The sequence below is a fragment of the Oryza glaberrima genome, chromosome 12, assembly GCF_000147395.1.
Source record: "Oryza glaberrima chromosome 12, OglaRS2, whole genome shotgun sequence".
NCBI classification, from domain to species: Eukaryota; Viridiplantae; Streptophyta; class Magnoliopsida; order Poales; family Poaceae; genus Oryza; species Oryza glaberrima.
Window position 1 is genome coordinate 5947435 of NC_068337.1, and position 71491 is coordinate 6018925.

The 71491-nt window shown below is 44.2% G+C and overlaps 3 protein-coding genes and 1 long non-coding RNA gene across 9 annotated transcripts; 1 reads left to right on the plus strand and 3 right to left on the minus strand.

Moving 5' to 3' along the window:
- Positions 1-24673: 24673 nt before the first annotated feature.
- LOC127757204 (la-related protein 6B-like) lies at positions 24674-32004 on the minus strand. The gene is made up of 10 exons (XM_052282668.1): positions 31495-32004; positions 28905-28986; positions 28387-28481; positions 28152-28223; positions 27975-28054; positions 27793-27889; positions 26460-26507; positions 26310-26378; positions 25681-25821; positions 24674-25365 (listed from the first exon to the last, which is right to left on the minus strand). Exons 1-10 carry the CDS (start codon positions 31870-31872, stop codon positions 24991-24993), a joined length of 1437 nt encoding a protein of 478 aa, XP_052138628.1. The 5' UTR covers positions 31873-32004; the 3' UTR covers positions 24674-24990.
- Positions 32005-36145: 4141 nt separating this feature from the next.
- LOC127757165 (outer envelope pore protein 37, chloroplastic-like) lies at positions 36146-40120 on the plus strand. 2 transcript variants are annotated; one of them, XM_052282606.1, is made up of 7 exons: positions 36146-36654; positions 37621-37767; positions 38490-38579; positions 38719-38889; positions 39010-39104; positions 39533-39653; positions 39879-40120. In XM_052282606.1, the coding sequence occupies exons 1-7, from the start codon at positions 36232-36234 to the stop codon at positions 40008-40010; spliced, it is 1179 nt and encodes a 392-aa protein (XP_052138566.1). In that variant the 5' UTR covers positions 36146-36231; the 3' UTR covers positions 40011-40120. The 2 variants fall into 2 exon arrangements, with proteins under 2 accessions (XP_052138566.1, XP_052138567.1); XM_052282607.1 differs by lacking the exon at positions 37621-37767.
- A 194-nt stretch (positions 40121-40314) lies between these two features.
- LOC127757164 (protein FAR1-RELATED SEQUENCE 5-like) lies at positions 40315-45435 on the minus strand. Its single transcript, XM_052282605.1, has 4 exons — positions 45210-45435; positions 42920-45091; positions 42022-42216; positions 40315-40880 (listed from the first exon to the last, which is right to left on the minus strand). The coding sequence occupies exons 2-3, from the start codon at positions 45066-45068 to the stop codon at positions 42209-42211; spliced, it is 2157 nt and encodes a 718-aa protein (XP_052138565.1). The 5' UTR covers positions 45069-45091; positions 45210-45435; the 3' UTR covers positions 40315-40880; positions 42022-42208.
- Positions 45436-46022: 587 nt separating this feature from the next.
- On the minus strand, positions 46023-50203 carry LOC127757701 (uncharacterized). Of its 5 annotated transcripts, none has more exons than XR_008013516.1 (5): positions 49973-50203; positions 47272-49004; positions 46652-47183; positions 46461-46564; positions 46023-46374 (listed from the first exon to the last, which is right to left on the minus strand). It is a non-coding gene; the product is annotated as an uncharacterized LOC127757701 (long non-coding RNA). The 5 variants fall into 5 exon arrangements; XR_008013515.1 differs by having other exon boundaries at positions 47272-47726; positions 48146-50203; XR_008013514.1 differs by having other exon boundaries at positions 46652-46929; positions 47018-47183; positions 47272-50203.
- Between the last annotated feature and the right edge of the window lie 21288 nt (positions 50204-71491).

Here is a 71491-nt window from a genome sequence, read left to right on the forward strand (position 1 = left end):
CATGATGACATCATCAATGGTGGCCGGCTCGGTTTGCACCCTCGCCGGAGCTAGGGTGGTCGGCTGCGAATTTGGAGGACATGTACACGTAGAGGACGACGAGACGAACGCAACGGTACTTACCAACACACCGAACGACCACCGACCTTAGCCGGCGTCGAGAAGGCGGCGGCGGCGGCTCGGGTTGACCGGCGGCGACGAGGCTAAGGCGGCCGGCGGCGAAGGGGAGGAGGCGGCCGAGCTTCCCCACCTCTTGGCGAAACCAGCGGCAGCGACGGCAAGCGACGGCGACGGCGGAGGCGGCGGCGCGGCGCGGATGGAGGATGACCGGCGGCGACGGCGGGTTGAGGAGGGTGGCGACGGCGCTACAAGGCACGAGAGACCACGGGAGAGGGGGCAAACGGAAGAGGAGGACTAGGGGGTCCTATTTATAGCCTTGGATTGAAGAGATCGGACTCCTCCCGCAAGAAATCGCTTCGGGAAATCAAAAACTCGGTTTTGGAGATAAACTCGAAAACGAGTTCAATTCGGGCAAAATACTCAACCTCTTGCTCCGATTCTTGAGGGGAAAGATAGAGGAAGATGTGGGGATAAAAACCCCTCAAAAACCCGGACTCGGGGTGGAGAGATCGGGGCGGAATCAGAGGCGGAAGGCGGCGGCTCGGCCGGCTCGGGCTCGGCTTGCAGCCGGCCGGAGGTAGGAGACACCACCGACAGGTGGGCCCCACCTGTCGGCCTCCACGTGAGGGAGGGGCGGTGGTGGCGGGCTGGGCCGGCTTTGCCGCGCGGGAGAGAGGGAGTGTTGGGCCAAAAACGGCCCAACAACTTAAGGAAGGGTTTTTTTTTTGAACTTTTTAATTAAAATATTTTGTGAAATATTGTTCCAATTATTAAAAATACTTCCCTTGCTCAAATAATTCCCAGAAAATTCTAGAAAATAGAGGAACAAGCAAAGTATTTAATAAAATTTTATCTAGCTCCTTTTTATGTTGAAAATTTTTCCTAGATTATTAGAGTTTGGCTTGTAGGCTTTTAATTTAATTTCTAAAGAATGATTTAAACAATGTATTTTTACATTAGACGATTTTTAGGGCGTGACAGCTGTGGTGGATTGTGTTGTGCGAGGGGTACTGTCACAGCTCCTTTCTGAGGTACCGTGGTGGTATCAAGGCGCATGGTGACATGTCGTGGGGCTGTGTCTTGTGGGTACAGTGGTACACCTCTGGTCAGAGTAAAACTATTCGAATAGCCGTGCCCGCGGTTATGGGCGGGTTTAACAATGTCTTTCGTGATTAGTCTCATACCTCTCATCATAATAAAAGATACTATGACTGGTAATAATTTGATTAGCTCCTAGTTTGGAATGGTATATTCCTGGTTTGGAGATAGAACTGTGCAGCCGGGATTGGTTGTTCAGAATGGTTGGGCCTATGCAACAGGGTATGTTGTATAGCGTTGGAATAATATTGTTTAATTATTACTCAACTGTTTTACTAAATTCTGAAATGTTTATTAAATGCTGTTTATGCAAATGAAACCCTATTATGCCATCCTTTGTTAACCTGTGCACTTGCATATTTGCTGCGTGGCTTGCTGAGTATGTCATATACTCACCTTGCAATCATTCATCAGAGGAGGAGTTCTACAGTGATGCTGATGGTGTGGAGGATTAGGTGTAGCCCTGGTCAAGCTGCCTGTGGAGTGGAATCGTCTGCGCCGTTTATCTTATTTTCCGCTGCTTAGATCTTTATTGATTGAGAGGAACTATCTACCTCTGTAATGACATTTTATTCGCTTATTAATTAGAGTAATAATTGTACTCTATTATCAATTTGTTATTGTGTGCCTCGGCTGATTCCTGGACGAGGGTTCGCGCACATGTAAGCGTTTGGAATTTTGGATAGAAATTCCGGGCGTGACATCGGTCCACGACCGGGCCACGGGGGACGACGACGATGACGTCAGCGGTGACGTCACCACCGGCGGCGGCTCGGGCGCGCAAGCTCGCCGGCGAACGATGGTGCGACGACGCGAATGGATGACACCTACGCGTAGCGGGCGACGCGGCGAACTCACCAGTGACCAAAGCGACGGCGGACGATGACCGGACGACGATGGCGACGAGGAAGAAGCGGCGCCGACCTTCGGCTTGACGACGGCGACGGAGTTCCGGCGGTCGACAGCAACGGCGGAGGGGCGGACGAGGACGGCGACCACGATGGCGACCTCCCCGAGCGACGGCGACGACTAGAGTGACGGCGGTGCACGGCTGGAGCAGCGGCGACGACGGCGGCGCGAGGTCTCACGGGGCTAGGGCGCTACGGACGACGAGAGACGAAGGCAAGAGTGGCGACTGGTAGCGGCGGGCTTGGGGGTCCTTTTATAGGGGTTGGAAGGCGGCGGCAAAGGCCCACGGTGACCGGCGACGCGAAGGAAAGTCTAAGGTTCGGAGGAGAGAGATCGATCCAAATCGAACTCGAATCCACGGATTTCCAAACGATTTTAGCCGACGATTCCAAAAGAGAAAAGGTAGAGGAGATCCCGAAGATCATTTCCCCTCTATTGATTTCACCGGAGAAGGAAAGGCACGAGCGAATTTGGAAGGAGACGGCGGCGCGGCTCGGCTAGGGTTTGGGCGCAGCAGCGGCGCGAGGAAGACGAAGACTGACAGGTGGGCCCCACCTGTTAGCGGCAGCGAGCACGCGCACGGGCGGCTCGGCTTGACTTGGGCCGACTTGGGCCGAGGAGGAGAGAGAGAGGGTTTTGGGCCGACTTTCGGCCCAAAGCCAAAAGAGACTTTTAAAACCTTTTTCAATTTAAATTATTCATGAAATGCAATTCCATTTATTAAAAATACTTCCTTAGCTCAAATAAATCCCAGAAAAATCTAGGAATTATAGAATTAAGCAAAGTATTTAATAAAATTTTATCTGGCCCCATTTTATATTGGAATTTATTAATTAAAATTAGATCTTCTTTTCAAGGCTTTTAAAATCATTTCTAATAATTCCAATTAAACAACAATTTATATATTTAGGATTTTTAGGGTGTGACACCTGTGGAGTGGAGTCGTCTGCGCCGTTTATCTTATTTTTCCACTGCTTAGATCTTTATTGATTCGGAGGAACTATCTACCTCTGTAATGACATTTTATTCGCTTATTAATTAGAGTAATAATTGTACTCTATTATCAATTTGTTATTGTGTGCCTCGGCTGATTCCTGGACGAGGGTTCACACACATGTAAGTGTTTGGAATTTTGGATAGAAATTCCGGGCGTGGCAAGTTGGTATCAGAGCCTCCTTGACCCTAGGTTATGCCCAATGGTTACCCGTAGAAGCCCTCTAAAAATATTGGAAAAATAGAACTGTTCTCCTTCCTTTCTCTTTTAATTAAACCAAACTAATAGCACATGCACTTCATAATCCCTTTTAGTGGTTCTCATTCAAAATTTATTCCAGTGTTATTAGTACTGTACATCTATTACTGTACTAATGGCTCATTTACCAACAAAAGTTTTACAACATTGTTTTATTTAATCTTGTTGCAATGAAATAAAGTTAGCATGTTGATTTTATAACTTTCTTTCTTTTATTTCTTTTGGAACCTGTTGCTCAAAAGTGGAAAATTTGTGACCTTGTTTCCAACTGTTTGAACTTATCTTGCAAGCTTGGTTTACTTTATTTACTTACCTTTTACTTTGATTTTCTAACTTTATTCAAATTAATCCAAAAACTTGTGCTATTAATTGGATAAATGTCTTTAACTCCCTCCTTTCACTTGTCTTCAGATGCCGCGCTTCAAGCCTGAGTACTTGTTTGGAGTTGAGGGATTTGTCCAGGAGTTGCGTACGATGTCCTTTGCCATAGGATTTGGGACTGCCCCTTTGTATGCCCAGATTCCTCATGATCGTGATGAAGAGAAGTGCCGAGTCAAAGTCACATTGAACAGTAATAGTGAAGATATCCCATCGGTGATGTTCGAAGCTGGAGGAGGAAACTACATTCATGCATGTCAGGAGGAGGCAAGGATCGCCATAGGAGAGCTCCGCGATCGCTACAGTGATCAGTTGGCCAACACTGAGTATCGCTACCATCCTCGCCAACCCCAGGGAAGTGACCGTAGCAGCTACCTTGAGACTGAGGGGATTGAGAATGATGCTACCACAAGGCATTTGGTTGAGATGCTGTGGGCTATGGATGAGACCCACGCGGAGGTTGTGCTAGCAGCTCAAGATCGTGAAGACCGGAATCGTGGTAAGATTTGCAAACTAGAAGACAAGGTGGATCGTTTGGAGAAGGAACTAGCCGCATTGAAGGGAGAAGCACCGCCGCAGAAGGCCAGGGTTCATCTTACCGCAAGGAAGAGAGCTCTATTCGTCCCTCGCTACCAATTGGCACCAAAAGTCCGTGTGGTGGAGAAAGAAGTTACCCCAGCCTTAGCGAATCCTCCGATCGTCAACGTAAGTGATGATGAAGGAGAAGAATCGAAGCGCACCCACTCAAAGGTCGAACGGGGAGCTACTCAAGATGATGGAGACGAGCCGAACGAGCCTTCAATCAACTCCGATGCCCGGAAGACCTAGAATGCCTTGTCAAGCCGTTGTCCTAGATCGTTGTGTTAGTTTGCTTGTTTTAAGTTTGGTTGTGTGTGTGGGTCCTGCATGTGGTTTACATCAGTGGTGGGATGTAAGTACATGCGTTTGTTTGCTTTCGAGTGTTAGATAGTTGGTGAGTTTAGTGGTGTGAGAGTCTTCAGTTTTGTAATAATGAAACTCAGTTAAGATCAATAAAAGTTAAGTTAGTAGAAAAATTAATTCTTTGTCCTAAGTAGTTTTCCCCGGTTTCTCTTCTTGTGCTCCTGCCCATGCCAGATGGTGCTCACTCGCAGCAACGGGAATGGCCCCAACATCAACAATAACAACAACAATGGAGAGAATCCCACACTTGCCCAAGTCCTGGTTCAACAGGCATAGCTTATGAACATGATGATGCAGCAACTCCAGAACCAGCAGAACCAGGGAAATAACCATGCAACTCCCCAGAATAAGTTAGCAGAATTTCTTCGTGTGAGGCCGCCCACTTTCTCTAGCACCACTAATCATGTTGAAGCTGGTGATTGGCTGCATGCCATAGAGAAGAAGTTGGATTTGCTTCAGTGCACTGATCAGGAGAAGGTCTCATTTGCATCACACCAACTGCATGGCCCTGCCTCTGAGTGATGGGATCACTTCCGCCTTAACAGGACTACTGCTGAACCTATCACTTGGCTTGAATTCACCGCTGCTTTCCAGAAGACGCATATACCATCGGGAGTTGTGTCTCTCAAGAAGAAGGAATTCAGGTCGCTCACCCAGGGATCTCGCACGGTCACCGAGTATCTGCACGAGTTCAATCGTCTGGCTCGTTATGCTCCGGAAGATGTGCGCACTGTGAAGAGCGCCAGGAGAGGTTCTTGGAAGGACTTAATGATGAGCTTTCTTACCCACTCATGACTGGGGATTATCATGATTTCCAGAAGTTAGTGGATAAGGCTATTCGTTAGGAGGACAAGTACAACCGCATGGAGCAGAAGAAACGCCGGATTGCTCACTTCAAGGCACAACAGGGGAAAAGTCAGAGGCCGCGTCTTACTTTGGGACCTCAGTCAATGTCACAGGGAGGTTCTTCGTCTGTTGTTCGTCCGCAGCGTCAGTTCTTTTACCACTAGGTATGGATTGTTCGAATGTACTATTATGTCTTTTGGACTTACCAATGCCCCCGCTTTCTTCATGAACTTAATGAATAAGGTGTTTATGGAATACCTAGACAAGTTCGTGGTGGTCTTTATTGATGACATTCTTATCTACTCTCGAACAAAAGAAGAGCATGAAGAACATCTTCGTCTTGCACTAGAGAAGCTGCGAGAACATCAGTTGTATGCCAAGTTTAGCAAGTGTGAATTTTGGTTGTCTGAAGTGAAGTTCCTTGGTCACGTCATCTCAGCCAGGGGAGTTGCCGTTGATCCTAGAAATGTGGAATCCGTAACCAACTGGAAACAACCAAAGACAGTTTTAGAGATTCGCAGTTTCCTAGGTCTTGCAGGTTATTATCGGAGGTTTATAGAGAATTTTTCCAAGATTGCTAAGCCCATGACACGATTACTTTAAAAGGATGTAAAGTACAAGTGGTCAGAAGAATGTGAGCAGAGTTTTCAAGAGTTGAAGAACCGCTTAATATCAGCTCCCATTTTGATTTTGCCTGATCCAAAGAAGGGTTTCCAAGTGTATTGCGATGCATCTAAGCTTGGGTTAGGTTGTGTTCTGATGCAAGATGGGAAGGTGGTTGCCTATGCATCTCGTCAGTTACGTCCGCATAAGAAGAACTACCCTACTCATGATCTTGAGTTAGCTGCAGTGGTTCATGCGTTGAAGATTTGGCGTCATTATCTTTTCGGTACTCGTACAGAGGTGTACACCGATCACAAGAGTTTAAAGTATATCTTTACTCAGCCAGATCTAAACATGAGACAACGGAGATGGTTGGAATTAATTAAGGATTATGACATGGGAATTCATTATCACCCGGGAAAGGCTAATGTTGTAGCAGATGTTCTTAGCAGGAAAGGCTATTGCAATGCTACGGAAGGACGACAGTTGCCATTGGAGTTATGCAAGGAATTTGAAAGATTAAATTTGGGAATTTGTCAGTAGAGGTTTTGTTGCAGCCTTAGAAGCGAAGCCTACTCTAATTGATCAAGTTAGAGAAGCTCAAATTAATAACCCCGATATTCAAGAAATTAAGAAGAATATGAGACGAGGAAAAGCTATCGGTTTCTTGGAAGATGAGCAAGGAACTGTATGGTTGGGCGAGAGAATCTGTGTCCCCGACAACAAAGATTTAAAAGATGCAATTCTGAAAGAAGCTCATGATACTTTATACTCCATTCACCCTGGTAGTACCAAGATGTACCAGGATCACAAGGAAAGATTTTGGTGTGCAAGTATGAAGCGTGAAATCGCAGAATACATAGCAGTATGTGATGTTTGTCAGCGAGTCAAAGCAGAACATCAGAAACCCGCAGGTTTGCTGCAGCCTTTGAAGATACCAGAATGGAAGTGGGAGGAAATCGGTACGGATTTCATCACTGGCCTACCCAGAGCGTCGTCAGGCCATGACTCTATTTGGGTAATAGTCGACAGACTTACCAAAGTGGCTCATTTCATCCAAGTAAAGACAACATATTCCGGAAGTCGGTTGGCGGAATTGTATATGGCAAGGATTGTGTGTTTGCATGGCGTTCTGTCACGCCCGGAATTTCTATCCAAAATTCCAAACGCTTACATGTGCGCGAACCCTCGTCTAGGAATCAGCCGAGGCACACAATAACAAATTGATAATAGAGTACAATTATTACTCTAATTAATAAGCGAATAAAATGTCATTACAGAGGTAGATAGTTCCTCTCAATCAATAAAGATCTAAGCAGCGGAAAATAAGATAAACGGCGCAGACGATTCCACTCCACAGGCAGCTTGACCAGGGCTACACCTAATCCTCCACACCATCAGCATCACTGTAGAACTCCTCCTCTGATGAATGATTGCAAGGTGAGTATATGACATACTCAGCAAGCCACGCAGCAAATATGCAAGTGCACAGGATAACAAAGGATGGCATAATAGGGTTTCATTTGCATAAACAGCATTTAATAAACATTTCAGAATTTAGTAAAACAGTTGAGTAATAATTAAACAATATTATTCCAACGCTATACAACATACCCTGTTGCATAGGCCCAACCATTCTGAACAACCAATCCCGGCTGCACAGTTCTATCTCCAAACCAGGAATAAACCATTCCAAACCAGGAGCTAATCAAATTATTACCAGTCATAGTATCTTTTATTATGATGAGAGGTATGAGACTAATCACGAAAGACATTGTTAAACCCGCCCATAACCGCGGGCACGGCTATTCGAATAGTTTTACTCTGACCAGAGGTGTACCACTGTACCCACAAGACACAGCCCCACGACATGTCACCATGCGCCTTGATACCACCACGGTACCTCAGAAAGGAGTTGTGACAGTACCCCTCGCACAACACAATCCACCACAGCGCACCGTTCCTGGATCATAATCACCCCCTTATAAACAAGGCATGGACTCCCCAGCGACCCCCGTGGGCTTATCTCCGCCACTTCTCAGTCTGGTGCCCCGCAATGAACTATGCTATACAAAAGGTAAAGCCGTTGCCCACGCTGGCTTGTGGTTGGCACGGTTAATGTTTCACAACCGAAACTCGTGAACCGGTCCTTAATTGTCATGAGCACGACCATCAAAACCATGTGCTCACAACCCACCATTAACAGGTTTTAGTAGGCAAATTAATTAATTAACCAATCATGATTAACCATCATGAGTTATCATTAAGCCATCATTGAATAATAGGGAGTCATAAGTTATCCCAATAGTGTGCTAATGTTTCTAAGCATGGCTAAGCAATCACATCTAATATCTAGCTGAACCAATATATAAAGCTCAACTAGTCAATTTATAAGAACCCAAGGTATCAAGGAATAAAGTAATCAAGAACAAAAGGGCTATAACAAACAATAGGTTAATTCCACCCAATGACATTCGAAAATAAATGCAATAGTTGAATAGAAACAATAGCTTTAAACGGGATCAACATGCTCAAAGGGGTTGTTTGGGATCTGTGTGACTTGCCTTGCTGGCCTTGGAACTCTTCAAATTCTTCTCCTGCGAAAACGGACTCTCCGGAAACGTCGGAATCTAAACAGAAAAGAGAAAAACACCAAAACAGCACATAAACAAGCATGAACAGTACATGTGGATATTTTTAACATGTAGATCTCAATTTTAGAAAAATTTAGAGACTTGAACCAACTAAATCCGAGCTAAGATGAATTAGTTATGAATTTTTAAAGATTAAATCGGATTAAAACACTTATATGGATTTTAATTGAATTATGACGCAATAATGAATTATTTTTGAAAAGGAAAAGAGGATTTATTGCGTCAGCGGCTAGGGTTAGCGGTGGACCGGGTGCACGGCGACGGTTCACGGGAACGGACGGCCGAGATCAATCCATCCAAAACGAACGGCCGAGATCGACCGGTCCACGGCCGGACCACGGCGGACGGCATCGATGACGTCGGCGATGACGTCATCTCCGGCGGCGACCGAACCGCGCGAGCTCGCCGGCGAACGACGGCGCGGCGGCGCGAACGGAAAGCCTCTACGGGTTGCGGACGGCACGGCGAACTCACCGACGACCAAAGCGACGGCGGACGATGACCGGACGACGTCGGCAACGAGGAAGAAGCGGCGGCAACCTTCGGCTTGATGACGGCGACGGAGTTCCGGCGGTCGACAGCGACGACGGAGGGGCGGACGAGGACGGCGACGCGACGGCGACCACGACGGCGGCCTTCCCGAGCGACGGCGACGACTGGAGCGACGGCGGCGCACGGCTGGAGCGGCGGCGACGACGGCGGCGCGAGGACTCACGGCGCTAGGGCTCTACGGACGACGAGAGGCGAAGGCGAGGGTGGCGACGGGTAGCGGAGACACCGGGGATCCTTTTATAGGGGCAAGAACACGGCGGCGAAGGCCCACGGCGGCCGGCGACGAGAAGGAAAGTCTAGGGTTCGGAGGAGAGAGACCGATCCGATTCGAGATCGAATCCTCCGCTTTCCAAACGATTTTAGCCGAAGTTCCAAAAGGGAAAAGGTAGAGGAGATCGAGAAGATCATTTCCCCTCTATTGATTTCACCGGAAACGGAAAGGATCGGCCGGATTTGGAAAGAGACGGCGGCGGCGCGGCGCTAGGGTTTCGGGCGGCGGCGGCGCGAGGAAGACGACGAGTCTGACAGGCGGGCCCCACCTGTCAGCGGGCGGACGCGCGCGCGAGCGACGGCTGCGGCTGCGGACTGGGCCAACTTGGGCCGAGGAGGAGAGAGAGAAGGTTTTGGGCCGACTTTCGGCCCAAAGCCAAAAGAGACTTTTAAAAACCTTTTTCCATTTAAATTATTCATGAAATGCAATTCCATTTATTAAAAATACTTCCTTAGCTCAAATAAATCCTAGAAAAATCTAGGAATTATAGAATTAAGCAAAGTATTTAATAAAATTTTATCTAGCCCCATTTTATATTGGAATTTATTATTTAAAATTAGATCTTCTCTTCTAGGCTTTTAAAATCAATTCTAATAATTCCAATTAAACAACAATTTATATATTTGAAATTTTTAGGGTGTGACACGTTCCTAGGAAAATAGTGTCTGATCGAGGTAGTCAGTTTACTTCAAAGTTTTGGAAGAAGCTTCAGGAAGAGATGGGTTCTAAGCTGAACTTTAGTACTGCTTATCATCCGCAGACAGACGGACAAACCGAAAGGGTAAATCAGATTTTGGAAGACATGGTGAGAGCTTGTGCTTTAGACTTCGGTGGAAGTTGGGATAAGAATCTAACTTATGCGGAATTCTCGTACAACAACAGTTATCAAGCTAGTCTCCAAATGGCTCCTTAGGAAGCACTGTATGGTCGGAAGTGCCGTACTCCGCTTTTGTGGGATCAAACGGGAGAACGTCAGGTTTTCGGGACGGATATCCTTAGGGAAGCAGAAGAAAAGGTGAAAATCATTCAAGAAAGATTGCGTGTGGCCCAGTCTCGTCATAAGAGTTATGGCGACAATCGTCGTAGAGATCTAAGTTTTGACGAAGGAGATTATGTGTACCTTCGTGTCACGCCTCTTCGAGGGGTTCATCGCTTCCACACCAAAGGAAAATTGGCACCGCGTTTCGTGGGACCTTACAAGATTGTCAGTAGAAGAGGAGAGATCGCTTATCAGTTGGAGTTACCTCAATCTTTGGCAAGAGTCCATAATGTGTTCCATGTGTCGCAATTGAAAAAGTGTTTAAGGGTACCTACCGAAGAAGCTAATCTTGAACAGATAGAATGTCACACCACAAAGTTCTTTCCCAAGCCTAAATTGAAGTTATAAATGGTCTCAAGAAAATACTTGTGTAAATCAAGAGAAAACCTTAATAAATTAACGCAAATAATAATCGGAATTGGCATGTGGAATTTTTCTTGAGTTCTACATGTTAAAACTCACTAACAGGATTTTTAGTGGAATTTTCAGAGCCCTAGAAATAATTTTAACCAATTAAAATTGAGCACATGCAATTTTAATCCCAGGAAAAATCCTTTTTCCTTCTTTTTCCTTTTTCTTTCTTTTCTTTTCTCTTTTTCCTTTGAATGGGCTGCCGGCCCATTCCTCTTTTTTTTTTCTCCCCCTCCTCCCGCTGGGCCGGCCGAAGGCCGAGGCCCAGCTAAGCCGCGCGGCCCGGCCGCCCGCCTCCCCTCTCCCCAGGACGCCGACAGGTGGGCCCCACCTGTCAGGGTCGTCCCCTTCCTCCGGCCGCCCGTTCCCACGTCGCCACCACCGCCGAAATCGCCGCCGCGCCCACATCCCGCCCCCTCCGGGCCACGTCGGCCGCCCCGGTCGTGCGCCGCGCCTCCCGCGCCCACCTCCCCTCTCTCCCGCCCGCGCCCGCGCCCGAGATGGCCGGGATTCAATTTTCGAATCCCGCCTCTCTCTCTCCTCTCCCACTCCCCCACGTTGGCCGGCGATTCCCGCCTCTCCCGGCCACGTCCGCCTCCCCTCTCTACCTATTTAAGCTTCGCCGTTGCCCCTTCTCTATTTTTCCCCATTTCGCCGAACCCCCTCGTGCTCCCCATCGCTCCCGCACCGTGCCCCCACCCGCCGCCGCCTTTCCCGTCGCTCCGGCCGCCGCTAGCCGCCGCTAGGCTCGCCGCCGCACCGCGCCGTCGCCGCCATCGGGTTCGCGTGGCCGAGATCCACCCCGTCCACCCCTCCTTCGTCGAGGTTCGCCGCCGGAGCACCGTCCTCACCGTGCGACGGTGAGAGCCGCCATGTCCGCCGCCTTCGGCCATGGTTTCCCATCGCCGTGGTTCATCTCTCTCCCTCTAATCTCTCTCTTCTCCTTCCTTAGGGCACCCCGAATCCCGTCCGTCGGTTGCCGTCGTCCTCCCGTGGCTCGTCGTCGCCGTTCGCCGTCGTCTTCCTCCGCGCCGGCCACCCTCGGTGAGGCATCCCTCCCCTCTTTTCCCCTTCCTCCCCTCCTAGTGCCGCGCCGCCGCTTCAAGTCGCGCGCCGTCGCCTTCGGCCGCCGCCGCCGCCCCCCGTGCCGCCGGTCGCCGCCGCTGTCGGCCGCGTGCCGTCGCTGCTAGCCCTGGCTGGCCGGCCGGCTTTGATGCCGAGCAGAGCCCGGCGGCCGCCTCTATCGCCGCCCGTCCGATCGGCCCCGAGGGCGATCTGGGCCGTCGGTCCCGTGGACCGGCGGTGGACCACCCCCGTGGTCCCGGTCCACGGTGAACCGCCCCCCCCTTTGAGTCGCTGCCCAGTTAGGCCCGCATGTCGGCGCCGCCCCCCTCCTTGATGACGTCAGCCCTGGGAATTATTACGCAATAAATTATTTAAGGATTTTTTGTTATAGTAATAAACACAGTGAATCTTCTAAAATTCATAACTAATTCATCCGAGCTCCGTTTAAGCCCATTCAAGTCTCAGTAAATCAAGAAAAATGTGTAGAATCCATTAAAAATGGTTTTGTTCTCTGTTTCAGTAGTCTTATAGCCTGTTTGCAATGTTTGCCTTGTATGTCGCTAGATTCCGGTTCTTCCGACGCTCCGGTGTACTTCGAGATAGTCGCCGAGATTCCTCCAGCAGCAGAGCAAGGCAAGTCATGCTTGTCACTTGAACATGTTGATCCTATATTGCAAATGCTCTATTGTTTTTCTTCAAATATTGCATTGTTTTATAATGTTACTATGGGGTGTTTACCTATTGTTACAGCCATGCCATTTTGATATCATGCTCCTTTGTTAGCTTGGGTTATAACATGAATAGATTTTGGACTAGGAATTGCTTAGCCATGCTTAGTTCCACTAGCACACAATGGGGAAAGCTCACTAAAATATAGCCTTTAGGTTCAATTGGTAAGGTTGGTTCAGTACCACCGTCTTGGTGTTGGTTAATTAAAATGAATCACATGGTGGGCTGTGGGTGCATGGTTTTGCTAGTCGCACCCATGGCAGTTAAGGACCGGTTCGCGGGATGCCCTGGAAGAACTTATCATACTTACCACAAGCCAGCGTGGGCAACGGCTGGGCTTGTAGTGTAGCTTTCCTCTAGTCGACGCATCCAGGCAAGCGTGGGCGTGATGGAGCGGGGTGGGCCCTGCGACGGCCTCTGTCGCTTCCGGATTCACCTAGTCACGAGAGGGGACTGCCCGTTGCCCGCTGGGGATGGGGGTGAAACCTGAGGTGTGGTGTGCTTGGCTAGAGGGGGTTATGCGAAGGGTCCTGTCACGGCCTCTTTCCGGTATGTCGTGGTGGCATGTCGGCGCACGGAAACGTGTCGTGGGGCTGTGTCTTGTGGGTACAGTTGTACACCTCTGATCAGAGTAAAACTATTTGAATAGCCGTGCCCGCGGTTATGGGCGGTCAACCAGATTCACCGTGATTAGTCTCACCCTAGTTTAGTCTAATGAAATTGGATAGTATAGGTGGATGGTTGGGCCTGTTGCAACGTGGGATAGCGTTGGGCAGCGAATGATCAACATTACTTAATTATTGCAACTATTTAAATCTTCCAACTTCTGTTTATAAATGCTCGCTTTATGCAAATGAACCACTCTAGCTCTCCTTTGATAATTCCTTGCATCATACCCCTATTCCGGTATGACTTGCTGAGTATAGTGGGTACTACTCAGTCTTGCTCTATTTTTTCCCAACCCCAGAGTACGAGTATGTCAGATGGAGGTTTCTCCGAGGAGTAGGCTTCGTCCGTGTCGTCGAGGATGCCTGTGGAGTGGTGTTCCCGCTGCAGTTCTAGTCAAGGCTTAGCTCCTGTTGTTTTTCGTTTTTCCGCTGCATTTATGTAAGACTTTTATGATGTTTGTAAGACGTGGATCTGAATGTCAACATTGTCGTTTGTGTACCCCGGCCGGTCCTGGACGGGGATTTTAATGCACATTCTGCTTGGAATTCTAGTCGGGAATTTCTGGGCGTGACATAGAAGTCCAAGAGGATCTGACCTATGTTGAGAAACCAATCCGTATCTTGGAAACAGATGAGAGAAGAACCAGAAATCGAGTTATCCGTTTTTGTAAAGTTCAATGGAGTAATCACTCGGAAGAAGAATCAACTTGGGAATGAGAAGATGAATTGAAGTCAGCTCATCCGCATCTGTTCGCCAGTTCTTCTGAATCTCGAGGACGAGATTCTGTCTAGGGGGGTAGGTTTGTCACACCCTAAAAATCCTAAATATGTAAATTGTTGTTTAATTGGAATTATTAGAATTGATTTTAAAAGCCTTGAAAAGAAGATCTAATTTTAAATAATAAGTTCCAATATAAAATGGGGCCAGATAAAATTTCATTAAATACTTTGCTTAATTCTATAATTCCTAGATTTTTTTGGGATTTATTTGAGCTAAGGAAGTATTTTTAATAAATGGAATTGCATTTCATGAATAATTTAAATGGAAAAAGGTTTTTAAAAGTCTCTTTTGGCTTTGGGCCGAAACTCGGCCCAAAACCTTCTCTCTCTCCCCGGCCCAAGCCGGCCCAGTCCGCCCGCAGCCGCCGCGTGCACGTGCTCACTGCCGCTGACAGGTGGGCCCACCTGTCAGGCCTGTCGTCTACCTCCGGCCGCCCGCCGCCCGAACCCTAGCGCCGCGCCGCCGCCGTCTCCTTCCAAATTTAGCCGCCCCTTTCCGTTTCCGGTGAAATCAATAGAGGGGAAATGATCTTCGGGATCCCCTCTATCTTTTCTCTTATGGAATCGTCGGCTAATTTCGTTTGGAAATCCGTGGATTCGATCTCGAATCGGATTCATCTCTCTCCCCGAACCCTAATCTTTCCTTCTCGTCGCCGGCCGCCGTGGGCCTTCGCCGCCGCCTTCCAACCCCTATAAAAGGACCCCCAAGCCCGCCGCTACCCGCTGCCACCCTCGCCTTCGCCTCTCGTCGCCGGTAGAGCCCTAGCACCGTGTAGCCTCGCGCCACCGTCGTCGCCGCCGCTCCAGCAGTGCACCGCCGTCGCTCCAGTCGTCGCCGTCGCTCGGGGAGGTCGCCATCGTGGTCGCCGTCGCGTCACCGTCCTCGTCCGCCCCTTCGCCGTCGTTGTCAACCGCCGGAGCACCGTCGCCGTCGTCAAGCCGAAGAGTGCCGCCGCCTTTTCCTCGTCGCCGACGTCGTCCGGTCATCGTCCGCTGTCGCTTTGGTCACCGGAGAGTTCGCCGCGTCGCCCGCTACGCGTAGGTGTCATCCGTTCGCGTCGTCGCGCCGTCGTTCGCCGGTGAGCTTGCGCGCCCGAGCCGCCGCCAGTGGTGACGTCACCGCTGACGTCATCGTCGTCGTCACTCGTGGTCCGGTCGTGGGCCGAGGGATCTTGCCCGTCCGTTTTGGATGGATCGATCTCGGCCGTTCATTTCCGTGAGCCGCCGCCGTGCACCCGGTCCACCGCGAACCCTAGCCGCTGACGCAATAATTCCCTTTTCCTTTTCAAAAATAATTCATTATTGCGTCATAATTCAATTAAAATCCATATAAGTGTTTTAATCCGATTTAATCTTTAAAAATTCATAACTAATTCATCTTAGCTCGGATTTAGTTGGTTCAAGTCTCTAAATTTTTCTAAAATTGAGATCTACATGTTAAAAATATCCACATGTACTGTTCATGCTTGTTTATGTGCTGTTTTGGTGTTTTTGCTCCTTTCTGTTTAGATTCCGATGTTTCCGGAGAGTTCGTTTTCGTAGGAGAAGAATTTGAAGAGTTCCAAGGCCAGCAAGGCAAGTCACACAGATCCCAAACAACCCTTTGAGCATGTTGATCCCGTTTAAAGCTATTTTTTCTATTCAACTATTGCATTTATTTTCGAATGTCATTGGGTGGAATTAACCTATTGTTTGTTATAGCCCTTTTTGTTCTTGATTACTTTATTCCTTGATACCTTGGGTTATTATAACTTGACTAGTTAGGCTTTATATATTGGTTCAGCTAGATATTAGATATGATTGCTTAGCCATGCTTAGAAACAGTAGCACACTATTGGGATAACTTATGACTCACTATTATTTAATGATGGCTTAATGACAGCTCATGATGGTTAATCATGATTGGTTAATTAATTAAGTTGCCAACTAAAACCTGATAATGGTGGGTTGTGAGCACATGGTTTTGATGGTCGTGCTCATAACAACTAAGGACCGGTTCACGAGTTTCGGTTGTGAAACATTAACCGTGTCAACCACAAGCCAGCGTGGGTAATGGCTTTACCTTTTGTATAGCATGGTTCATTGCGGGGCACCAGACTGAGAAGTGGCGGAGATAAGCCCACGGGGGTCGCTGGGGAGTCCATGCCTTATTTATAAGGGGGGGTGATTATGATCCAGGAACGGTGCGCTGTGGTGGATTGTGTTGTGCGAGGGGTACTGTCACAGCTCCTTTCTGAGGTACCGTGGTGGTATTGAGGCGCATGGTGACATGTTGTGGGGCTGTGTCTTGTGGGTACAGTGGTACACCTCTGGCCAGAGTAAAACTATTCGAATAGCCGTGCCCGCGGTTATGGGCGGGTCTAACAATGTCTTTCGTGATTAGTTTCACACTTCTCACCATAATAAAAGATGCTGTAACTGGTAATAATTTGATTAGCTCCTGGTTTGGAATGGTACATTCCTGGTTTGGAGATAGAACTGGGCAGCCGGGATGGTTGTTCAGAATGGTTGGGCCTATGCAACAGGGTATGTTGTATAGCGTTGGATTAATACTGTTTAATTATTACTTAACTATTTTATTAAATTCTGAAATGTTTATTAAATGCTATTTATGCAAATGAAACCCTACTATGCCATCCTTTGTTATCCTGTGCATTTGCATATTTGCTGCGTGGCTTGCTGAGTATGTCATATACTCACCTTGCAATCATTCATCAGAGGAGGAGTTCTACAGTGATGCTGATGGTGTGGAGGATTAGGTGTGGCCCTGGTCAAGCTGCCTGTGGAGTGGAGTCGTCTGCGTCGTTTATTTTGTTTTTCCGCTGCTTAGATCTTTATTGATTGAGAGGAACTATCTACCTCTGTAATGACATTTTATTCGCTTATTAATTAGAGTAATAATTGTACTCTATTATCAATTTGTTATTGTGTGCCTCGGCTGATTCCTGGACGAGGGTTCACACACATGTAAGCGTTTGGAATTTTGGATAGAAATTCCGGGCGTGACATGAAAATAGAGCAAGACTGAGTACTACCCACTGTACTCAGCAAGTCATACCGGAATAGGGGTATGATGTAGGGAATTATCAAAGGAGAGCTGGAGTGGTTCATTTGCATAAAGCGAGCATTTATAAACAGAGGTAGAAAGAATTAAACAGTTGTAATAATTAATCAATATTATTCATCCACTGTCCAACGCTATACCACGTTGCGACAGGCCCAACCATCCACCTATACTATCCAATTTCATTAGACCAAACTAGGGTGAGACTAATCACGGTGAATCTGGTTGACCGCCCATAACCGCGGGTACGGTTATTCGAATAGTTTTACTCTGATCAGAGGTGTACAACTGTACCCACAAGACACAGCCCCACGACATGTTTCCGTGCGCCGACATGCCACCACGACATACCGGAAAGAGGCCGTGACAGGACCCTTCGCATAACCCCCTCTAACCAAGCACACCACACCTAAAGTTTCACCCCCACTCCTCGCAAGGCAGCGGGCAGTCCCCTCTCGTGCCTAGGTGAATCCGGAAGCGACAGAGGCCGTCGCAGGGCCCGCCCCGCTCCATCACGCCCACCCTTGCCTGGATGCGTCAGCTAGAGGAAAGCTACACAACAAGCCCAGCCGTTGCCCACGCTGGCTTGTGGTAAGTACGATAAGTTCTTCCAGGGCATCCCGTGAGCCGGTCCTTAACTGCCATGGGTGCGACCAACAAAACCATGCACCCACAGCCCACCATGAGATTCATTTTAATTATTCAACACCAAAGCGGTGGTACTAATCCAACATTACCATTAGAACCTACAGTCTAAACATTAATAGGATTTCCTCCATTGTGTGCTAGTTGAACTAAGCATGGCTAAGCAATTCCTAGTCCAAAGTCTATTCATGTTATAACCCAAGCTAACAAAGGAACATGGTACCAAAATAGCATGGCTGTAACAATAGGTAAACATCCCATAGTAACATTATAAAACGATGCAGTATTTGAAGAAAAACAATAGAGCGTTTGCAATATAGGATCAACATGTTCAAGTGACAAGCATGACTTGCCTTGCTCTGCTGCTGGAGGAACCTCGGCGACTATCTCGAAGTACACCGGAGCGTCGGAAGAACCGGAATCTAAGCGACATACAAAGCAAACAATACAAACAGGCTATAAGACTACTGAAACAGAGAACAAAACCATTTTTAATGGATTCTACACATTTTTCTTGATTTACTGAGACTTGAATGGGCTTAAACGGAGCATGGATGAATTAGTTATGAATTTTAGAAGATTCACTGTGTTTTTACTATAAATGGAAAAATCCTTAATTGAATTATTGCGCAATAAATAAATCCCGGAGAGAGAGGGGGGCGGCGCCGACAAGCGGGCCCCACATGGCAGCGGCGCACGGGTGGTCGGTCTACCATGGACCGGGACCACGCGGGTGGTCCACCGCCGGTCCACGGGATCGACGGCCCGGATCGGCCCGGGGCCGATCGGACGGTGCGGCGGCGGCCTGGCTCGGCTCAGCTCGGCACAAAGCCGGCCGGCCGGCCATGGCAAGGGCGGCGGCGCGCGCGCGTCCACCGGTGACGGCAAGTGGCGACGACCGAAGGCGACGGCGAGCGCGGGTGGCGGCGGCGCACGGGGAATCGGGGAAGGAAAGGAAAGGGGAGGGAGTCCTCACCGGAGGGGGCGGCGACGACCGGCGACGAGGAGCGGCGGAGGGAGGTCGACAAGCGGCGGACGGGGACCGGGATGACCTAAAGAACGAAAAGGAAAAGGTTAGAGAGGGAGAGAGGGGCCATAGAAGGCGGGAACGCCGGCCGAAGACGGCGGACATGGCGGCTCTCACCGTCGCACGGTGGGAATGGCGCTCCGTCGGCGAACCTTGATGGAGGAGGGGTGGACGGGGTGGATCTCGGCCACGCGAACCCGACGGCGGCGACGGCGCGGTGCGGCGGTGAGCCTAGCGGCGGCTAGCGGCGGCTGGAGTGGCGGGAAAGGCAGCGGCGGGTGGATGCACGGTGCGGGAGCGATGGAGAGCTCGGGAGAGTTCGGCGAAATGGGGAAAAAGAGAGAGGGGGTGGCGGCGGAGCTTAAATAGGGAGAGAGGGGGCCGGACGTGGCCGGGAGAGGCGGGAATCGCCGGCCGACGTGGGGGAGTGGGAGAGGAGAGAGAGGCGGGATTCGAAAATCGAATCCTAGCCGTCTCGGGAGCGCGGGCGAGCGGGAGAGAGGGGAAAGTGGGCGCGGGAGGCGCGGGTGCGAGGGCGACGTGGACGACGTGGCCCGGGAGGCGCGGACGCGAGGCGCAGCGGCGAACGGCTAGAGGTTGGGGGAGGACCCTACAGGTGGGCCCCACCTGTCGGTGACCCCGGGAGAGAGGAGGGGGTGCGGGCTGAGCTGGGCCGTGGCCTCCGGCCGGCCCAGCAAGGCGCGGGGAGAGAGGAGGGGGAATGGGCCGGCGGCCCACTAAGGGAAAAGGAAATAGAAAAAGAAAAAGGAAGAAAGGAATTTCCAGGGATTTAAATATTGCCTGTGCTCAATTTTAATTGATTAAAATTATTTCTAGAGCTCTGAAAATTCCACTAAAAATCTTGTTAGCGTATTTCGGCATGTAGAACTCAAGAAAAATTCCACATGCCAATTCCGATTATTATTTGCATTAATTTATTAAGGTTTACTCTTGCTTTACACAGGTATTTTCTTGAGACCATTTATAACTTCAATTTAGGCTTGGGAAAGAACTTCGGGGTGTGACAGACCTCCACCATCGCCACCCCAATGCCGTCGCCATCCCCGCCGCCATCACCCACAACACCACCGGTGCAACTCGCCTCGACCGCCACCGTCGCCCGTCCCCGCCGCCATCGTCGTCCCCGCCGCCGACGCCTTCCCCACCGCCAGCCCATCCCGCCAGATCCGGCCGGAACGGCGCGGATCTGGCAGACACCGCCGTCGCCACTCCGGGCGGCTCCCCAGGCCGCCCGAGCGCGAGGAGATGAGGAGCGCCCCGCCGCCGCCGTCCTTGCGGCTGCGTGGCTTCGCCGGCGGCCGCTCGGGCAACGGCGAGGCGGAGAAGGGGGTGGGGGTGGGGGAGAGGGGCGGTGGGGTCGTCGCCTCCCGAGCCGCCCCTGGGGAGAGCGACGTGAGAGGGTTTTTCACTCTAAAAGAGTTTTGAGAAATTCATATGTCTAATATAAATATGGCATACTTTTGGTCAAATTACTAATTTAATTCAAATACCAATTCAGGGCTGATGAGGATTGAGGAGTCTAGGACGAGGAGACGAGGAAAACAAGAAGGCAAAGGCAGCCACAGCCATCCCCCAGCCGCTAGGGCTCAGGCACTCGGCTCGTCCCACCGCCGCTCGCTAGCTGCTCCCGACCTCGTAGCTCGGCGTCATGTCATCATCGTCGTCGTCTCTTCTCCGCTCTCTCTAGACGCACGCAGGCACAAGCGTGCAATAGTCGGGAATTGCTGAATTGGACTTGCGAGGAGTCGTGACGTCTTAGCCTTCGACGCACGCACGCGATTACCACGAGTTGCGAGAGAAGCGACGTGTTCGCCTAGGGCCGGTTTTTTTTTTTGGGTTTCTCGCTTGCTCATCTATGTTCAGATTCGTAGTATTAGAATATGTCACATTTATCCAAAATCTCTTATATTTTAGGACGGATGGATTAGCTCATTCTGAGGTGGGCCCCTAAAAATTTGGGGCTTTTTGCAGCCGCGTGTTCGTTCATGGCTATAGATGGTACTGGATTATATTTTGATTTGCCATCAATGACTAAAAGTATTATAAAGATAGGTAGATTTGTTTGTTAATTATAAATACTCCTTCGTAGGTACTTTTACAATATTACTATTTTATTTGATATTATTGTTATATTCTAATAGAAATGGTCAAAGTTGTACGAATAAAAATAATATATTATTTTAAAACGAAGGGAGTATACTACTTGGTAATTCTATGTACAATATTTATTTAATTTTTAACACTAAGTATTTGAGAAAGTATCGATGGTCAGAAATTCATAATTTATAAGTTTGACGAAAACTTGTCAAATATCTTTTAGGCAGGGCATACCTAGTAAAAGATACTGTAATTTTTGTGAGTAATTAAGTACTTTTGACATAAAACTATGTGAAATATTTCAATTGTACTGTATAACTACATATTTCAAACAAAAGTTATCATGAAATTTTAGATTTGACACATTGTATTATAAATTATGTATGTCCCATCAATTTTATCACAGAAGGTACATATTTCACTATTATACCTTATGGTTCGAATGTAGTTAGAAACTTTTTGGTTTAAGCTTGATGACATTGTTGATTGGACCGACCAACTTTGGTCTAGTATCTATGGAACAGTTATTTACATATAATGGCATAATTTCTGGATTATTTGATAATCACCATAACGAAGACAGATTATATCTATATTCTGTTTAGTTTTCGTGAAAAAAATATTGTGAGATTTATAGTCTTACATTATTAAGACTTAAATCATGTTTTTATTAATTTATTATCACTATAAAAACTGCCCGTGCCAGAAAGCCAATTAACTATTTTTTTAATCTATCAATCACTTTTCACCTATACTCAATAACTCATGTTTACCCCCTTTTTTTTCTTCTACAAAAACTTACTAAAATTGTATAAATGGTTATTTATCCTCACTGATAGGGAAGGAAAACACGATGAAAGTAAACCATAGAAATACATCAACATTCATTGATGAAGAGAGCTATAGTTTGCGTACATCTAATATTTACATGTATCTTTGCAAAAATGATATCCATCCAAGTGCACGAGTTTACATCACAGGTACAACTCTTATTTCCAATTAGCATTTTTCTTGGTGCATTGTGCACAAGAAAGACAGCAAATTTCAGATGGCTCTGTTCGGCTGTTTGATCCATTGCTACAGAGTACAGACACAAATTACTATGCTTGATATATAGCTGTGTTGCAGCCGAACAAACCCAATGGGCGATCGAACTGCACTGCATAATGCATGCGGCGCATAACAACATTCTTGCAACGATAAATCAATATCATAGGTTCGACAGCATCAACAATTAGGCAAAGCAAATTAAAAGGCCCTTGATTAAGAAAATCGCAAAGTTAAATTGCGACGGATCCCATGTGATTAGGCAGAAATTTAAGATTCAAAGTGATTAGGCAGGGAGTAATTGGTGGAAGAACTAACAGTGCGGTGAGATGCTACGTGATGGTACTCGATCTAGAGGGTTTGGATGGTCCTGGATCTAGGTGCCCGCCTGAGGCGGCGAAGCATGTCAGTGCAGCGATGGAAATTGATTGATTGATGAATCAACCCTGTCAGAATGCCTCTCGGCGCAGCATGACACTCGGCGAGACGCCGTGAATGCCAAAGGCGTGCAACAGAAGGGCGCAATTAGAGAAAAGGAAAGGAAGCCAACCGATCGGTTTTTTTCCTTTATTTTTTTTTCTTTTTGGTTACTGACTGTGACACGGGCGATCGCTGCTAAGTGGACTCTCGTTTTGTTGCTAAGGAGAGACCTCTGTCCCGATTCTTCCTTAGCAAATAGAAAATATATTCTTACCATCTATACTTTAAATAAATTTTTCTCTTAAATTACTCATCCGATATACGATATGAAGATTTCTTTCACTGCGTAAACTTTGAGCATGGTAAACATGATGCATGAATTCATATGGTAATTTTCGTTACTGCATCTCAGGATTGGAGCTTTATCTAGGATAGACATAATTGTGAAGATAGTGAAACAATATACTTAAGGAGTACTGTACTGTAGAGACGTATCGTACGAGTATTTCTGAATTCTTGTTAACTTTGTACCAGTTACATGTTATATTTGTCTCATGTTCAACTCTGTACCAAATATATTTGTTGCGTTGGTGAATTGAAATAGGAACAGGAATTGGGCTAATAGAAATTTAAATAGGAATATAAATAAATAGGTAGTACATGAACTTGGTATTTTGATTTCCCTTGTGATTTGGTCTGTATGTCAGGTGGGGTTGGGAGGGAATAGGACAGAAGTTAGATTAGATTTCTCGTTAGGCTAAGTTAGATTAGATTTTTGTCAGGTGAGACGGCAGAAACAATACGAATCTTTTAAGTATGTAAATAAAAAGGTAAAGAAGTAGAGAAATAGGTAGTTTTATGGTACTGTCTTATAAATATAGTTAAAAAAAAGGGTCTACTTCACTCCCTCAAACTATTTTGTCTGAGCACTCAACCCCTAATAATTTATTTCTTTCTATATATAAGTTATATAATGTACATTGGTATATGCTTTACAACTTACATCTCAAACATTACTTATATTTTTTTTTATCACTGTTTACAAAAAACAAGATTGATTTAAGCATCAAAACTTAGTTATAAGCAAACATTACTTATATTTTTTTTTATCACTGTTTACAAAAAACAAGATTGATTTAAGCATCAAAACTTAGTTATAAGCAAACAATCATGATGAAATCTGCAAATATTTTGAACCTTTGATAATGGTATTCCCTCCGTCCCACTCGCCAAGACGCGATCAAATTTGGCACAGTCCGTAAAACTAATCTTTTCTTTAAATTTTTTCTATATTATAATATTGGCAACAAAATCGTAATGACATAAAAATAATTTTAAATGACAATCCAATAAAAAAATTTTCATCAAATAAAATTTAATTTATAATAAAAATATTTATCGGTAAAATGTGTGCGCATTAAGTGTGACGAAGGGGTATCATCTATGGGTCGAAAAAAGGTTCAGCTTAAAATGATACTTGTGTAAAGAGAAAATGAAAAGGAGAATTGCTATTAAGCATAAATTATTTTTAAAAGTTTAGAGAGTAAAATGAGAAAAAATAATAATTTATGGGTTAAGTGATCCAATTAAATTAAACAGTTTGAGAGAGTAACCGATTTTTTTTTATTTATCGTAATTATTATATATTATTGTAATTAAGTAAGTAGTAAATGCTGAGAAATTCAGGAAAATAGGATGGACGCTATTTGTGATGACGTCCAGATATTCAGGAAATTCAGGAAAATATTCATCACAACAGCAACGAGGTGATACAAATAGACACCCATGAACATGTGTGTTTTTACATCCTAGTAGTGCAACGGCCGGATATTTTTCATTACTGAATGGAACATCCATTATATTTAAAATAATATGTAATTATCGTTCTCTCACACCAAACAAAGTAACGAGAATGGGTGTGGGCAAGCAACAGGTGAAAATATATTCGGTCATCCAATCCAATCTGTTGAGCACCCTTCTGTCAAAATGACCCAATTTCCTGAAGACCTATCAAGAACTAAGACGAGCATCACCATGTTTTTCTATGCTTTTTTTTTGTAACATTTTTCATGAATAATGTCTTACACCCTTCCCCATATATAACTTGGGTCCAAAATGGTAGTAGTGGTAGCCAACTTAACCATGCAACTCACCAAGTCTGTACCAACCAGAACAACAATGTTTGGCTTCAAAACACATGACAATACCATAACAGACGGTTCCAAAACACTTGGCCTAGGCACACACCCATCAAAATCAAGTAAACCATGTTCCGAAAAGAGAAGACCTCCAACCATCTCTATCAACACCAGCACTCGCCGCCGCATACCCTATCGTGACGATGAATAGGGTTCAAGGCTCGACGGCTGCACACAGAACCGGTAGCAACGGTTGCGGCTTCCCTCTGCCCAAGGTGAAACCCCGCGTGCCATCTGGCATGCGAGGGCCGGGAGGCTGCTTGGTGGCTCCAATTGGCAGCTGCGGGTGCTGCTCAGGCTTGGTTTGCTGTTGATTGGGCGGAGTCCCAACATGATGAGCGCCACCACGGTTGCCACCTTGGTGGTGGTGGTTGTTGGCGTGGTGATTGTGGTGCTGACCGTTGTGGTAGTTCTGGTTGTTGAAATGGTTGTTGTTATGCTGATGGTAGCCACGCCCTCGCCCTCTGCCACCACGTCCACGACCTCTGCCACGTCTTGGACCTTCCTTATCATTGGAACTGTCATCAAACTGTACAACATCAAACGTGTTAGGGACCCATTACGGTGCTCATAGGAGTTTTCATTCATCACAACTCGCAAGGAAGAAGAGCAAGATTGCACAAAGCAGAGATAAGATGCAAAATGAATATGGACCAGTAAAAAGACTCAAACAAACATGGTTTGGTGGATTGGCAGTAAATAGCAGATTCTCGGTAAACTTTATGTACAGTATATGACAGCCAGTTTGTTATCTGCTTTCGAGATATTGCAAGCTTATCAGGGAGTTTTTCTGTGTGTTATTTGAGGTAGGACATTATGTATCTTGGTTCGCTCTAGTTCTTACCAAGTGATCTGGCAACATATCTGACAATTGAGAGGGTTCTTCGAGTTGCTTCTCATTTGATTGGTTTGAAGTGGAGACATCCTCCTCGCCATTTCCATCAGCTTCATGCACTCCCTTTTTCCCTTTGCCTGCCCCCTTTGTCTGCATTTTAGAAAAATAACACCAAAACTGGAAGATGAGACTGTACTTACACGTCAAATTAAAAGCAGCCCATGATGCACACATGCAATTCCTGTTTGCACTGTAACAGGTATCATATAAATTTCGAGAAATTTGGTTAATATGTATAACAGATAACAAGTACATAAAAAAGGAGGGCTTGTCACAGTTGATAACGGCATTAAAAGGGCATATAGTGACAAAGGTCCCCTGAACAAACACGCCAGTAACTGTAAAGCTAAAAAGTTCTATTTATATCAATCAGCCCACATATGATACATTTCTAAAGGAAACAACAAAATACAATATCCAAAAGCAGACGTTAGGTTTCAGCGGCCAGAAATTTGCATTTCACCGATAAACATATTCATGCATGGTCAACTCGTACAAGTGCATATATCAACAGGAAAAATAGAAAGCTACCATATGTGCTACTATAAAGTTAATTAACAAGATTATTAGTTAATTACCATGCAAGTATTCAATAACCTAACTCTAAGCCCATTTCTCCAGTTCTTCTCATCATTAAGCTCCAGAATCTGCATTGGATCAGACAAAGTAATAAGAATATATGGTCAAAGAAGTACTGCTTCATGAAATTCAAAACAATTAACACGTACCGCTTTCTCAGCATCTTCAAGGGTCTCATACTCCACAAAAGCATGCAGCTATTCCCAAAGAAAAATAAATATCACTTCATTAACAAACCAATGAACAAATGCTATTGTAAAAACGTAAGACTAAGCAGAAAGGATTATTCAAAGAACTGTAGAGTGTCAAATGATAATTTCAACCATGCAGTGTTGTGATTATATTGATTAGGTGCTCCGAGGCTATTAGCTCAACTATAGACCTAGTCATCTGACCAATCAGCAACTAGTCATCCATAATAGTCGGCAACTAGAAGGGGAGGAAAATGTTAGTTGGGCTTGAGCGCCTAAAGGCTACAGCCCCCTCCCTGGACCTAGTGGCACTCTGGCCCTGCCTCACTTCCCCTTCTCAAGCTGCCAAAGGTGCCAAGCAGGAGAAGATGAGCTACTCCAGCTCCCCCTCCAATGATTATTCTTCTTTCTCAAGCTATTCTGCTCCTCTTACTCTCAGTAGCTACTCTGCCCCTATCACTGATTAGTCATGACTAATCGTCTAGTTGGTAGCCATACGAGTAGGTTCAACTAGCCAGTTTGAAAACATTGAACCATGTTGCTTGTTTTGTTGGGAAAAGTAACAATAACATCAAATTTTCAGGAAAAGTATAATGACAACTTCAACTATGTTGCACATTTTCTAAAAAGAAGTAAAAAATAAACAAGAAAATTTCACGCATGTTTTAAAATAAATGATTTGGCACATTGAAACACAACATGAATGAGACCTCATCTCTTATAGCTAAGTGAAAAAACTTCCATGATGATAAAGGTGTCAAAAAAGGAAAAAAAGAATTGCAGGCTTACAGCAGAAAAGCATATGGATGAGGGCTAACAATGTGTTCAAACTAGCAAGTAAATCAAGCAAGAATATGACAAAAACTAACAAATATTGTGCCCCATAGATCCAAGAGAAATGTTCACCTCGAGTGAACAGCCACTATTACCCAGCTTGGCAAAATAGAACTTCTTGTAGCTTTCAGAATTGATTTCAGCAATTATCAAAAACATAAGTACATCTAGCTGTCACTGAAGTTGAAACCAACGCTAAATGGGGAAGTCTATCTTAGTTCTTAAATAAGGGACAAGTCTCAAGCATACATCCGTAAGCCTTCTTACTGATAAATGTTCTAATATAATTTATCTGCAGTAGAATGCACTCGGGCAATACTGCTAGAGGATGAAAGTTTGGGAATGATTCTAATGTAATTGATACAATTCCATAAGAATAAAAAATAATTAGTATTCACTTACCAACAATATTATGAATTTATGATAACATAATTTATAACAATTGAATGGGAATTACCTTGTTGGCAAACAGCATATCTAGCTTGGCAGATCTATTAGTAGCAGGACTATTGCCATTTGAAGATTGAGGATAACAGGTTCGAATGGTCTTCACACTAGAACATTAAAAAGTCGCAATATATTATTTTTCTAAGATCCTCAAAAGGGGAAATAGGATGCTCACATGTTGCAAACTCCTACCTGCCAACAGTTGAAAAGATCTTCATAAGATTCTGATAACAGGGATCACCAGGAAGATTTTCTGCAACAACTATTCGGGACTACAACAAAGATGAAGAAGCCATATAAATCAGTGTAGATTATCACAAATTTACAAAAAAATAAGATAAACAGCATGCGATTAAGATTCATGAATACCTGCAGGTCCTGCATATCAGATACAGTAAATGACTGCAGCCTCTTTACTCTTTTTCCATCATCACTTACAACCTGCAATGTGAATGGAATAAGTAGATAAAACAGGAATTTTTTTTGGCTAGAAATATCAGTAGATAAAAAATTGGTGTTTTACTCCTAAAAATAAACATATGTTGTCCTTCAAAGATAACCATCATAAAGTGAGCATACCACAGTACGGAATGAAGAAACTTACAAGTTTTGATGAGGTTCGAAGAGCGGCAGCAAGCATTGAATTATTATGCACTAAAGCTTTTATTTTATTGAAGCCGGCAATTACTGTTATTGGCACTGCATTCATGAAAAAGAAGAAATGTTACCACCAAACATGACTTGTTATAAAATATAATATTCCAAACAAAACCTAATATTCCCTCTCTTAACCCAAATATTTAGGAAAATAATTAATAACCTAAAAACAATCATCTTTCATCTGGCAATATCAAGCATATCCATGTACCAACATCTAGGAGGACCAAAAAAAATTCCCACTTTTGGAAATAATAGGAGATAGTTCTTTTTCACTAGTAAAGCTTAGCAAAAAAGAGTTTGTTTATACTAGTAAAGCTTAGCAAACTATTGTAAGAAAAATGTTTACCCACAGCCATTTTGTTTTGAAAAAATGTATTACTTTTAGACATCATTATAATCATGTAAAAAAATAATCAATTTCTCCAAAAATTAAATTCATTCAAATAATTATACACAACTCACCATATCCCTCAGGGTCCTTGGTAATAAATCTCATCAAGTGTTCTGTTGTTGCTAGGTTTATATCACTGAAATAGTACTCCACCTACAAAAGTGTCCTCAAATAGTTTCAGGCAAGAGAAAACACAAAAGAAAAGATAAGGAGGTGTCAACATGATTATCAAGATGGCAAGGCAAGTATGAAACCATATGAACTTGATTATGGCATCAACTGGAAGAGTAGATGAAAAAAAAAAGAGAAAAGGCACAAAGAATCCACACCAACTGGCCCAGAAAGTCCCACAAACAAAACTCTATGCTTGAAGAGACAACTAGTAACAACCAGAACTCCAGAAGGCTTGCTGCCACCAGAACAGGGACGATACAGCAGGGTTAGGTAGAGAACTAGCCACACTGCCACAGTTGCTACAAGTCGACAACAATGTTCGCTGCCCAGCACCATGAAAAAAACTATAGGGAACTAAGGATAGTGGCAGCAACAGATACAGCAGCAGTGCGACTCCCTGGCAGCAAGCCCGCAGCAATGAATAAGAGGTGTACCCAGCATCAGATCTGTTGATCCCCTATCAAATCAAGGCAATTTTACCTACAGTCCCCTTCTCCCGTCTCTTTTCTCATCTACCTCATAGGCAATGGCTAACAAACTCCCTGGAGAGCCTTAACACAGAGGAGTCACCTAGATAAACATGAGACGAACTCTAAATAACTATATCTATGCGAAAATAAGCACATTATCCTTCTCTCTCTGACTGATCTACTAGACACTACAAAACAACACGACTAACGCTATTTGACAGGACTTGGCATCCTTTGGGAATTTATGACCATCCAAAAAAACTCCATTTAATGTAGCTTTTTAAAGATTTACATATTTGTCAACTGATTAGTTATTACAGATTACATAAGCAATAATGTTTTACTATTTGTGTAAAAAATATCTTAAATGTCCTAACTCTTGACCACTGCACATCAGTTCCAAACAGAACCATACTTTCCTACTACCTATTTACAAGCCTGTGTCTATTTAAAAAGCAGTCCAATGAAAATTGAATACACAAATAAAACATAGGAACATATTTTGCACAGCTGAGTCACAATTATGTATGATCTGATTGCAACAGCTGCCTCCACTAAATTCTAAATAATAAAGTCAATAATAAAGTCATGAAGGACAAAAGTATTTCTGTTGTATTCTGCAGTTTTATAAAGTAAACTAGATGCTCACTGCTATAACACTAGCCTATTAGGAATGTTTCCCTCAATCATGATAGAGATTCACTAAACAAACAGCTGATTAGATAAAATTTCACCAAATAATTTAGAACTTCACTATGTTAGTACACTTAAATGTTTTCCAAACCAAGGCTGCAAGGCAACCATGTGCTTGAAAGGCGCCAGGATGCCAAGGCATCCAGGGCAGGCACCTAAGTGTCACTGAGGCAAGGTAAGGCGAACTAAGACCCTGTTTAGCACAGCTCCAATTCCAAGTTTTTTGGAACTGAGTTTTCCTAGGTACAGATCAAACTCCAAGTTTGTTTGAGCTGGGTTTTACTAGCTCCAAAAATTCTGGAGTTGGAACTGGGGCTAGATCAAGGTTGTTAGTGTGAGATATTCTGTTCACGCTTTAGGCTAAAATTAGATTATTAGATCACTTTATTTTAAATAGTAAATTCTATTTCTGCAAGAAACTAGGAGTTGGAACCATGCCAAACAGGGCCTAAAGCAGAATGGAGGAGAATACATGGGCAACGTTGAACAGAACAGAAACAAACCAAGCAGAACGGAGCAAACAACGCCACAACAACCATGTTTCAAATAACCATCCACAACCACAGGTGCTCTCGATGCTCAGCACAACAGACTACTCCCTCCATCCAGGTTTGATCAGCACGTTCCATCTTGAGAAACTAAGGAGATATTAACTCCCCATGTTAATCAGTCTTAGGGGACACATCGTCCATGCTACATTCACGAAAAAAAGGAGCCATGCACATCCGTTCTGCATGAGATCAGCTACATACTTTGTTTTCCTTTCTTTTAGTTGATTGTTGTTTAGCCGGCGAACCAAAACATCGATTTTTGGGGATCTGATAGAGCCGTGAAATGCATTACTCCTGAGATGCAAAACGTGCTGGCAGAGTAACTCTGCGTGCGAACCGAAAAGGGCGAGTGGCCTGCACCCGAGACGCAACGGGCGGGGCCATGGGTAATGCGACGATCAATATTAGAAATTGTTAGGCACAGATCATTTTTTAGAAGGAGTATCACATATGAAGAACCTAAGTTGAACAGCACCAAACACCTCACCAATTAAGGGAATTTAGCGATACATTGTTTCTACACATAACTAGGAATTTTTCATAAATTGCATCCCAAAATGTTTGTGCATTCTTAAAATTAGCGTAATCAGCCACTACAAACAGCATCTACTCAGTACTTGAGCCAACTCAGAACGCTGTTTAAGACAATACATGATCAGTAAACCCAAAACCTAAACATTCTAATCGATTTTTCCCCTAAATCATCACAATATAATTTGCTGAATACTACTACTGTTTATGATACATCTATCTACGGGGAAATAGATGCCTACCTGCTTGGTAATCTTGTGCACCACCTCGTCGGGGAGCCCGTCGACCAGTGGCTCCGCCGCCTCCGTCGCATCCGGGTCCACTTCCGCCTCCTGCTCCTCGGCGGCGGCGGCGGCGGCGAACCCACCGCCCCTCACAGGCGCGTAGTACTCGTACGGCCGGTGATGCGGCGGCGGCGGCGCGAAGAAGGCCGCCCGCGGCGGGGGAGGCGCCGCGGCGAACACGCGGATCACCGGCGGCGGCGGCGGCACCACGGGGGCGGCGACCCGCGGCACGAACTCCGGCGCCCCCGCGTTGAGGCGGCTGGCCGAGCCGCTCCTCTGCAGGCCCCGCTCCGCCGCCGCGGCGGCGATCTGGTCGGCGACCTCCTGCTGCGGCATCAGGGCAAGCGGCGGCGATAGCCCGGTAGCTACTAGTAGCTCGTGATGGCGGCGGCGATAGCGGCGGCGGGGTAGTAGCCGCGGTGGCGGTGGGTGGGTACAGGGGAGAGCTTGCGGTGGCGGAGAAGGGGAGCTCTCAAAAATCTAGGGTTCCGGTGAGGTCGGGTATTTATAGGGCGCTGACTCTCGCGGCGGCGGAAGGGGCGGCGACTGTGGGGTGGGTGGGTGGACCCGGTGTACGGTGGGGATGAATGGGAGCCGTCCAATCTGCCTCGAGATTCGGGATGGCCTTAACTGGGGTATGGACGCGGTGTAGAGAGCAGGGAAGCGCGCGATCCAGCGAGGAGAGTGGAAGGAAGAGGAGAGGAGAGAGGGAGACCCCTGGTGTGTGGGGACAGGAGAGGAACAGAAAATATCTCTTGCTCTCTCTAAACAAAGTAAGGACAGAAATATTGCTCTTAGGGCAGGTTCAATAGTAGAGTATGGTCTCTTAAATAATATTTTATATGATTATTTAGAGACCATGTTTTTATAATAGTTGAGATAACAAAGGCTCTAATTATTAACTCGAAAAATATTTTTTTTAATATTCTTTCCCTTTTTTCACCTTCGTGCAACTATTTTTCCATATTATAGTGATTAAGAGTCGTTGTTAAGCCGTTGTTATACATAACAATGATGCTTTGTCTCTCATTTTTCTCTTTCCTCTATGTCAACAAGTATTCCTAATTAGCTATACTAAGAAACCACTATTGACAACATTGTGCATGCCCTTAGTGTTTATTTTTCTTAAAATGGCCAAATTTATTTAGTGTTACTCTGTATTAAATAAGAGAATATATTATAATCTATTGTTACCCTATTGAGAAATATAAAAGTTTATAAAGTAGAACAAAGAGACTTCATAATTTGGATTGTTGCATGAGATGGGAGCACAATAAAGCTGTGTTCGGCACCCATTTTCCCGATCCATCTCCCTTGTCTATCGTACTTACGCCTTTTAAACTGCTAAACAGTGTGTTTTTGTAAAAAATTTCTATACGAAAGTTGCTTAAAAATCAAATTAATCTATTTTTGAAAAAAAATAGCTAATACTTAATTAATCACACGCTAATGGACTGTTCCATTTTCCGCGCGTACTATTTCGGTTGGGAACATGGATTGGCGAACACAGCCTAAGTGTTGACCAACTCCGTGAAATGAAAATGCAAATGAATAAGCAGGAGGCATTTTCTTCATCTATTTGAGAAAGTTAATAAACCGGTATAACCGTATAACAAGTCGGTACCAAAAGTTAGTGCTATAGATTGGGTCACCCGTTAGCTTAACAAATAAAGCCTTTCTATTTTTTTTTTAGGATCTTAGCTAGTATAATTCTTCGAGAATCTCATATATGAACTAGCCACCTCACAAATAAAGTACTTATGAAAAATGATAGAAAGAGAAAATAAACCTAAGTGAATATAATTCCATTAATAAAAGGCATACTCTGGACTATCTAATACATTTAAATGATAAAGACTACTCCCTCCGTCTCATAATATAAGTCTTTCTAGCATTACCTATATTCATATAGATGTTAATGAATCTAAATATTTATGTATGTCTAGATTTATTAATATATATATAAATGTGAGAAATGCTAGAAAGTCTTACATTATGGAATGGAGGAAGTATTAAAAGCATTAAAGAAACCCTATAGACTTACTTAACTAAAACGAGAGATAGATCCCCTCTCCATTGCCACTATCACGGTACCATGGACATCGGAGAAAAATGAAGAAGGGGATTGGAAAGGGTGCAAGGGGATCGCTTGAGTCGCATGGCTCACACCCACCAAATGTGCTACTTATATTCTTACGAAGCATTTTTTTTTGTTTTATTGATAAAACTCTAAGACCTTGTATTTCCTCCTTGTTAAATCTAAGCTGCAATGGTTAGGTTGCTAGCACATGGAACCAGAATTCAATCGCATTGAGAGCTTGAGTTAGTGTGTACTTCCGCATCTCCAAAATTTGCATAGTACTCTCTCATTCCCAAAATGATCATCATGTAATAGAATCCAAAATTTCTCAAATTGATCATCATATAACTACATGGACATGGATTTTATCAGAATATAATTAATACAGTATGAGAGAATATGTGGGTGTAGTTGGCATGAGGTTTTAGGCCATTCCCAACCCAATGACTAGGATGTTGTTCATAGCATTAAATAAGTTACCACCTAGAACGAAAAATGATGTGACAAGTGAATAAACGAGGAAAGAGAGGAAACCATGTCTTGCACGAGACATGGTTTTTACACAACATCCAAGACATCATGTGAGATAAGTAGCATTAAATTTAAGTATAGAATAGTGGTGTTTGCATTGGAATAGTAGTGTCTAGTACTAGTTTCTTGATGATGTGAAGTTTATGGAAACTATGTCTAGTGTCTAGGGTTGGAAATAGCCTTAATCAATACATGTATTGTGGGAGAATGCATGTGTGCATAGTGTCTTGATTGATGTGATTTAAATTGTTCTTGGTCTTGGTGTATAAACTTATATGATGATCAATTTGGGAAGGAGGGAGTAATTTGTTAAGGTGTTAACATTATAGAGCTAAGGGCTTGGGCTTAAGCCTTACTAGCACCATCATTGTTTCTACTCATCTCTTTAATAAAAAAACATACACATAAAAGTATGCTTTATTAGCAATGTCTATAATATCGCGAGTGTAGGGATATGGGTGGTGTGTTTGCAATGTATCTTTTATGCAATCCGAAAGCGTAAATATGATTTGGTGATGTGTACGCGTGGATCCAATGTCATAAACAAGTCACATGTCTTTGTTGCTGACATGTAGGTCCAATGAATCAAGGCAAAATTGGATATATAGCAATGAAAGTTTTCGTGTTTGGTTTTATAGCAATGAAATTTTCTTGTTCATTTTATTAGCATCCAACTTTCCAATCTGTTACTACGGCCGTGTTTAGATGCAAATTTTTCTTCAAACTTCCAACTTTTCCATCACATCAAAACTTTCGCACACACATAAACTTCCAACTTTTCCGTCACTTCGTTCCAATTTCAACCAAACTTCCAATTTTGATGTGAACTAACCACAGCCTACCTAGAGCATTCCTGATCCTACCTTCTCATTCTCTCCTCTTTCTCTCTCCTGAGTCCCCGACTGGCGCTGCTCCCCCTTGCGTGGCGCACGACGTGAAGCCGATGCTGCACCCTCACCTTTTGAGCACCACTCCTAACGCGTCATTCGCTCGTCGAAGCCTGTGTTGTTGCTTGGCCTCCACCTATGCTAGTCTGCCCCTTTTCGATTGAATCATTCATGCTTTGTACTGAGCTAGAGAGTGTTTTGCTTGAACTCCAACTGAAGTTTAAATGAGTTGTCCATGTCTTCTTGGCTACATGCATCTTATTGATTTTCCTAGTGCTAGCATTTGCAGATTTGTGCAGGATAAAATCACAAAAACTTTTGTTTTGTCTTTGCAATTTGTTTGGAAATTCAGATACATGACAAAAGCTAAGTTAAGCGACACAGAATGACAAAAGTTTAGTTTATGTGCTGCCGATCTGAACACAGCAACAAGTTTTTTAATCTTTCTCCTATATGAAGAATGAACAGCAACATGATCGATTGGCAGATAGGATGGATGGGTGGCTGTTGGTGAGTGGTAACAGGACATAAGGGGTGGGCAGTTGCGGTGGGGGTAAAGCGGACCGCCGCTGCCGCCGCGTCTAGAGAGGGATATCAGATATACATGCGACACGGAATGAGCTTGACGATACGCACTGGGGGTGGGGGAAGGGGTAGATCGATTAGGTTAGAATATAATAGAACACAATTACAGAAATAATACACAAATAGCGTGTGCTAATCGGGGACTTGGGGGAATGAAAGAGGAGTGAATGAGAAGGTAGGATCAAATGGTTCAGTCAGAATTAATCAATCTAACAGCAATAGAGCTGTAAATGATGGAAGTGCTCTAGATAGTAACGGATTGGGAAGTTAAATGCTAATAAAATGAATTAGAAATTTTTGGTGCTATAAAACTAAAAAACGAGAACTTTCGGTACTATATATCTAATTTTGTCATGAATGATAAACCCATCTATTAATAATAAAGGTACGGTGTTTTGAAATCTCAATCCGTGTACGCATATGCGTTATTTCGTGTGATGAAAAAAAAAGGAAAAAAAAATTTGGAGATACGCATACGATACCATATCTTTGTGTGAGCAGAAGACGCAAACGCTCGCCACGCGTCTTCTTCACTCCACTCCACACCACTTCCCCCACCTTCTCTCTCATCTTCTCCCCAACCCAACCCTCATCTCGCCGCCGTCGCGCGCAATGGCGGCCCCGGCGCTCCTCTCCGCCCCGCCCCCGCCCCCTCCGATGGACGAGGACGCCAGCGCGGGCGCGCACCACGCGTTCCCGGGCCCCGCCCCTGTGCCGTCCCCGGAGGGAGCCCCTCCGCCGCCGCGGCGGAGGCGGCCGGCTGTCCGCGTCACCTCGGAGTTCGACAGCGACGCCCGGCTCTTCTCCCACCGCCTCTCCTGCCGCGTCATGGACGGCCTCGCCAAGCTCCGGGTCCGGGTCCACCACGGGGTCGGCGGGGCCGGGGCGGCGGCGGTGGAGCCGCCGCCGCCCGAGGTCGCGCTCCTCGCGCGGAACTTCTCCGTCGCCGTCGACACCGTAGCCCGAAGCGCCATGCTGCGGGGCGCCGCCGACCTCGCCGGATCGCTTCGCCTCAGCGCCAAGCACGACACCAAGGTGCCACCTCTTGATTGATTTATTTAATTTAGTGCTTTGCTGGGAACGATTGACCCTAATGTGAAATGTGATTGGGCGTCTTCGCTGCTGTTTGCATCTGGCTCTTGACATTTATCTAGCCATATGGGTTATGAAAGAGAAGGGAAAACAGATAAATTCATCTCATTTTGAAGAACAGAGGAATTTAATCCAGGACCTTACTTTGTCCGGGATGACAGAAACGGGATATGCAAAAGGGTGTCAGTGAAATATTCTGTTTTCTTGAGATTTAGTAGGCAGCTAAAAGTAAGCTGTTGAGTGAAGAACACAGAAGGACCAGATATACTTGCATTGTTGGGGGAGGAAGAATAAAAAGTCTACATGTCATTTGCAGGCCTGCTTTCTGGGTTTAGCTTTATGAGTTAATATTGATTCTAGGTGCTGAAATACATCATTGGGCATAATCATGCATACTTGTGATATGACTGCGTAAATTTCAAAATTTGAAAACTATTTTCTATAGTCGAACCTTCTGCATAATATGAGCACTTTTGGCATTGCCAACAGATGCAAGTGGTTTTGTTTAGGATGTATTGGTTAAGTTTGTGCAACAGTTTGGTACAACTGAATCGGTGTTATATTTGGAGTTCTTGATCTGAGTTGGGAAACATATGGAACACTGGCTAGAAATTGTGAGATCCTATGTATTGCACTATGTGTTGCATTTTATGAATATCAAGTACTAGTGCTTTAAAACTTGATGTCATCCATTCTGTCCTTATTGTAACCTTTTGAGTTTCTCAGATGTCCTTCCATATATCATTATCGTAAAAATCATTGTTGTAGAGCCATTTTCTGCTTGAATGATTCCTATGTAAAGATCCATCAGTAAATATGCGTGATTTATAAACTCTTACGTTGCTATTGATGCTCATTCTTTTTTCATAAAGCAGTACTGTGAGATTTTGAGACTACCTTATGTTTCAGAACTGCCAGAATGGAGAGCAATCATATTTTCATATCAGCTGCTCGACCCACCTTTTGTCTCTGTCTTGCAATTATGAATATGACAAATCAACTGTTTCTTGTATTCACTTGGATAGGTACTTTCAATTGAAGTACCACAGTAGAAAGGTGTGTTCTGTATATGGAGAAGCTATTCTGATAGCATCTGTTTTGTTTTCAGTGATTTTATTTTTGAGCAGTTTCCTTATCAGCTTGCATTTTCCCATCCATTCTTGAAATTATTAATTAGCATTGGGACTGAACTTGAAGAAACATCTGCTGAAAGTCTGAAACACATTTATAAATTGCCATATGACTAACGAATTCTCAATGTATGTTCCTTTTTTTTTTTCTGTGGGGATCTCTTTGGTTGTTACTCAGCAGCAATTTGATCAAATGATATCAATTTGCTTAATTATGAACTTCAATGATTCTTGTTGAATTTGATGGACATTTTTTTTAGTTTTATACTTGCAATAGTCAGTCACTCATTCAGTCAAAATGAATCCATCGAGAAACGCCTTCATTCTTTTTTCTGGAAGACCCTATGAAATGCGGTGATGGTCATTTAATATGAACATCTATCTATTCTTTATTGTAAATTAGTGAATGAAATGAGTTCTTGGAAGTCACACATCTGTGGCATATACGTTATACTTGTTTTCGAAAGGCATGAGTCTATAAAAGGCCTTTGTATGTGCCAAAATTATTTAACATGGAACAATAAGTTGGTAATTTGTATCTATTTGCTATTATATAGCATAGCTTTTGTTGTGCTATAGAAATATGTCTTCATGATACATGTAAGATACCGCATTGTATATGTGATCATTTTCTGTTCTCTTAATTAGGAGCAAAAAGGGGAAGTGGCGGTGAGAGCAAATTTGGGTGATTCACCATGCAAGATTGAGTTATCATCTGTGGTTCCACCTGATGGATTGGTCAGTATTTATGCAACCAAGTCACTAAGATGAAGTGAAAAAAAATAGTTATTGGAAATGCACTGTAGCCCTTGCTGTTATTGATAATGTGAAACTAGAAAACACCATGCATGAGTTCATTGATCTTATTTGTATGTAGCCGAGGACAACCTTCATCTTTCCCAATGGTGAAGTTTCAGTTAAGCAGAAATATTTGGATGAAGGTGACAGGATTTTGTCAGTAAACGGCATAGTGAGGTCTCATGTTCTGAATGGAGTTTGCACTGCATTGTACAGTGACAATGAGATGAACATAAAATATCGTTACAAGGTAAGCATCTCTCAGCTGGCCTTCGTTTCTGTCATGGGCCTTGGCCTCCTGCCCCACAACAGTTCCATTGACATTTATTTTACTGTGCCACTCATGATGGATATTTGTTGTATTTTATAGGATGAAGAGTTATCATTTATTCCAAGCCTCTCTTTACCATCCAATTCACTATCCTTTGCATTTAAGCGCCAATTCACTCCTTCAGACAAGTTAAGGTAAGCTGCTGTAGTGCAAGTCATCGTCACCAATACAGCTTGAAATAGTTGTGTATACTAGAAACACCATATGTGACAATACATGTGATGAACCTTAGTTCACCTAGCTAAGCAAAGCTGAAGGGGATAGATCTTTTAGCTTGAGGAGACTGTGGAACAAGGATGAAGAACCTTCGCGGATGCTAGATTAATTCATCTTTATCGCTTAGTGAAAAGAGAGACAATCCATCCTTATATAGTTGGGATGACTTGACCCATAAAACTCATTTTTAAAACTAAGGAAATGTAACATAAACTCAATCTAGACACTTATGTACTGTTCATGCTTTATGGATGAGATTGCACACCTATAAGAATGCCTAGCTCTGGACACTATGGGAAGCTTGAGTACCCTGCTAATATGTTTATATGGTATTTACCATTTTCAGCTACCGGTACCAGTTTGACACAAACTACTGGAGTGCTATCTATAAACACAAGGCCAGTAAGCATGTCAAGTGGAAAGCTGGTTATGAGTCTGACCAAAGGCTTGGATGGGCATCTCTTTGGGTAAGCATTCACCTATATTTCAAATTTTCAATGTCAACATCCGAGATCGCATTTTCATCAGAAAACAACCGAGACCATAGATTAGCAATAGCATTTTTCCAGTATGTCTAGCATTTCCTGAACTGCATAAGCTACAAACCTCAGTTAAATTAGGTGCCAAATAATTGTTCCTTGCTATATTTTTGCACTGTAAGAAGTTGACGCAAATTGCGTCCTGGCATGCAGGTTGGAGATGCAGGGGGCAAGACGAAGGAGGTGCCTATGAAGGCTAAAGTTCAGTTGACGCTTAAAGTTCCACAAGACAATGTAAAGAATTCAGCCATAATGTTCAATGTCAAGAAAAGATGGGATTTCTAGTTTATAAACTGTGTTACACCATGTGCACATAACTAAATTTAGTGCACAAATAAAGGAAGAATAAAGAAAAATATGGATGCATTTGCATGAGTCCATATGTAATCCGTTCAGCTCATCTCTCTTGCATAATGGAATGGCATTTTGGTGTACAATCGATCTATGAAATTAATTTTGTCGCAAATCTGTTTATCATTGTCGTTAGACCGATGTAAATATTTTTGTTTACACCAGTGCAAAGTTAATACGTGAACTGGTAAATACTCAGATAAACTATGATGAAACAGGACACCTTTTACAAGGTTACGTGAACTGGTAAATACCCAGATAAACTATGATGAAACAGGACACCTTTTACAAGGTTAACGGTACAGATCTCAACCATTTCACCTCAATTTACAATTCATTAACAACATTGACATAGGCTACACTGGTTTTGCTTCCTTCTACTAACCCATCTTTGGACAAAAAGAAAAAGAAAGAAGTAATCAATGGTTGCACAGCTTCCTACCCTAACAGCCTTAATCCTATGATCAAAGAATCACAACCCTCGCCTCCATCTCCATGAACACTCAGTACTAATTTCAGTTCAAGCATCATTTAGGCTAGTCTTAATCCAAATCTTTGGAAGTATTGTTTGATTGCGTCAGTACTCCTGATACTTGAGTGCGTTCTGAACATCTGAGATGTTGATGCAACAACGGCTGATGTCTGACGAACAACTATCAACTAGCCATAATGGCCAAATGCCCAAATGAATCTCATAGGCGCAGTGATCTCAAGGATTAAAGTTGGCAAGCAGGGTGGATCTGATGCACATTTCAAAAGGGAGCTTCCAAGTCTCAACCCATATTGTTGCTGTTGATCCGAATCCTGTGCAACAAGACATATTGCACGTTATTACTTTCACCCAGAAAAAAAATATGGTCATATTTCCCCCCTAAACTTCCAAAACCAGACAAATAACGCCTCGAACCCTATTTCACCACGATTTTGGTTTAGCATGTTTGTGGTTTTTGAAGACTTGAACTCTTATTGGCTGAATTTCTTTGATGTGAACCAAACTAAGCAGCATTCACATCAATAGAACATGCATAATATAAGTTTACACTAGCGAAAATCACTACATATCAACAGAAACAGTTGTGGAATGTGGATCAAAGGTGTCATTTTTCAGATTTTATCAGTTGACAGTCAAAAACAACCATGTGGGTTTCAGAAGAGTTCAAGGGTCAGAAATTGATTTATGATAGGAGTTACGACACAAAGTTCTAAACTGGCTACCATAGGGGTCTCTCAAGCAGTTAAGAACAAGACCATACTCGAAGTCGAGCTCTTTTGCATCTGAACATGTATTCAAATAGCAGCTGAAAAGGAGTGTCAGAGGATTTGGATTTATTTGGATTCCCTAACGTAAGACATGGATGGTCTACTCTCAAGATCCCAAAGTCCGCAGCTAAGGAAAGCCCCTTCTTCATAAGATCAAGAAAGTACGAGCGTCTTTTGAAGATTGAAAAAAATCCTATGGCAGAAGAAAATTCTAAACTATTTTCATGTTTTAAAAAAAATCTAAACTGGCAGAAGAAAATAATTTGCTAGCATGGAGAGTACGGAAAATTATGTTAAATACCCACCCTTAAGTCACATTAGGCCCCCCATTTTCCCTCTTAAGATCCACTTTTGGCAAAGTAATCAAGAAAGGAAAATTAGATTTGAAAACACCTTCCTCTTGTAACTTCCTAAGAAGACATCTAACTCTTAAACAGACTGGCTATAAAGCAAAATAATATGTTCTTTGGGAAATATTCCATACTTTTTCCAAAATAAATTTTAACGGGCTTATATTTGCGTGATGGCAACATAATAAGGCATCTTATGCTGTTATGCTGTTTAAGCTTTAAAAAATGAAGGGTAACAAGAGCTATCTGATTTTTTTTTTTGGCAAGACTGATACTGAAGTAGCAGAAAATAAAATTAAAGAGCATATAGTCATATAATAACATTTTTCATTTACCATCGGTGGAAACTCTTTTCATCTTGGTCCATATGCTGTTCTCCACTGGTCAATTCAACATGGAAATTGCATGTCAAGCATGACACCATGCAATGGTGGTAATTTGCATCGCATCTCCAAGAGAAGACAAAAATATATACATTCAGATTGGAGATCGAGAGTTGCCAAGAAGCTGGCCTAGAAGATTTTAGGTTCCTGTAAAGGCAAAGAAAATGCATCATTTTTTGCATGGCTTGACTCTGATAAGAAAGCATTTGATATGGTACCAATGCACATCACACAATGTTTTATGATGGTTGTCATCTCAATTTGAGTCTAAGAGATCTGTGACTCTGCACTCTTTTTAGGGTGCTTTTTTTGGGTATGATCAGGATCATAACTAAATCTAATTCTACTGATTCCAGTAACTAAATACAAATAATTGCTTGCATATGTCCTCTCAATTGTAAAAATTCACCAATTATTTATTCAAATCTAAAGCACAACTAAAAACCATTATTAAGAGTGAAGACGCATGGTATAAAGGGAAATACATCTATATAATCAGGTTCAATCTTATATTCTACAATTTAATCCTGTTAAAACATCTACAATTCAATTCTAGATCCTAAGCCTGATGATGTATCTTCTACCAATAACATGAGAAGCAAGTTTCATAAAGCAATATTGCGTTCATTTCAAAAGGTTGGCATGACAGTTTGACCTCTGCTTACATTCCTTTGGGTTAGGAAGTGTTACAATCAGTGAATGATTCTGACTATGCTTCAGGAGTAATTTTGAAGAATCAAGCAAAACAATAAACGTCAGTAACCCAATATCATTACAAACCTTGCACTTCTGATGCCAAATACCTTTAATATAATCTACACAACGTTTAATATAATTTAGATTAACATACCTTTTGTCCAGAAATCTGGCAAAGATTGATCATTCATGGTATCATCTATTGTGATATCCTCATTGATGTTTATAGCATCCCTTTGTAATCCTCTGCCAGGATTTCTTTCATAGGCAATGATTTCTTCATATGCCTTCTGTAAGATGTCTTTTGCTGCTTTATACACAGCCTTTGATGCAGATCCTTTGTCAGCACATCTGATGGCATCAGCGCACAGGACATTGTAACGGCTTGTAATGGATTGACAAGTAGCATCTTTGTGGTTATTGCTGTTGTCTTCCAACAATTCATCATGTCTGGCATTCCTCGTCCAACGTTTCAAAAAGTAATCAGGTGGAAGTGTGCGTGGATCAACTATTATGAATACTCCAAGAATATGACGGCATAAAATACCTGAGAACTTAAAGTACTTGCAACTACACTTTGCCATCTTACTGGAAGCATTATAAGTCACACAGAATGTGTCTGATGGATCATCTTCATCTTTTGTGATGCTGAATTTGCTTACTCTGCCTTCTTCAGTTTTCTGAATGATATAACCCAAGGATTCTGTGAATTCTTCTTGAAACCTACTGAAGACTGCTTTTGTGTAAGTGCTTGCTGCCTGTTTCTCTATTGGCGATGCAGTAATTGTAGTTGCCTCATTTAACCGAGTGTCTATATCTGCTTGTGCTTCATTTTCATATCGACTTGTCATGGTCGAATCAAATTGATTAAGGAAAACCTCCAGCGTTGTCTTTGTATTGAAGTATTTCTTATAAAAGTCATTCATGGTCTCCAATTTTTGTGTGGGTGATATTTCTGCAAAGAATGTACCCATCATGTACAAAGGAACCCACTTTTGGCGTATATTGTAAATTGCTTGAAGCCATGCATGTTTTCTCAAGTCATATTTCTCGAGGATTGACATCCATGATGTTTCAAAAGTAGAGATAGTTTCAGATTCAATCACACAGCTTTCTATCTCATCCCTCAGGTCCGGATGCTCAGAGTATGCATGACATAATTTTTGTTTGGTTCTACTCAAAATATACCACTTGCAGAAGCGGTGACAGGTATCTGGAAAAACCTTTCCAATTGCAGCCTTCATAGCCCTATTTTGGTCAGTGACTAACGAGCCTGGTGCCTTCCCACCCATTGCTGCTAACCAAGTTTCAAACAGCCAAGAAAATGAGGATTCAGTTTCTTCCATAAGAAACGCACAACCAAAAATTACTGTCTGAAGATGATGGTTGACACCTGAGAAGGTAACAAAGGGCATCATATACTTGGTCTTCTTATATGACGTGTCAAATGTGACAGCATCCCCAAAATGCCGATAGGCTTCTTTAGCTCTAGAATCAGCCCAAAAAACATTCATCAGACAACCATTCTTGTCGACCTGTATGGCATGGGAACACCTGGGGTCATTGGCTTGCTTCTTCTTCAGATAATCAAGAAGACCCTGGCCGTCACCGGTCTCCCCAAGGAAATTCTGCCTAAGAGAGGCGGTCCCGTCAGAGCCCATCGCAGCGATCTTGTTGGACACATCAGGCAATCCTCTGGCACGAAGATACCCGTATCTGGTGCCGATGCCAAGGCTATGGTTGTGAGCCTTCTCAAGCTTGGAGACAACCCAATGGTCCTTGTCCCTGACCACCTCCATCATGGCATTGCAACCTTCCCGCATCGACGCCCTCTCACGCTTACTGGTAGCCTCGCCGGACGTCGATGGCTGCTTCTTCTTGTGCGCCCCTTCCCTCGAGCAAACGAACCTCTTCATGATTACAACCTCCTCCATGCCCTTTGATCGCCGGGACCGGCCGACGCGGAAGGGGAACCCGAGCCACCTGGCGTACTCATTGTAGAACATCTTTGCCGTCTCCTCGGACTCGAACGTCATGCCAAGCACCGGCTCCTTGGGATCATTCTCAGCATCAGCATCAGCATCACCATCACCATCACCATCAGCAGGAGCAAAATCTCTCATCACATCCTGCTCCGCCGCCGCGGCCGCTGCCGCAGCGGCGTCGTCGTCTACATCATCTGGAGCTCCTTCAAGAATCAGGGCGTCATTCTGGCAAGAGCGGGAGTTGGTGTCCAGGGACATGAGGCAGTCGACATAGTCGGCAATCAGCTCATCGCCATCCCCCCTCTCATCATCCTCCATCGTCTGTCACAGCGGTTGAAAACCTAGTCCATTGGAGGGGGGCAAGAAATCAATCCATGCTCGATTGGGGGATCTCCAAACAACCAAGTGTGTCTGCGGCGGAGGGAGGGAGGGAGGGAGGGAGGAAGAATGGAGGGATACCTTGGATTCGATTCGAGCCGAGATGGAAGGAGGCCGGGACCTGCTCGCCGGCCGAGCGCGCGGGGCAGGGGGAGGAGGATGGGGGCGCGAGCGATAGGAGGCCGTACACACCGCGCGCGCCGCCGGGGCTGCTCGCCGGCGGCGAGCGCGAGGGAGAAGGCGGGGGAAGGGAGGGAGAGATGAGGGGTGAGAGACGAGGGTTTCTTTGCGAAAGATAAATTCTCAAGAGAAAGTCATTGGCCCGTTTGGTTTTGGAGTAAGATACAAAATTTCTGTTTTGGGTATCACTTTTTTTTAAACTGCTAAATCTTGTATTTCGTAAAAAAAAATTCACTTCATTCGTCTTAAAATATGAACATTAAATTTACTTCATTTGTTTTATATCTAACTACTAATTTGAACAACTGCTTATCCAGATTTAGATAAAAATTGCTATATTTTTTTAGATGGAGATAGTATATGGTGATATTTTCACCTAAATGCTTTTCAAACTTCTCTTACTAGTAAAATGTATGTGCATTGCACTGAATAATGATGAGGTGGATAAAGTTTGACCTCAATGATTCATTGAAGCACCTAAATATGATCATAAGTACCAATTGCGAGGTGGATAAAGTTTGACCTCAATAATTCATCGAAGCACCTAAGTATGATCATAAGAACCAGCGACATGCGCAATTATCACAAAGAAATATTTGTGTTTGGACATTTAGATTGCTCTACACGTGTAGGATGTGAATGATTCTCCTGATGAATGGTCCTGATGATTGTAGCATTGGAGCAACACACCTTTGCACACAGAAGACGATGATGAAATATTAGGAGGTTATTAATTATTTTAAATTACATTTTTGTGTAACTCCTTAGCACACATATATAAGCACTTAACTAAATATATACATATATTACCAAAATATATATTTACAATTAAGTAAATGTCTACATATATAAATATATACATATATTACAATTCCTTCAGACCTTATATCTAATGTTTCCATCATATACTACTTCGATGTTATCTCAGAAGAAGAAGGACCGACACTACCCGTCGTAGTAGAATTCACCCGCAGGATCAATAATCTGTTCGTTGATAAAACCCATCAGTTGTTCTTGGACTGCCCTTATAAAATCTTCATGGATGAGTCTGTCCCTCATAAATAATCTATCATTTGAAAAAACATGAGATATAAATATATGAAATACACAAGAAATCTAGACATAATTAATGTATGAATAATTTTTACGTACATTCAATTCCTTGTTACCGTAGATTTGGGTTGATAGGCAGTGGGTATACTTGCAGACGTGATGTAGTAGCCGCAGAAGTTATTCCCCTGGTCCTGCTTTGCACACTAAAGGAGAAACGATGAGAGATTTAATATACATTTCTATTTTAGAGCAAATTAATGATTCAATATAATTTTGGAGCATGTACTCACTGGAAAATCAAACCTCTGACTAAGTTTTTCTTTCTAAGACCCTGTGACCAATTCACGGAACCAAGCCCATACCATACGTACAGTTGCAAGCTCTGATTAATTATTATCTAAGATCAGCATAGTAGCAATAGCAAATTTCATAATGACAGTGGAATAGATGGCATTATCTGTCTATCACTTCAAAAATCTTTGTGAACGTAGACTCCGGTTTATCCATTGAGTCATAGACATGGACTCTGCATGTGTCAAGGCCGAAAAGAAAAAGGACCCAGTGGAATCTGCAAATTGCTTGAGATGATATATATGAAACTATATATATGTAGATGTACAAGAAAGAAATTTGTACGAAAGGCAGTAAAAACTCACTCTATGTTGTACGCCAGTAATATGAACGTCTTGAAATGCTGTTGCACTAGGAAATGGAGAAGATTGTCCTCTGTGTCTTTCTCATACTTGGTGATCATTTCGTGTTAACTTTGTGGGGGTCAATGAATCCAGTATTGTAATTACCTTGCCTACGGCCCTTTTGAATCTCCATTCCACAACAGATAAAAGGAATTTTTATGAGCTACATACAAGGAGCTAAGGAACCAAATAAATTTAACATAAACAATACTTACAAAGCCCATGCACTGAGAAGAGAGACGTCGAGGGCGTCCCGCTGGACCTCCTTTTCACTTTCCCAGTTCTCCTTGATGTCCCGCAACATCTGACCAAGATCATTTACAGCGTCGTTATCTTCAACAGCCCCATCCACATCACCCGTTGTATTTTCTTCAAATCCACCGTACCGAGCCCAGTTCGGAATGTTCTCGTCTTTTACTTCATTTTCTTCCATTTCAACCCCTAGCTCTCCGTGCTAGGTCCACCAATTATAGCTAGGCATGAACCCCGACTTAAACAAGCGGAAATAATAGTTTTTAATGTAGAATACTCCTTCTGATTTTTGCACTTATCACATGGACAACATATAAAATCCTTATGCTTGTTAGCATCGGCCACACTAAAAAAAATACACGCCATCAACAAACTATTTCGACCATCGGTCCGTAGTGTATATCCATTGCCAATCCATCTACATGAAATGCACAACATCATAAAAAAAATCCACGAAGGTCAAACCAAGTAAATAATCATACAATAATTATATATAATTATTCATACAATAAATACACAATAATCCCACATATTATTCATGTTTTAATTATTTTTAAAGCTATAAATGAATATTTAATGTGTTGTACATATTTTAAATCTAAATTAACTTAGTTTTCTATCCTTTTAGATTAATTTTCTATATTTTTTATTTCTCATCTCTTTTATCACTTTTTTTAATAAAAATCTAAATAAACAAATTTCTATATTCTTTCTTCCCTAAATAAATTTTCTCTCTCATCATCTTCCATCAAAGTTTTTAGAGGCAATAATGTATACAAAACATATCTCTAAATGTAATATGCTAAGCAAAAATCATTGGAGGATGAAGTTGCTAACCTTTTAGATCCCTCCGATTTGTATATTATCACCAAAATAAATTCACAAGAAATTTTGGCAGCACCTCCCCTCCTCCTCTTGAAATTTTGAAGCATGGCTCGGGCTGGAGGAGGAAGAAGACCTATATAAAGGTTGCTAACTTTAGCCCCGGTTGGTTTTACCATCCGAGTGTAAAGATCTACATGGACTTTAGGGGGCTAAAGTTAGGATAGATCCCCGGTGGTCTGACAGCCTCTGACATGAGGTGAACCGGGATTAAAGATCACATAGTCCCATTGCAGTTATAAACTGGGACTAAAAGTGCTTTTTAGTCCTGATTTTTTAAAGAACTGGGGCTATTGTGGAATTTGGCCGACTCGCTAAAGATGGTTTCTCCAGTAGTGGTACGTATGTGCATCCCATAAGGATTAGTGACTTGGCAAGACCATGCTGCATTATCAAGGGGTACCTTGTGTGAGATGGACTTGTTGAACTTGGAAGGCTCAATTAATTGTACTGATATCTCTCCCAACTTCTAGGATCACTAACAAAATGCCAATGCTTTGCTATGGTAAAATGCACATACTTATTTGAATACATGCTATTCACTTGATTCAAACAAATATTAGGTGTTATATACTATTATAAAATATCAACGACTAATTTGTAAGACGTGCAAATGTAGTGGTGGTGGGGGTCGGTGGCAGAACCACCACCATCACTATTGTCTTCTATAGTAGTATAGATAGTGAAATGTTGGCATCTAAATAAGGCATCCTGCTATCGCAGAAACACCAAAAATGTGTTTTCCTTAGTGCCGATAGGGGATTTTCCACCCCCAAATCAGTGATATCTTTGTCTCTGCAGCGTGAATTTTGACCTGCGAATGTAAAATGTTGGGTACTGAGCACATAGACCCACAAATAGTGGTGTAAAACTGCTAAATTTATGTATAAATTATTTAAGGGTAAATTTCATGCAACCTCATGTAATATGGTTCAAGCTGCACAAAATGGCACAAAATCACTATGCAATGATGTTCATAAAAGGTACATTGTACTTTAGTACTCTACACCAGGTAAATCAATTAATATTTTTTTTCACTTTCATCAGTACTATATCTTTTATAACCTTTTGGGAACTTGATGGATCGCATTTCTGGAAAGAACAGGATATGATGGTCAAAATTTCTTGCTGGCAAAAATATGTATTTTCAGCTTTTGTAGTAACTAGTACCATCTGGAGAGGTTTACAGGGGCCAAGATGAGCCTGAGCTCTCTGCTAGGGCTTCAGCACAGGGTCTAGACCCGAGAAAGCCCATGAATATCATCATGGAAAAACCAAATATTTACAAAGATATAAAAGGTCTTTAGCTTGGAATGAGAGAGCTAAGGCAAGCCCGGCCCAAGGCAGCTCATTTTCAACAAGTATGCGGTCAGAAATCACTTTCCCCTCCCATTTGCCTGGGAGCTCATTCTCCACATAAAGCACTAAAATGATATTTTCAACCATATGCATTGTTACTACTAAGTTATGCAATGAAATGATATGAGAGTGAATAATTATCAGAACCAAATTATTTGGCTTAAAATGGCGTGTCATCGGAAATGGTTTGATGCAATGACAATACATATTCCACAGCTTAGGAGAAGGAGAAACAAATGAGGAGTTGAGCAGTTCCATCTTTTCAAGAACATATCACTGTTCCTTTTCAGCTTGCATTTCAAGCCTTTCTGAACTTCCCTTATCACCTCAATTCTTCACACCATACCTCTGAATTTGTGATGGATGATCTGAAGAATGGAATCTTACCTAGAATTAGATCAAAGAACTGAAAGAATCACCTACCGAAGATCGCGAGATGTTGAGAGCTAGAAAGAGGGATACAGCCTAGCATGGGGGATGAGAATCACTCTCTTAGCCATGAAGGCTCACCATCTTCCATATTTCATCCACCATCTGAGAACCCCAAGTGTGTTCCAGTGATGAACCAAATAGTGGAGATAGGCAAGCCATTCTTGGCTAACAGAGGCAATCTCCTCATCTCCATGTAAGGCTACCCTCCTCACAAGTTTACTCTGCTTAATTAACTGCCCTTAATTGCTTGCCATTTCAGCTAGTGTGCACCAAGTATTTATAGTGTGGACAAGAGAGTGGGGATAGGGATCAGATAATGATGCCTTGATCTCTTTCTGAATGCTTTGCAAGTTGCATGCCACAGTTGGGTTTTGACCCTTCTCCATAGATATGTAGAATATATTCAGTTGGCATGCAGTCTTCTCAACAAAATCCTAGCTTAGCCAGATCAGATATCAAAGGATAGATTAGAATGTTTGAAATTGTGGATAGCTTTTTTCTAGTTTGCAAATTTATCAATAAGGCTGATTGTTCCTAGGGAATTTAGATTTGCCGACGCCTTTATGTGGCAGGACTGAGGATTCAGTGGCAGCATGGTTATTACCTTCAAAACAAAAACACAGTGTTGCTTGCAGCATAACATAGATGAATGCTACACCTTCTTTCCAATTTGTCTTATTTTATAACGACATGTTTACAATTATATCTTCAAAAAAGATATAGGAGTACTATTTGTTTAGATAATGGACAAATTTATTAAAGCACAAAATATAGGGGGTACTATAATTATACCTAATATGTGACCTCTGTCCCTGGTTATACTAATGGTTTAGTGTCATGTCTCTCAGAGGTTTCATATTTTCAGAATTCAATAATATTAATCACAAAAAAGAATCCAATAATTTTGTGACTTAGATTAAAAGAAAAATAGTTTACCAAACACCAAAGTGCCTAAAAGCATCACCAAACTAGGTTATCATAACCTATCGCAATGCTAAACCGAGCCTTAGTATAATTTAACTTATATATGAAGTTATGAACATTCAATTTTGTAAGATCAAAATGTGTTTTTATTCTTATTCTGTGATGAACAATTGGCATCTGTAATTATTGGTTTTAATATTTGGAGATTATCGTCGAAGTGGTTTTGTAGATAATCAATTTTCAGGTGATGATCGGATTCACTGTTATTTTATGTGACCGGTCCGACCAGGCGGAGGTTGCCGGTCAGACCGGCCAGGCTCGCGGTCTGACCGGCCGACGCTGTGTCGGTTTCGGTTTCGGGTTGTTTCTTTAGATATCTGTGATTGTTTCATGGTTATGGTTTCTAGATGGATACTATACGTATGTAATACTGTTGTTTGCTACTAATGAGTTAAGTTGGAGATAGCTTGGTCTCGGAATATGGTTTCTTTGTTTATTTCATGTGTAGGTGACTCGATGCCTCGGGAGAGTATTTGCGGTGATGGACCGGGAGTCGGCTTGGTGGTAAGACGATGTCCGTGGTGGTCAGCTATCATGCGGGATACTAAGGCTAGAGTTGATGCACGTGGTTGGTGAAGATTCCATATGGTATACGATGGAGGTATTGTGTGCGTATGGGATGCGGAGTCGAATTTGGAAGGAGTCCAAATTTGGTACGATTGGTTATGTAAAGTTTGTGTCTTGTACTAGAGGGTTTCCTAAAGTGTTTAGGACTCTTAGTATGAGTTTGGTTCGTGGCTTTAGGCTGCCTACCTCATGTATAAATAGAGGGGGAGCGTGAGGCTTCCCGGTATCGCTTTTCAGAGCGTGGAGTTGATAGTTTAGTTAGGGTTTCGAGTTTAGTCGAGATTTTTGTATGGAGTGCTATTGTTGCACTTTGTAAACATAGAGAGAAGCAATAAAGTTGTCATCTACTTTGAGCGTTCTTCGTTTTGTGTTTCTTCGGGTTCAGGGGACAGCAAGGTGGTTCAACCGCGGTGTGTGAGAGGTCCGACCGGCGGCGACAGGACTACGTCGAGATTTCCATCGATTTGAGGGTAACTTTTATTTCCGCTAAAAGTTTTTGGGTTTTTGGTTTTCCCTACCATTCACCCCCCTCATGTAGGCTTGGTTTCTTGTGTTCGATCCTACAAGTGGTATCAGAGCCTTGTTTTCTTCTTTGGATTTTTATCGATCTAGAGTTTTTGCCATGGCTGCTCCTGTTAGATTTTCAACTAAGCCTCATGTTTTCGACGGAACGGATTTTTCTTTTTGGTGTAGTAGGATGCAATCTTACATTATGGCTGAGAATTATGATATTTGGAGAAAAGTTTCTCATCCTTATGTGATTCCTGAAGTTATTAATACTGATGCTGCAAAAACTGAGTTTGAACAAAATTGCAAAGCTCGCAATATTCTTTTGAGTGGGATTTCTCGTTCTGATTATGATCGTGTTGCTCATCTTCAAACTGCCCATGAGATTTGGATTGCTTTGAGTAATTTTCATCAGGGAACAAATAACATTAAAGAACTTCGTCATGATCTTTTCAAAAAGGAGTATATTAAATTTGAGATGAAACCTGGAGAAGCTTTGGATGATTATCTTTCTTGGTTTAATAAAATTTTGAGTGATCTTAGATCTGCTGATTCTTCTTATGATGCAAATTATCCACAATCTGAGATTTCTCACCACTTTTTGAATGGTCTTGACATGTCTATTTGGGAGGTGAAAGTTACATCTATTCAGGAGTCTGTTAACATGTCTACTTTGACTTTGGATTCGCTTTACACAAAATTGAAAACTGATGAGATGAATATTCTTGCTCGTAAAGTCGATTCTAAGTCTAGTGCTTTGGTTTCGTCTTCGACTTCTTTGGATGTTGGTGCTTCTTCATCGAAGTCTTCTGTTATTGCTTTATTTAATGTCATGTCCGATGATCAACTCGAACAGTTCGAGGAGGAGGACTTGGTTTTGTTATCTAATAAATTTTCTCGAGCTATGAAAAATGTTAGGAATAGGAAAAGAGGAGAACTGAATCGTTGTTTTGAGTGTGGAGCACTTGATCATCTTCGCTCGCGTTGTCCTAAGCTTGGGAGAGGAAAGAAGGAAGATGATGGTAGAATCAAAGATGATGATGTGAACAAGAAGAAGAACATGAGAGAGAAGGAGAAGAAGAAGCATTGTATGCAGTGGTTAATCCAAGAACTCATAAAAGTTTTTGATGAATCGGAAGATGAAGATGAGAGCAAAGGTAAGCAAGTTGTTGATCTAGATTTTATTGCTCGTAATGCAAGTTCTGATGTTGATGAATCTGATGATGATAATGAAGAAAAGCTTAGTTATTATCAACTAGAATATGCTGCTTACAAATTTGCTAAGAAACTTCAAACATGTTCTATTGTGCTTGATGAGAAGGATCACACTATTGATATTCTAAATGCTGAAATTGCTAGATTAAAATCTTTGATTCCTAATGATAATAATTGTCAATCTTGTGAAGTTTTATTTTCTGAAATTAATGCTTTGCGAGATGTCAATTCTGTTAATTGCAAGAAATTGGAATTTGAGATTGAAAAATCTAAAAAGTTGAAATCTTCTTTTGCTCTTGGATTTGCTTTACATGCTCGTGTTGTTGATGAGTTGATTTTGACAAAGAACGTTTTGAAAAAATACAAAGTTTCTTTTTGTGCAAGTTCTTTGGTCAATGCTTCATGTGCAAATAAGGCAACACAAAACAATGGTGTTTTGATTTCTCAAGATTGTTCAAAGTGTGTTTTGAATGAGTTGAAGTTGAAAGATGCTTTAGGACGTGTTAAACACATGGAAGAGATTGTTAAAAAAGATGAGGTGTTTTCTTGCTCAACTTGTAGAAAACAAAAATGTCTTTTGGATGCGTGCAAAAATTGTGCTATTCTTACTCAGGAGGTTTCTTATTTGAAAAGTTCCTTGCAAAGATTTTCTGATGGTAAAAAAAAACCTCAACATGATTCTTGATCAATCTAAGGTTAGCACACACAATCGTGGTTTAGGTTTTGATTCTTATGCTCATCATACTAGACATCCTCCTACTGTTTTGGGTGTTGCTAGGAGAGGTGAAATTTTGATTGAAACTGAGCCTAAGAACACTGTGTTTAAATCTGCTGGCATCATGTCTTCTTTGAATGTATCTTCTTCAAAATTTAATGTTGTGCATGCAAAACCTCCTGTTGATGCAAAACCATTGATTTCAAAACCATCTACCTCACAAACTTGTCATGAGAAGTACACTTATTCTTTTTGTGGAAAAGATGGACATTTGGTTGGTTTTTGATTTCAACTCGCTCGCAAACAGAAAAAGGAAAGAGAAATTGCTTTTGCGAAACGACGGTGGCAAAAATTGGGTTTTTGTTCGAGGAGCATGGTTAGACCACAGTTGAACCGGCGGTCAGACTGGCAGCCAGGCCCAGTCAGACCACTGGGACAACGACGGTCAGACCGGCCTCGAGGTGATTTTGCACATACTTCAAATCGGACCTTTGTGAAGCGACAAGGTAAGTTTTCAGGTAAGAAAGGTTTTGATTTTGTTAGTGCATATGTACCTACTGGTTCTACTGGTCGTGTGACTCAGTGTTGGATTTCAAAATTTCTTATTTCTAACCCCAACACGGAGGCCTCGACATCTTCTCGTTCGTAGGTATTTTTGTGGCATACTCCCCATGTGCATTCAACGTTGAGATGACGATTGCTTTTTAAGTTAACATCAATTTAATTTTGGATTGACATACATGTGGTTGTAGGATCGAGATGTCGACTAGAGGGGGGGTGAATAGGCTATTTAAAACTAAATAACACCTAATCAAAACTAACCTAAGTTGCTAGGCTTGGTGAGGGTGAACTCTAACTAAGCAACTAAGTTATGTTTTGCAAACCTAGGGTGATAGTGGCTCAATTATATCTCTAGGAAAGTAAATCACACTCCTATGTCAAAGTTTTGCAATCCTAGGGTCAAATGATCTCAAGTATGTCTCTAGAAATGTAAATTGCACAAATGTAAATGCGACAATCAAATGAGACAAGGAGACAAGAGATTTTTCACCGAGGTTCGGAAACTCGCCGGTTTCCTACTCCCCGTTGAGGCGAGCCCAACTCCACCACTCAACCACGAAGCCACCGCACGCCCCCTTCGTCAAGGGGTGGGCAAGGCGGGAGCCGGCCCATGGAGAGGACTACCCAAGCCTCGATCACTAGGGTAGTTCTTCCTTCACTTCGAAGGTGGTGAACTCCAAACCACTCACAATCCGGCGCCGGGCCTCCTCCACAATCTTCTCGGAGAGGTCACCGGGCAACTCCTCCACAAGCCGTCTAGGAGGCGGCAACCTCCAAGAGTAACAAGCAATGACCCGGCGTGGAGATGCTCAAGTGCCACACTAGCTCTACAATGGAAGCAAATGCACTTGACTCTTGGCTAAACAACCCTCTAACACACTAGATGGATGAACACAAAGCTCAAGTGAGTGTGAGAGAGGTGCAAGGGGTGTATGCAATTGAATTGGGTGCCAAGAGAGCCCCCTTGCTGCTGGTGGGGGAGTATTTATACTCCCACCCACCAAAACTAGCCGTTGGGGGCGAAATCCCCCAACTCTGTGCTCTGCCGGTCTGACCGGAGGTATGTGGCCTGTCAGACCGTGCTACTCTGCAACGGCTAGAAAACTAGCCGTTGTAGCCCTGACAGAGGGCCCCATCGGCCTGGCCGGTCAGACCGACATGGGGTGGCCGGTCAGATCGGCCTCGGCTCGGTCAGACCGCCATCGGCTCGGTCTGACTGAATACTGCTCCGTCGGCTCTGTATCGGCCATCCCGAGCAGCACCATCCCGGCCTCCAGGGGGCCGGTCTGACCGCGCATGTGCCGCCGGTCAGATCGCCTTCTTGCAGCCGGTCAGACCGGCCAGGGCACGCCGGTCAGACCGCCACTATGTGGCCGATCTGACCGCCCCTGGTCAGGCCGAACCCAGTGAAGTGTGTGTGTGTGAAATGTGAGCACAAGTCTAAATGCATAATGACCTAATGTGGCAATTAAAATCATCTCTTTGCTAGGTCATTACCCCTCTTAATAGTACGGCGAAACTAAAAATAAACTAGCAAATTTGATCGCCCTACACCTCGATCAATTCTAAATTAAAGCGCTAGTTTTACCGTCTTCTTTCCCTTTGCTTTGCGCCGTCAATTTTAATCCATCGATAATCATCCATGCGCACATATGACGTGGACCTAACTTAAAATGTATAGCTCAAAGACAACGGTTAGTCCATAATTAGCGTTTGTCATTAATTATCAAAATTAAGACCGGGGGCCTAGATGCTTCAGTGGTTCTACTCTCTAATTACTAGCTTTTTCATATGCTAGTATTTGAAATTGTAGTTTTTGTTAATTCAAATGGATATGTGTCAATTCATGAGAATCTTGGTGATATCATTGGCAATTGGATGTCTTTTTCAAAATCTTTGATTTCTTCTTGATTTTTGTTCGGGGAGAATTGGAGGTTATTTTGAGGGGGAGTTAGTGCTTATTCGTGAATCCTTTTGGCATGTTTTGAGGGGGAGTTTGTACCTCATGGTTTTATCAAGAAAACATATGACAATGAGAAAAAATTGAGAAAAGAGAGCTTTGTTTATACATATGGTATTTTCTTGTGCATGCTAGCAATACTTTGAAGGTTTATTTGTCTCTAGCATAGCTTGTATGTAGTCTAGTATTTTCATGAGATTTAGATTTTGCTTTTAAGAGAGATGATGCATGACACTAATTCTTTTACTTGAATTAATAAAATATGCAATATTGATGCTAGCATATGGTTTGATCTATAAATGCTCTATATATATGCTTTATTGACTTGTTATTCCTCAAATAGCTTTAATTGCTCATTGTGAAAAGAGAATAAAAATATGAAAAAAATGAATACCGAATCCTTGGAAACAGTCTTGACGACAAGGATGTATTCGATGTGAGCAAAATAATGGGTGCCGAATCCCTGGAAACAGTCTTGACGACAGGGACGTACCCGAAATAAAAGAGAAAAGGATGAGCAAAAAGGCTCAAGAAAAGAAAAGGTTAAAAAAAATTCTCTTGGTTATTTTGTGCTTAAGGTTATTTGAGAAAGAGTGATAAATGCAATAGGTATATGTGTTTAGTGTTTATTCTTCAACCTATGTGGTTGTAAAGATGTTGCATTATAAATCGTATGAAATCATGAATTTTGATTGTTGATTTGAGCTTAATTGTAAAATCTTTGGTTCATGATTATACTTTAATGCATACTTGTTATATCATAGATGGGTTCATCATCTTTTTATTGCAACACATGACTTGATATGCTATATATATGCTAAGGTCTTATACATTAATGAACATAATTCCTATGCTTGATGAAATCATTGTCAAAAGGGGGAGAAGTAATATGAAAATTTTTGGATGATTTTTGGGAGAAGAGAAGAGTTTTTGAGAAGAGCGTGTTTTGAGCATGTTTTTAGTTCAACTGGGGAATTTCTTTTTTTTTTAAAAAGGGGGAGAAGTTTTCTTTTGGATTTTTTGAGCACGATGTGTACATTTGTACGAAGTGTGCTTTTTACAGCTTTTGTTTTTATTTTTCTAAACACCAAAACATTTTTAATGCGTTTGCCAATGTGTTCATCAAGGGGGAGATTGTAAGATCAAAGTGTGCTTTGATTCTTATTGTGTGGTGAACAATTGACATCTGTAATTATTGGTTTTGATATTTGGAGATTATCGTCGAAGTGGTTTTGTAGATAATCAATTTTCAGGTGACGATCGGATTCACTGTTATTTTATGTGACCGGTCCGACCGAGCGGAGGTTGCTGGTCAGACAGGCGCTATGCGTGCGGTCAGACTAACCGGTCCGACCGGGCGGAGGTTGCCGGTCAGACCGGCGCTATGCGTGCGGTCAGACCGGCCAGGCTCGCGGTCTGACCGGCCGACGCTGTGTCGGTTTCGGTTTCGGGTTGTTTATTTAGATATCCGTGATTGTTTCATGGTTATGGCTTCTAGATGGATACTATACGTATGTAATACTGTTGTTTGCTACTAATGAGTCAAGTTGGAGATAGCTTGGTCTCGGAATATGGTTTCTTTGTTTATTTCATGTGTAGGTGACTCGATGCCTTGGGAGAGTATTTGCGGTGATGGACCGGGAGTCAGCTTGGTGGTAAGACGATGTCCGTGGTGGTCAGATATCATGCGGGATACTAAGGCTAGAGTTGATGCACGTGGTTGGTGAAGATTCCATATGGCATACGATGGAGGTATTGTGTGCGTATGGGATGCGAAGTCAAATTTGGAAGGAGTCCAAATTTGGTACGATTGGTTATGTAAAGTTTGTGTCTTGTACTAGAGGGTTTCCTAAGGTGTTTAGGACTCTTAGTATGAGTTTGGTTCGTGGCTTTAGGCTGCCTACCTCATGTATAAATAGAGGGGGAGCGTGAGGCTTCCCGGTATCGCTTTTCAGAGCGTGGAGTTGATAGTTTAGTTAGGGTTTCGAGTTTAGTCGAGATTTTTATAAGGAGTGCTGTTGTTGCACTTTGTAAACACAGAGAGAAGCAATAAAGTTCTTATCTACTTTGAGCGTTCTTCGGGTTCAGGCGGCAGCAAGGTGGTTCAACCGACGGCATGTGAGCGGTCCGACCGGCAGCGACAGGACAGGACTACGTCGAGATTTCCATCGATTTGAGGATAACTTTTATTTCCGCTAAAAGTTTTTGGGTTTTTGGTTTCCCTACCATTTACCCCCCTCTGGTAGGCTTGGTTTCTTGTGTTCGATCCTACAAATTTGATTGCAGGCACCTTAAAGTCAAATCATTTTAGTAGCCAAATATTCTGTTTGACAAGTGGCTCTGGCAAGATTTGCATATATACTTCGTTTCCTTTTTTGCTTGTTCTATATGAGGACATCATTCCGATCAAGTGGGATAAGGTCTACATTGCAGCATCGAAATGAAAGCAAGTAGCTACAACTCCACAATAAAATGTTTGACTTAACATTTACATCCCAACTTGAAACATTATACCATTACAAGTGGCATGACAAAATTTTGGCAATTGCAAAATGGATCTGAAACAAATGTAAAAAAAGGCAACGGTAGTAGCAGGGAATTTGCCACCCCATCAACTCCATTACAAAGTAGTCCTTCTACATATTGGTTGTATCTTATTTCATCTCTAAAATACAAGTATAATATGCAAATAGATTTACAGGGACGAATTGTTCTTAAAAACCTCATAGTTAATTCTTCCAAACAATAGTAGCATACATCTAATTCATATTTATCCATAGAAAAGCATGGGAATTTACTAGTCAAAAGCATCCAAGGTTCTATTCTAAAAGATATTGCCAATCCATGGCAGAATGTCAATAATATAAAACTTGTCAAATCAGGAATTGCTGCCAACTGTGTGCCAAGTGGAAGAATAAGTTCCACAAAAGTACTTTGAACTAATTAACTTATTCAGATTCCATTCAGTGCATGCATCTTCGCAACACCATACGTTGGACTTTCATTTCACCTATGATGCATATATGTGGTGGTTAACTGGAATATAAGATATAGTTTCTCGTGATCTAGTGGACTATTATGTGATTCGTTCATGTTTCTTTATGTTCATTTAAATTTTTGAATCCCCTTGGCTGTTACTAAGGCAATACTAACACCAGTTATTTTGTATCCTTTTCTTTTCTCATTTGAGATAAAGATATTCAATAAAAAGCAAGTGATTCATTCATAATCATGTGGTGGACAATTTGTGATGATGTAGCAAAATTGCAAGAATAACGGGGAAACACAACGATAGCTAGAAAGAACTTTATAGAAATCCCACGTGCCGAAAGTAAATGTCAATTGTTCCGAATAAAAGGAAAAAAAGTGATATTCCTCCCGCCTCTTGGAAGAGCTAAAGGGCTACTGCCTTTGCACTGATTATTCAGAAAGCATAAATTACTGAAAAATGTCCAAGCAATCGTATATGTCGAAACAGAGCATACTTTTGACTTTTGTTTAGTTACCATAGGCATACCTTCCAAATCTTTTTTGAATCATTTCTAAGACAAATTTAAAATGAATATTTTGCTGCCCATCTTCAATTGCTTGGAAAAAAAAACTGCTTCAGTTAAAAACTATGCAATGCAAATAACTCTTTTTTAATCTTCGGCTGCATGTGACGGAGCCCACACTACTACAAAATGGATTTTTCCTGATGACCAGTTTATGTTTTCTACAGTGGCCGGCGCTGTCACCAGCAACTAAAGGACAGTGAAAACGAACACTTCATAGGCGGAACTTGCTTGTGAAAATTGATTTTTGCAAGCAACTAGGTTAAGTTGATTGCTCGGAAAAATGTTTTTCAAGCGCAAAAAAGAACTGCAAATCTGCTTGCAGGAAAAATGATTTTCGAGCCCAAAAAAAAATATCCACAAACCCGCTGCCCGTGCCCGAGCAGCACTCCACCGCCGGATGCGCTGGCCGTGTCCCGAGCTATTGGCAGATCCACTGCCCGCTTCCCGTGACCGAGCTCGCTTGTGTTGACCCCACAACCTGAGCTGTCGGATCCACGGCCTGGGCCCCAAGTCACCACCAGCCTGCCACATCTAGGAGAGGGGAATGGGGTGGAGGAGCCGCTGGAACCTTCTTGAGGCCCGTCCGTCATCGTCGTTAGATGGGGATGTAACTAGGCCAGATCTGCCTCGGATCCGTGTCCTCGACCTCGCCGCCGCCGCTGCTAAGCCCTTCTGCTGCTTCCACTACTCCCCGTCTTCCATCGCGCGCGTAATCCATCCCCTTGGCCACCACTAGCCACCGCCATCCCCTTTGCTGCTGTGGAGCCACCGATACCGCCCCCGTAGAATCGAGAGAGGAGAGGTGAGGGAAGCGTCGGATCTGAGAGAGAGGGTTGGAGAGAGAGAAGGTGAATGATAGGGAGAGAGGAGAGAACCAGAGGGAAGTTTTTATATATTTTTTTCATATCGAATTTTTTATGGCGGCTGTCTAAGAGGACCACCTGCGAAAATCTATTTTCACAAGCGGTTCTCTTAATCGACTGCATATAAAAATAGGGTTATTTTCACAAGCTGCTATGTTAGGATGACCGCTTGTAAAAATCGATTTTTGCAAGCAGTTACAAACCAGGGACCCCGGTTGTATTTTCACTATTTTTTTAATTTTATCTGCCTAAGAAAAAATAGGTAACGCAAGGAAAAACAATTTTTTATTGTGACGAGCACCAGCCCCATGGTCGCTAGGCTCTTGTTCCACCTAGAGATGAAAACTGAGTGGATATGGATGGATATCGCTCATACCATATTCATTTTAGTATTTTTAGCTAGATATGAAAATGAATAAGAATAACTCAGAACGGTAACTGTTGTCGAAACGACAACTGCATACGTCGAAGGACGTGGTTACTCAACAGTGGTTGGGAAAATGAAGTGTACTAAATTTTGAATTTTTCTTGGGATCCCCCCATTACATGGCCCTAGGGGACTATTTATAGCCCCATTACAGGTCCTTACTACCAGGGTTTAGGTTGTATAGGGGAATTTACATGATTACCCTTACAAAAGGGGCATTTACAGGGGTACATAATGTTATAGGGGCTCATGGGCCCCTGATGGGCCGTCTGGCGATCGCCGGCCTGGTGGGCCGGAAAGGCTTCCTCGGCCCTCGCGGGGGCGAACTTGTCAAGGCGAAGTCATCCTCCTTCGGCAGATAGTCTTCGCCTTGCACCCTTCGCCTGAGACGCCTCTGGCCTGGCGCTACTTTTCGCCTTGCGCCGCTCTTGCTCCATAGCCTTCACTATAGGTTTCGGCAGGTTTGGTCGAAGGGCCTCATGCCATCCGCTAACAAGCCCCTCACGGGCAAGGGTGAGACTGGAGCTTCGGCCGAGACCGTGCAAACCATGTGGTATGGTATGCGGCGCCCCCTTTCGACCGATGCTCCTGCTGAAACCTACATTATTCCTGCGAATAAAGTTTGTTATTTGTGCGGCTGGTATTATTTTGCCGTGCTTCGCCTCGTGCGATTGATGGTTATATATATTATTTTTTCTTGGGCCGAACAGAACAGTATTGGGCCTTCCTATCTTTGGGCTTTTTACTGTGCCGCTCGGTCGATGGGAATTTACCGTTTCGCCTACCCTTGTGACATGTGGCGCTTTATTACTAGTGGGTAGGCGAACGGTCGCTTGGGCGGGCTATATATTCCCGTTGCTCTTTCCTTTTCACCGCCACACTTGCCATTTTACCGTGCGCGCTCTCTTTCTCCGTCTCTTCCTTTCACAGCATCTTTCGACCCCTCAGGCGTTTCGCCGAATCTCTTTTTTCGCCACCGCAAACGCACCGTTCGCCATGGCTCCACGTAAGCCAAACCCTACTTCGGCGAAAGGGCCAGATCCCGGCCGAGTCGATGACGACAGCACCGCCTTTCTAGGGGTCTTTCTTGTGGACGACGTCGAGCTGGCGAAGCTGGTCAGCTCCGGAGCATTGGTTGAGGGGCAGGCTTTCGCCCTAGGGAAAACCGTGGTGCCGAAACCTGTCGACAACCGGATGGTGGTGTTCGCTGTATTTTTTGAGGCAGGGCTACGGTTTCCCTGCAACGTGTTATTGCCAGAGATCCTTCGCCTCTTTGAGGTGGAACTTCCGCTATCTTCGACTGGGCGTGCCGGACTTCCGGGTTTGAGCCCAACGCCGAGCTCTTTGGCGCCATATTTTTCGCCACCGTGAACTCGAAGATGGTGATCACCCCAGCTGGAACGAAAAAAACCATGTTCGGGAGCGTGAACTTCAACGTTCACCCCGAGCGGTCCGATCTCTGGCCGGTGAATGCTGCTATGTCGAAGTGGGACCGCCATTGGATGGCGAGGTGGTTCTACCACACCATCCCCTTCGAGGCTGGTTCTGAATCAGCGAAAGCCCTCCGGTGCCGGCGTAGGGCGATTGCACCGAACTGGAGACCCAAGATCGCTGTGGACGGCACCATGGAGGCGCGGTTTGTTCTACTGCGGAAGGTTGGCTCCCGCCTTAGCTGCCGTGACTTGGTGGAGGAATTTTGTATGCTTCGCATTTTTCCCCTCTCCCAGTCATGGCAAGTCGCGGTTGAACAAGGCGAAGAAGTCGACGGTTTGCCGAACCTGATACTCCCTGAGGGGGCGAACAGTAAGACTGTTCTTTTGCTATATACTGCTGTGCTTTGTTATTTCGCCTTATTTGACTTTTGTCGTAGCTTCACGCTCTACTTTTACAGTGTTGACCCTCGACCAGGCCGAAGCCGAAGCCCGCAGGATGATCGGCGATGTTTCGGTCGTCGAGTATAGTCAGCTGTTAACGCGTCAAGCGGCTAGGCGGGCGAACCGGGTTTACAATGGCGAACTGCCTCCCCGGGCGAATCCCCAAAAGGCCGACGACGAGGCAGGGCCTTCGCGAAAGCGGATGCGTGGACAAGTGAAGCTTGCCCCCAAGAAGCGAAGGGTTCCTGCTTCATCTGACTCCGACGCCGACGACGAGGATGATGCCGAAGAACGTGACGACGAGGAGGAAGGAGAGGAAGAGGAGGAGGTGGAGGCTGTGGCTGATAAGGCCGCGGGTGAGGTGGTCGAAGACCGTGCCGACACCCCTGGGTACACTCCTACCCCAAGTCCTGGTCACAACGAAACCGGGGTGAAGTCGAACAGCTCCCCCCTTCACCGGAAGGATTTGGAAGGGGCGAAGGCCCTAGTTGCGTTCTCTTCGGGAGCGGCGGCGAAGGAAGGTCCTGTCAAAAAGGTGGCTAAAAAGAAAGGGCTCGTCGATGTCGCTCGCGTTTTTAGCGACGACGAGTCCTCCGACGGGACTCCAACTTCGCCCGCTGGTCGCAGCCTGGATCTTTCGGCCGCCCCCATTCCTCCACTTGGCGCCGCTGGAGTGGACGGCAGTACCGCCGCTGGGTTGTAAACCTTGTATTCTTCGATTATTTTTTCGAAGCTAATAAAGAACGTGCTTTATTTCCTTTTCGCTATTTTTCGCATCGTCACATTTTGTGCTTTTGTTAGGTCGGAACATGCCGGCCCCTTTGCATATAGTAGCGAAATAGGTGTAGTGACTTTTCAGCTTTTCGTCGTTCGTTTTCGATCTGTAGCGTTCTGTGTCGAGAGAAACGCTTTTGCTTTTATGCTGATCAATCGTAACGTCATTCGGCTATTTATTTTCCGAGACAAGCTGTTGCGGTTTCAACGTTCGGCGAGCAATGCTTCGGCCGATTCGTTTCGCCCCCCTGGCCTTTTTCGCTGATCAGGCGTTTGCCTTGGGGTTTTTCCACAAATTATCAATCACACGAAAAGTAAGAAGAAGGCGGAGGACACAGAGATTTTATACTGGTTCGGGCCTCCAGTTTTTTTTTTCTTTTTTCTCTCTTTCTTCTTTTTTTTTTCTTGCCGAAAGGCTTACATAGTGCCGAAAGGCTTACATGAAAATATGTACATTTTTACAATTTGGCGATTTGGGTGCCACCCATTCTAGACATAGAAGCGCTTGAGGGAGGCGGCGTTCCAGGAATGGTCGAACTCCTCGCCTTCGAGTGTTGCTAGACGAAAAGATCCCGTCCTGGACTTATCAGAGTCCTTCGCACATTTCTCTGAACTTATCAGAGTCAAACTACTTGCCGTTGTCAGTAATGAACTCCTTTGGCACTCCGAAACGGCAAACAATGTTTTTCCATACAAATTTCTGTACTGCTGCCGAAGTGATTGCCCCAAGGGGTTCGGCTTCAATCCATCGAGAGAAATATTCCACAGCTAAAATTGCGAATTTATACCCGTTTCGCGCCACCGGGAATGGCCCAATGATGTCCAGTCCCCATCTGGCGAAGGGCCATACTGGCGCAATGGGCTGCAGATCATACTGGGGCGCGGCTTGGCTTCGGCCATGACGCTGGCAATTTTCGCACTTCTTGATTTGCTCAATGCAGACTTTCAACACAGTGGGCCAATAAACTCCTTGTCTAAATACTTTGGAAGCCACTGTTTTTGCAGCCTGGTGCGCGCCACATAGCCCCTGGTGTATCTCCTTTGCCATTTGTTCGCCTTCGGCAAAAGAGATGCAACGAAGTAAGGGTTGAAGTACCCCAGAGCGGTAAAGCTGACCCGAGACCATCTTATACTTCGTGGCTCTGAGTTGCAAACGCTTCGCTTCTGCTTCGTCTACCGGAAGCCAGCCAGTTTCAAGGTGTTTCACAAATGGGGTTCGCCAGTCATATGGGTCTTCGCCCAGTTTCTCTTGGTCGCTTGCCATGACTTCCGGGCTGTCCACGGGCACACTTGGAGCATGTAGGACTTCGAAAAAGATGCCAGGCGAATGCGGGCCACCACAAGCAGCGGACTTCGCCAAGGCGTCTGCTTCCTCGTTCTGGTCTCTAGGCAAGTGTTCGACTGTTATGCTGGTGAAGCATTTTTCCATGGACCGAATGGCCTCCAGATACCTCTTTATTCCTTCTTCTTTTGCCTCGAAGGATTTGTCAACATGGCCTGCTACCAACTTGGAGTCAGTTCGAATTAGCAGGCGCCGGACTCCCAGTGCTTTCGCCTTTCTTAGGCCCAGGAGAACGGCTTCGTATTCTGCTGCATTGTTGGTTGTGTCGAACTGCAATCTCGCTGCGTACCGAATCGGCACACCATTCGGCGAAAAGAGGACTGCCGCAACGCCTGCCCCCTTGTGCGACCACGAACCGTCAGAGCACATCACCCAGAACTGGTCTTCGGGCTCGGGGTCGGGGGCAAGTATCGGTGTCCATTCAGCTACGAAGTCAGCTAGCACTTGAGACTTGATAGCAGAGTGTGCAACAAAATGCAAGTCAAACGGGGATAGCTCTGCCGCCCACTTGCTAAGCCGGCCAGTGACTTCCTTGCCTCGGAGTATTTCGCCCAAGGGGTACTATGATGGGACTATGACTTTGTGGGCCTGGAAGTAGTGCTTGAGCTTGCGTGAAGCCATTACTAGAGCGTAAGCAAGCTTTTCCATTTCAATGTACCTTGTCTTCGCTCCTTGCAGTGCTTCGGAGACGAAGTAGACCGGTTTCTGTCCAGACTCTGTTTCTTGGACGAGTGCAGCACTGACTGCCACTGGCGAAGCTGCCAAGTATAATAGCAGTTCGCTTCCTAGGGGTGGGCTTATCAGAGCTGGTGGGCTTTGCAAGTATTGCTTTAGCTCGTCGAATGCTGCTTAGCACTTTAGTGTCCAATTAAACTTTCCCGTGCCCCGGAGGGTCTTGAAGAAGGGCAAACCTCTTTCGGTCGCCTTTGAGAGGAATCGACTGAGTGCCGCAATTCGGCCTGCAAGCTTTTGTACTTCATGTACGCTTGACGGAGGCTTCATTTGTTGGATGGCATCGATTTTCTCGGGATTCGCCTCGATGCCTCTTTCGGAAACAAGGAATCCCAACAACTTGCCTGCGCGGACGCCAAAAACACACTTCTCCGGATTCAGCTTTATGCCTGCCGCACGCAAGCTGTCGAACGTCTCCTGCAGGTCGATCGCATGGTCGAAAGCCTTGCGGCTTTTTACGACGATGTCGTCGACGTAAGCTTCCACATTCCGCCCCAACTGCTTGCCAAGGACCTTGTACACCAGCCTGGCGAAAGTTGCTCCTGCATTCCTTAAGCCGAAAGGCATCCTGAGGTGACAAAATGTGCCGAATGGAGTGATGAAGGATCTGGTGGTAACCGGAATATGCATCCAGGAAACTCATGAGCTCACATCCAGCTGTTGAATCCACAAGCTGGTCGATTCGCTGCAAGGGGAAATCGTCTTTCGGACACGCCTTGTTCAGATCTGTGAAATTGACACACATGCGCCATTTGCCGTTTGACTTTCGCACCAGCACTGGATTCGCCAACCACTCCGGATGGTCAATCTCTTGGATAACCCCCGCCCGGAGTAATTTTTGTACTTCGGCCTTCGCCGCTTCTTGGCGATCGGCAGACATCTTGCGCAACTTTTGTTTTCTTGGCTTAATATCTGGCTTGACTGCTAGGTGATGCATGATGAGATCCGCCGGGACGCCCTCCACCTCGTCAGGGCTCCAGGCGAAGATATCGATGTTCTTTTTGAGCACCTCTAGTATGCTCTCAACTTCTTCGCCCATGTCGCCCCCCAGTGATACGAGCTTTGTGGGGTCGGCATCATCAATCTGCACTTTCGTTACCTTGCCGTGAGGGGTGGGCTTCGGCGTGTGCTTCGGCCGCTCATGCGGTTCGGTCTCAACATTGTGCACTGCTCTGTTGATTACGGCCAGATCGCGTTTTGAAGCGGCCGAAGGCTGAAGCCCCTTGACTACTATCACCCCTGTTGGGCCAGGCATCTTGAGCTTGAGATAATTGTGGTGGGAAATGGCTTCGAACTTGTTCAGGGTTGCACGGCCGAAGATGGTGTTGTAGTTGTATGGGATGTTGACGATGTCGAACAGTATTTGCTCTTCGCGCCTGTTTTCTCCCGAGCCGAATGCTATCAGCAAAAGTGTTTGGCCAAGAACTTGCACTGCCTCTCCGCCGAACCCCCGGAGCGACGTTGGTGCCGGTGTAAGAGCTTGGGTTGGCAAGCCCATCCTAGCATATGCTTCGGCGAAGATCACGTCGGCCGAACTCCCTCCATCGACCAGGATTCGTCGGACTTCAAAACCGGCTATCTCAGCTGAGATTACCAGTGGATCTTGATGCGGGAACAGGACTCCTTCGGCGTCTTCTGGCCCGAAAGAGATCAGCTGGTTCACGTACTGTGGCGCCCCCTCACCCGCTGAAGTGATGCTGTGGACCTATTGGATCTGCATCTTTTTCTTCCTTTTAGATAATTGGCCTGGCGGGTCGGCCCTCGTAATCACTTGGATTACCCTTCGTTGCACGTCTTGACGTTGTTCGACCGGGAGTGTTTGTTCTTGAACTGCTTTGCGGGGTGCTTCGACAGTTGTTCCCTGCTGCGGCCTTTTGTCTTGCGTGTTGCCACGTTGCCTAATGTTTCGGCATTGCTCTGTGGTGTGCGAAGAGCGTCCGTGAAAGGCGCAGTAGAGGTCCTTTCGGACCTTCTTGCGGGCTGGCTGCTGATGGTTGCTTGCTTGCTGGGCGTCAAACTCCTTGCAGAGGGCTTGCACTTCTTCGACAGCCATCACAGCCTTGCCCGCCCGACCTGTTCTGAGCTTTCTCCAAGTCATGGGGGCTTGGCCTTGCCTTGGCGGCTGTCCCTGGATCACCGGCTGAGACTGGCAAACAGAGAGGGGAGGTGGTTCGGCAATTTGAACTTGCGCTTCAGCTTGGGCAGCGGCGATGGAGGCTTTATCGTACTCAGCTTGTATAGCTTGTCGTCGCTTAGAATCCTCTTCACCCCTTGCGAAACCGTCAATGATGCGAAGTAGGTGCTCGAGCATCTACGGCTCCTTGTTGGCGATTTTTCTTGTTAGTTCGCCCTCAAGCAGACCAGCCGATGCGGTGTTTATGACTGACGCCTCGGTTATGTCTTGAACTTGGCACCGGGCTTGCGAGAACTGACGCATGTACTCCCTTATCGACTCCCCCGGCCTTTGGCGAATGCCGAGTAGGTGTTGTTGCGTTTTCGGCTCCTCGTAGGTGCCTCGAAAGTTAAGGACAAAAACATCGCGCAATTGCTCCTATGAGTAAATGCTTTTGGCTAGTAAATTGAAATACCAAGAATGGGCGATGCCGTCTAGAGCGAGATGTATTACCTTCGCCTTGGTATTTTCGTCACCATGAGCTGCTTCGATCGCTGACTCGTAGATGGAGAGGAACTCCTTCGGGTCAGTTTCGCCTGAATAGCGTGGGACGGGTGGGAACTTGAACTGGGGTGGGATTGGACGAGTCTTGATTCCCCCACTCAGCGGTAGCCCCTTTTCGCCTCCCGCCCTGTTTACCGCACCTTGCTGCGGGTACGGTGTGGCGAAGGGCAAAATCGCAGCTTGTGCTTGAAGTTGGGCCCTGGCGTTCGGCTGCCCGGCTCCAACTGGAGGCACTTGCTGAGCCGCCATGGATGGGTCAAAAATTGGCTGCGACCACGTCATGGCAGCTTGGATTGGTGCTTGGTTTGTTCTGAAGCCTGGGGTTGGAACTTGCTGCCGAACGGTTGGCACCTAAGCAGTGTTGCCGAAGTCGAACTGCTGTCCTTGACTCCACGGCGAAGGTCCCGAGCCTGGCTGAATCGGTGGCAACCAATTAGGCGCACCTTGACTTGTATTCCCCACCGGGTGAGCCGATGGGGTTGTACTTGAAATGTAGTGGGGTTGGTTGAGTTGCTGAAGGAAAGCTTGGAGTTGCGCCTGCAGAGCCGAAGCCCCTTCCGCCACTGTTTGTGTCGCTTGGCCAGGTGGTTGATGCTACCCGGCGAAGTACACCGGCGGCTGTGCGGCTAGTGGCGGAGAGGGCTGGGTCACCACTTGCGGCCGGACTTGAGGTGGGGCATAGCCTGCCGAATACTGAAGGATTGGAGCCGACGTGGCCTTGGTCCGCCTTGTCGCCTCGTATGCTTGTAGTTGTTCTTGAATTTGGCGAAGCATGTCTTGGAGCCGTGTCATGTTCTGCCGCATGGCTTCCATGTCGGCTTCGGCTTGCGCTTCGGGGTCCAGGCTGATTTGGGCCTGTACAATGGCGAGCGCAGTTGGCGCCGCCGGCTGCGATGGGGCGGCTTGAGGCACCACCAGTTGGTTTGTCCAAAGGATCTCTGCCCTGGTCTGGAGTGCCCTTGCCGCCGCAACCGCCTGCGCCACGTCTGCCGTGTTCGGCACTTGCACTGAGGTTGCTGGGGCCGAAGACGGTTGTGACGGCGCGGGGGCCGAAGGCGGCTGTGATGGCGCTTGTGCTTCTCCATCTTCGGCCACGGACGCCGAAGGCTCTGCTCCTTCCTTGGCGGCCATGTCCGGTCCGGCGTCGCTCTCCTTCCGCCTGACAACCTTCTCCTTCACGACCCTCTTCGGTGGCATTCGCTCTCAGTGGTTTCGCTCGGAATCCCCACGGTCGGCGCCAGCTGTTGTCGAAACGACAACTGCATACGTCGAAGGACGTGGTTACTCAACAGTGGTTGGGAAAATGAAGTGTACTAAATTTTGAATTTTTCTTGGGATCCCCCCATTACATGGCCCTAGGGGACTATTTATAGCCCCATTACAGGTCCTTACTACCAGGGTTTAGGTTGTACAGGGGAATTTACATGATTACCCTTACAAAAGGGGCATTTACAGGGGTACATAATGTTATAGGGGCTCATGGGCCCCTGATGGGCCGTCTGGCGATCGCCGGCCTGATGGGCCGGAAAGGCTTTCTCGGCCCTCGCGGGGGCGAACTTGTCAAGGCGAAGTCATCCTCCTTCGGCAGACAGTCTTCGCCTTGCACCCTTCGCCTGAGACACCTCTAGCCTGGCGCTACTCTTCGCCTTGCGCCGCTCTTGCTCCATAGCCTTCGCCATGGGTTTCGGCAGGTTTGGTCGAAGGGCCTCATGCCATCCGCCGACAGTAACAAATATGAATTTTCTCAAATACAAATAAAGATCGAATATGATCAGCATGAATACAAAAACAAATATTTCTTTGAACATGAAAGTTGAAGTGCCATTAATTTGGTTTTGGTGATTATAGATAAATCTAATACTTTCATATATGTGGAAATTGTGAGAGGTGGTTCTCGGGCTTCATATGAATTGAGATAAAAACATTCATTGATGATTGACCTAAATCACAACAAGGATAAAATAGCATGGAAATGAAGTTATATGTAACATTTCATCTCCCCATGCACTAATTTATATGTTCATATATAATATTTTCACGTGATTGACATATGCATGTGAGACTAATGTTTTGTTTTAGCCTTATCTCTTGTTTAATCTCTTTACATTGAAAACATGGAAATGATGAAGGTATGCATTTATTTTAATGTCTATATTTGATAAATGCATTCTATTCTTTATTTTAATGTTTCGTATCTTTATGCATACTCTTGCTTTACAAAAATATTTTGTATGCATACGTTTCGGGGGAGCAAATCCTATACCTTAGTTATGCATGTATTTCATCCAACTTATTCACTTTCATTTAATTGGGATAATTATATTTGAGTATATGATACTTGTGGTGTTGATTAATACTCATCATCTATTCATATCATTTTATACATGTGATCGGTTAATCAACAAGTGGAGGTTGATAGCGGAATTAATAATTTATTGATTTGAATGAGAAAAATAAGTCCCAAGAATTGAAAAATGTGTTGATACCTAAGAGAGATCATGACACCTAAAGATATCAAGGATGACAAAGTAAAGGTATCGAAGTTGTGGGGTACGAAGTGGCTACTATGCAAGATGGTGAAGGGCAAACGATGCTCAACCGCGATGGATCATGCGATGGTGAAGGGTAAGCAAGGGGCTTGGCGATGAAGGAGCAAATCCAGTGGAGCTAGAAGTGCGAGTGACGGCTTTTTCGTGATGGACCATGTGAGTCCAATTTGAAGCTACAAGGAGCCGACATCAATTATTTGAAGAAT

Bases quoted from the DNA above. Each gene is read 5' to 3' on its own strand.
- LOC127757204 (XM_052282668.1), bottom strand. From the start codon at position 31,872: ATGCCGCAGCAGGAGGTCGCCGACCAGATCGCCGCCGCGGCGGCGGAG. The intron at 28,055-28,151 runs GTATTCATGAAT...TCTTTGTTGTAG, and splicing joins CTGATATGCAGGACCTGCAG to TCCCGAATAGTTGTTGCAGA. The intron at 27,890-27,974 runs GTAGGAGTTTGC...TTAATGTTCTAG, and splicing joins ATCTTTTCAACTGTTGGCAG to TGTGAAGACCATTCGAACCT.
- LOC127757165 (XM_052282606.1), top strand. From the start codon at position 36,232: ATGGCGGCCCCGGCGCTCCTCTCCGCCCCGCCCCCGCCCCCTCCGATG. The intron at 38,580-38,718 runs GTCAGTATTTAT...ATTTGTATGTAG, and splicing joins TGGTTCCACCTGATGGATTG to CCGAGGACAACCTTCATCTT. The intron at 39,654-39,878 runs GTAAGCATTCAC...CCTGGCATGCAG, and splicing joins TTGGATGGGCATCTCTTTGG to GTTGGAGATGCAGGGGGCAA.
- LOC127757164 (XM_052282605.1), bottom strand. From the start codon at position 45,068: ATGGAGGATGATGAGAGGGGGGATGGCGATGAGCTGATTGCCGACTAT.